Source organism: Antechinus flavipes, chromosome 2 (genome assembly GCF_016432865.1).
Source record: "Antechinus flavipes isolate AdamAnt ecotype Samford, QLD, Australia chromosome 2, AdamAnt_v2, whole genome shotgun sequence".
NCBI classification, from domain to species: Eukaryota; Metazoa; Chordata; class Mammalia; order Dasyuromorphia; family Dasyuridae; genus Antechinus; species Antechinus flavipes.
This window is the reverse complement of record NC_067399.1, coordinates 681,287,836-681,359,924: the sequence shown is the minus strand read 5'-3', so window position 1 is coordinate 681,359,924 and position 72,089 is coordinate 681,287,836.

The following is a 72,089-nucleotide window of genomic DNA, read 5'->3' as shown; positions in this document are numbered from 1 at the left end:
CTCGCAGGGTCACCAGGGAACATACTTTTAACTAAACAGGGAGAATTATGTAATGCAGTAAGAAATTTGGAACAATGACTGACTTTCCAAATGATGATGGTAAAAAATCAGGAAGGACTGAAAGGATGGGAATCCAGCTGTGCTGGAGGGCTCAACTCACACTGGAAGGGAAAGCCGACATCTCACCTGACAAGCAAGCACTCCAAGTTAAGCCTGAAGGATTACAACATTTTCCTTCCCTGTTCTGATGATTATACTATGATTACTAAAGAACAAAAGTAATGATAACAATGAAAAAGAAATGAAACCTTTATGATTTATGAAGGATTTTTTTATCTTGTTTGTGTCTGGCAGTTGGTGCTATCATTGTCCTCATTTTACATATGGGGAAACTGAGGCACAGACCAGGGATGTGACGTACCTAGAGTTGTGCCAGTACCTGTTCTAGGTAAACTGTCAGATGAGTACGTTAGAGTAACCTGTAATTAACTTGTTAGATATTACACATTAACCAAAAATCTCCAAGGCCCGTTAAGAGTCTCCACAGACAACCCAAACTCCCTGACAAGGGCTTATCCAAGCTCTGCTAGAACAGGTGAACTGAGGAAACAGGAGGATGACATCGGCAAAAATGGCTTCGCTTCTCTAGCTCAGGCTGAAGGTCAAGGAGGACCCAGGAAGGACTCTGGTAAAGGAAGGATTCCCATTTTTTATGAATGAAAATAGAGTGAAACCTTGGTCAGCCATATGCTGGCTGGAGAGGTCCCTGAGGCCTTTTGCTGCTCCCAGACTCTGTGACCATATGGCCCATGGTGTCCATATATTCCCCTTGTTCCTCCTGACATCCCCACATGTCCTTTCTGCCAAGGGCACCCAAAATAGATGCCATTTGACCTGTTTCAAGTGTATGCTGCTGGCCCAAGGGATCTACAGGGACTTGTACCTCTTGGGGAAGAGTTGGCTGGGATCCACCGAAGAAGGCAGAAGGCTTCGTTCCCTCTTCATCTTACCTTGAAAACATGAAGTCCGCTAGGGGAGAGGTGCCCGGGATGGAGGATTTGGCCCAGAAAGGACCAGGTGCTTTGATTTGATCATGATTGGATAAAGATCTGGGGCAAGGGGAAGAATGATTGAACTGAATTCCTAGGACTTTCAGCATCGCCCCCACCATAGTCTGCAGACTTCAACTAGTGGGAAACAAACAAGAGAACACAGTTCACTGGCCGCAGGTGACTCTGTTACAGGCAGGTGGCCCACCTCCAAGTCTGAAGTTGGGCTGGGCAGGGATGGTTATTGTACCTTCGTTCTCCCAGAGGACCACGACCTCAGGGAGGGGATGCCAGCACATGCAAGTGAATTGGATTTGAGTGAGGGAGGCTGTGTAAGGTCACTGGCCTCACTGTCCCCTCCAGAGCCAACTGGGTCCAGTGGCCAGATAGAGGTCAAGATGACAGGGATGGCCCTGGATGCAGAGGAAGACCTGGGCCTTTTTAAGTTACAGTCTCAGTTTGACAGAGTCCCACCCATTCACTGATTAAGGGTTGGAAGCAGTTGAGGCAAAGAATCTTCTCTTTCACCTGTAAAAATAAATCTAACTAAATAGGGGCTGGCTGTGGCTGGCTCTCTGGAGCAGCCTCCCTCACCAAGGTCTCCCTGCCGGGTGACATGGGTTGCCTACTAATCCCCTGATTCACTCAGACTCTATTGGGGAGAACACCTGCTTCAGGAGGCCCAGCTGGATTAGAGCAGAGTGGGGTAGGTGGGGGTGGAGAAGGGAAGGAGGGTCCCCACTCTTCAAAGGCAAGAGCAGAAGATTCCTCCCAGGACTTGATTTCACCCCTTCAGCTTTCCATTTCCCTCTCCCTGAGAGCGACAGCCAAATAATTATCACATAATTAGAGTTTGCAATCAATATTTTTTTTCCTTTTGAAATAAACAAGATTCTCCAGCACCTGCTTCACATGATGGAAGCACAGAGACCCAGCCCAGTTTGTGGGGGATCTGCGGGAAAACTGGAAAACTTCCTTGAAGCTCCCAGACCTGGGGAGGGATCTTCCTGAAAATGGCACTGGCAACTTAACTGGCGTGGCCACAGAAGGGCCTTAATTTGGTTAAAGTAACAGTATTTTTCAGGCTTATTTATTAAAAAAGAAAGAATTGCCATTAATAAAAGGAAAAAGGTACCTCAGAGATTCTCAGGAGGAATAGGACTGTGAATTACACAGGTGGCTCTCAAGGCTAATAAGGAGCAGCAGCTCTGTCTTTATTGCTTCTTATGAGCTGAGATGTGCGATTTTCAACAAAAGAGCCCAGATCAGTATTTTGCATTTAAGTGTTACCATCTCTGCAGTTACTACTTTGAAAAGCCACTAAGGGTTCATGGTAGCACCTCAAAGAACCAGTAGGCAATTATTAATGTGTGTGTATGTGTGTGTGTGTGTGTGTGTGTGTGAGAGAGAGAGAGACAGACAGACAGACAGAGACAGAGAGATAGCAAATAGAAAGGTTGATAGATAACTAAATAGATGAATAATAAAGTCTTTCTGCCAAGGGATCCCTTGTAGCCAAGGCCCCTGATAGAAACAGGACAATATGTTTATTATTTCTTGTATACCTCTGGAGCATCACAGCATGTGGTATCGCCCCAGCTGCTAGCATAAGCCAAACAAAGCAGGCCACTAGAATGTGAGTGGGAGAAAATGATTTTTTAAAAGCTCCTTAAATGATGCTCCTGAAGATCAGAAGTGCCAATGAGGAGAGAGAAATGGAAATAAAAAAAACACATATTCCCAGTCATTCTATCCAAGAACTCCCAAAAACTAAAACCGAAGGGAGCGACGCTGAAAAGGAAAGAAGCTGAATGTAGTTTCTTTTTTAAAGTAAGGCATTCATGGGAAGGGCACTTGCCTTTCAGAGATCTTCACCTTTCGATGGTTGATCCATCATCATGTGGTCCTGAGAAATACACTGCAAGGAAAGGTCCAACCAAATGAATATAATCAATATCAAACAGAGCTTTGCTCAGACTTGGCCCTAGTTAGATTGGAAGCTCCTTGAGGGCGGGGACTGCTCTTTGCATCTTTCTGTACCCCCAGTATTTAGCACAGTGCCTGACAAAGCCTTGTTCGGCTTGGCCATTGATGCTAGAGCTACTGCAGTCAACCTGGGAAAACTTGAGAAAGGCCTGAAATAGGGGAGATAGAATGGCAAGACTTGGCCCCTGATACATGATGCTCCCTCTCCCATGCCTTTGTCCAAGCTGTGCCTCATGCCTGATCTCAAAGTCTTGGAATCAAGGGACACCTTCCACATGAAGCTGCTCCTGACCTCCTACAACTTCCCCAATTCCCAGGCATTTATTTTGTGGATCTTTCTATGCACTCATATATCCAGATTTTTCCCTATTGATGAAAGATAAACATGAGAGCAAGACTGTTTCCTTTCTGGCTTCGTAACTCCATTAACTTGCAGTTGTGCTGACCTATTGTTATGTGCCAAGCAGGCCTGGACAGGCTACCAGCGCCACGCCAGAAACTGAATCACTTCCATTTAAATCGTCTCAGGAAGGCTCTGAAGATCCCCGGAAGGATCAGGTACCAGACACCGAGCTTCTTTCTCATAATGAACTGCCCAGCATCCCACTCTACTGCAGAGAGCACAGCTCTGTCGGGCTGACCACATTGTCAAATGTCAAATGGTCGCTTACCAAAAAGATTATTTTAGGGAGAACTCACACAGGGAAAGAGCCCACAAGGCAGTCAGAAAAAAGCGATACAAGCACACTCTCAAGGTCTCCCTTAAGAACTTCAGAATGTGACACTGGCACAGGACCACCAAGCATGAGAGGCCCTCCTCAGAGAGAGTGCTGGCTCCATGAGCGAAGCAGAATTAAATCAGCCCAGAAGAAACTCGAGATGCACCAAGTTAGAGTCCACCCCGAATGTTCACAGGGACTATTTGTGTCTGACCTGTGGCAGAGCGTTCCGAGCTTGTATTGTCTAATCAGACACATGGTAACTAGACGCTGATATAAATATGTGATTTTGGTCCTCTTCGAGAATGAAAAACAACTAACCTCGGCCAGAATCAGTGATTTCATTGATCAAGGGAACTCCCAGATGGGGAAAGTTTTCCCAAAGCAAGGAACTTCTCTTCAGCTTAAGAGTCACAGAAAGTTGCCTGGACCACTAACAGCCATTGTATGTGAGTGGGGCAACACAGAACAGGCTTACTAAATGCCTATTGGTTATTAGATGGAAGAAAAATGGGATGGAAGTCAAGCTGTGTTCCAATCCCAACTCCAGCACTCCCTGTATGAACTCCGAGAGGGTGATGAGGAAATCCCTCAGTTTTCTGTCTGTGAAATGAGCATGATAATACATCTTTTATACCCAATTTACAAGATCCTTGAGTGGCTGAATTGAGATGATATATATAAGATGCTTGGAAAACCACAGAGTGGGATACAAATGGCAATTAAGGCTGAGTATTCTAGAAGTGTGTGTGTGCATATGTGTGTGCAGTGTGTCTGTCTTTGTGTGCAGTGTGTGTATGTGTGTGTGTGCAGTGTGTCTGTCTTTGTGTGCAGTGTGTGTGTGTGTGTGTGTGCAGTGTGTCTGTCTTTATCTGTGTGCAGTGTGTCTGTCTTTATGTATATGCAGTGTGTGTATGTGTGTGTACATTATACATATGCCCAGTATTTATCTATGTGTATGGGTGTGTGTACTCTTTGTGTACTCTGTGTGTGTGTGTGTGTGAATACTATAAGAAGGGACTTCCATAGATTATACCGACACTTGCAGAATCTCTTTCCTGAGCAATTAATTGTGCGGGAGATGCTTTGTTTGCCTTGACAGTCAATGAGAATGAGAGTTACTGCTATGCTTCAGCTTGTGTTTTACACGCATTGATTCCATGAACTCCAGCTTTCATTTTCTATAAATCACAACTTATCAAGATCTTCTTTTCTTTAGGGTGGTCCCTTCCGTCACACTGTCTTCCTATTCCTGAGGACGCTTACCTGGACCTTCCTGCCCTGTTTTAGGAATCTGTTGTTGTACAAACTAAATCCCGGATCTTCAATAAAAAGGGAACTTTTTCAAGTATCAATCCCACTCCTGCCACCCTCCGAGTCAGGCTTTCCTTTCAGCCTTCTATGCTGGTGTGTGGACACCAGAAGCCCCAGTTTCTAGTCATACTCATTAGGGTCTCCTAATAACAAACGTGTCATCCATGGGATGAGTAAGGAAAATTATTTTCCAGACACTCATAGAATCCATCTGAGCTTCCAGGGAATATCTGCTAGAAAAGATAGTTTTCTTTATTATCCTCTCACTGTATGCAAATATATAAGATCTATAAATATCAGTATCATCATGACTTGAAATATTAAGAATGGGGAGTTTTACAGATTTGGTTATATAATTAGAAACAAATAGAGGTTTGCCATATTGGCCAATAAAAACTGATGATTAAGGAAATTAAATTTGCATAACAACTATTCTATATTATGAAAAACTTGGCAGCAATCGGCTAAGTCATTCGATGGGTTTGGGAGAAGAAAAAGAAGGCAATGATGCAATCAAAAGATTCTTCCCATTGGTGAAATGTGGAACTGAAGTGAATGGAGGTGATTTTCAGTCAGTCAGTCAACAGACAGTCAATAAACATTCACTAAGTTGTTTTTATGTGCCATAAGTACTGAGGAAGCAAAACAGTCCTCTTACATTATGAAAGAAAGATGAGGAAAGGCTTTGTCCATTGTGCTGAAGATATTGTTGAGAAAAGAGATTTGAATCAAGAAAACCAGTTGAGCGTCATTACAATGATCTCAGTAAAAAGTAAGCCGAAGCTGAGGTGGTGACCATGTAAGCACTTAGAGAAAGATGGACCTAGGATGTGAGAATTTCCAATTGGCAAAACATGGCAAATGACTCGTGTCTAGATCATTAGTCCCAATATGTTCTGGAGATTATCTTCCCTTTACACTGGCTAGATGTTATACATTCTTAGTTATGTGTATGGGAGCTCCTTGAAGGCAGGACCAAGTATTTGTCTTACTTTGTATCCCTGTGACTTAGCACATAGTAGGGAATCGGTAAATGCTTGATTTTATTAGTCATTTGATATCCTGCTAATCTTCAGATATCTTGAAAAGTAATATCTTAAGTCTTTTCAAGATTGTGTCCAGATGTGATTTAACTTGATTTTTCCTGTAAGCATTTACTCTAATACCATTATTCTTCCTGATTTCATTCTCTTGAATATAAATTCAACTTCTCCCTATAGTTCTTAAGATTTTAAAGAATGAGATATAAGATAAGGTATCTCTTAAGGTAAAACAGTATGACTCTAGGATTATCATTATGAAATTAATTAGTATAAACATCTTCTCTGGTTGGGTTCCATTTTCATTTCTGTTTCATCTCTATAAGACCTTGGGATGATCTGGTTTAACGGGATTTCATATCAAGATTTTCACAGGTTTTTCACACTATTTGAGACAATACTGTTCATAACTCTCCACTGCTTACTGTGAAACATTTAGAAAGAAGTTTATAGCCTAATTTCATTTTGACCTTGACTGCTCTGTTTCTGCTTGGAAAAATGAAATACTTGTTAACTGAGGTGTTTTCTGGAGTTTGGGTGCATCCTCATTGTAATGACTGCTTTATAGCAATAGGTTAAACACTTTCAGGAAGTTATGCTCATTATAATCAACATCTTTTCCTTGAACTATTTCCCATTGTCAATGTCAATAGGTTATTTAAATAGATCTGAATAGAGCTCTTGTAACTGTTCCTAGGGTTATTTATATTTCTTCTCCACTGCCCACCATCACCCACCCATCGCTTCTAGCTGGGAGGTAATTCTTACTCTTGCTCTACTTCTTCAATGGTCTGACTCCATCTTCCCTAGACAGTTCCCCTATTTGTGATGAACAGTTCGTGTGTGTGTGTGTGTGTGTGTGTGTGTGTGTGTGTGTGCAGTGTCAGTGTTCCTCAGCACCAACACCTTCTGAAAGAAGAGTACTCCTAACACGACATTTACAAGTATGAGATTTCTGAATAGTGTACAAGATCTTGCTTTTTATTTTCATTTGTTCACTAAACCAGCCCTAGTTTCTAACATATTATTCTTTGTTCTCCCTTATACTTAGCTGCATTGAAGAGGCAGAGAATGAGTGTATATATATTTTGTTTCCCCTGGCTGATTCCAGGTTGCCTCTCCAGACTAATGAGCCATTATTGCTGCTCATACACCCTGTGTTTCAACAAAAATGGACTGCTTGCTACTTCTCATTCTGTCTCCCATCTCCAGGCCTTTGCAGAGGTTTTCTCTCATGCCAGAATTGCACTTGCTTCTCATCTTTTCCTGCTAAGATCCTAAATACCTTTCAAAATTTTAAAGGACATTTCCTATGTGAAGCCTTCCCTGATTGCCTCCAACCCTGAAAAAATTATCTTGTATTTATTTTGTGTATGTTGTATTTTTCCAATATGTGTATATCTTTGTGTCTCTTAGTAACAATTATAATAAACTTTATATTATGTTTTAAGGGTTTTAACGCAAAGTGGTTTGACTTTTATCTCTATTGAATCCTCACAAAAAGTCTGTAAAGTGTTATTAAGAATCCCATATAACAGACAAGGAAACTGGGATGAAAAGAGGTTGAGTGACTTTCCAGGATCATACAAAGTACCCTGTATCTGTCACAGGATTTGAATTCAGGCCTTTTTGTCTCCTAGTGTAACTCCCTAACCATTATGACACTTTGCTATGTTCATATGCTACTTGAATGTAGTAAGCTCATTCAAAGTGAGTGATTGGCACTATTGATCAAAGAAATACAAATTAAGACAACTGTAAGGTACCACTACACACCTCAGTTTGGCTAAGAAGACAGGAAAAGATAGTGATAAATGTTGGAGGAGATGTGAGAAAATTAGGACACTAACACTTTGTTGGTGGAGTTATGACCTGATCCAACCATTCTGGAGAGCAGTTTGGAACTATATCCAAAGGGGTATCAAACTGTACAAACCCTTTGATCCAGCAGTGTCTCTACTGGGCCTATATCCTAAAGAGATCTTGAAGGAGGGAAAGTAGTCCACGTGTACAAAACTGTTTGTGGCAGCCATTTTTGGAGGGACAAGAAACTGGAAACTGAAACATCCCATCATCTGGAGAATGGCTGAAAAAGTTATGGTGTGTGAATGTTATAGAAGATTATTGTTCTGTAAGAAATGACCAGCAGGAGGATTGCAGAGAGACTTACATGAACTGATTCTAAGTGAAGTGAGCAGACCCAGGACATTATTGTACATGGCAGCAGCAAGATTATACAATGATCAGTTCTGATGAACATGGCTCTTCTCAACAATGAGATGTTTCAGGCCACTTCCAATGATCTTGTGATGGAGAGAGCCATTTGCACCCAGACAGAGCGATGTGGGCATTGAGTGTGGTTCACAACACATCATTCTCTCTCCCTCTGTTGTTGTTCGCTTGCATTTTATTTTCTTTCTCATTTTTTCCCCTGATTTCCCTTGGGCAAAGTGATAATGGTGGGAATATGTATAGAAGAACTGCACATGTTTCACATATATTGGATTACTTGCCTCCCAGGAGAAGAGTGAGAGGAAGGGAGGGAAAAATTTAGAATACAAGATTTTGTAAGGGTGAGTGCTGAAAATTATCCATGTATATATTTTGAAAATAAAAAGCTTTAACTTCAAAAAAGTTAAATAACAAAGCACAATTTAAAAAAAAAAGAATACATTTGTTATGCTGAGATACAGATACAAATAGAGACAAATTGAAGTAGAGAATTTATTGAAAGCCGATGCCTGTTGGGGAAAATGTCCAAATCAGACTGCCCTGAACAGTAGGAGGTAGGAGTTTATGAAGGCTCAAACCACTGAGGGGAGGGGATTCTATTGCATAAGGGGAATAACGGTGACCAGAAGTAGAGGGAAGTTACATTTCTTAATGTTGGTAGAGACGAAGGAATGGCATACATGACCACAAGTTTTGGCAAATGGAGGTAGACATGCTGAAATGTCAGGGTGTCCTTAAGGCTACAAGCAGACGTGGTACAAGATACCAATTACATCAGGAGACGGGTCTTCCATAACATTTTCATAATTTTGAGATATAGGGGCCCCAGCTTGCAGGCGTTACTCCTAGATTACAGGAATACAATCAGGAGAAGTTTCAAGGGGCCCCAGCAGTTTCAAGTGCTCCTTCTCCCAGAAGCATGTGGGTCACAAGATTCAGACTACTTCACATTCACAACTTAACAGATATAACATTTCTGAATAATTTTCCAGAAAAAAAAGAGAGTGAATAGTTGGTCACTGTTGCCTTTGTATCACACTGCCTAGCATAGTTGCAGATCCTGAATAGTGCTTTATAGATGCTTGCTATTTAGATGATTGTTATTGACTTGAGTTGCATGATCTTAACATGTTATTGATTTTATACTACAAGGTTTACACATAAATTGTGTGTCTATTCCGGTGGTCTTCATGTTTTATGTTTATCATAGTAGAAAGGTTGCCAAGTTCCATGATCTGGGGTCCCATGAGATGTAATAATATGTTATTTGTGGGTTAATTATGAAGAATACCACCATCTTCTTCATTTCCTTCTTCTAGAGGAACAGGGTCAGGAATCTTGTCACTGAAAACTATGACTCTCTCATTTTGATTTGGGCTGTCCATATTGATGTGATTCCATTCCTCCAACAATGTATCACCTCAATGGACTCTGAAGAAAATCCTACATTTAGAGAATCCTGAGTTAAATTAGTGTATACAAATGATGCAAATATACTGGGGTCCTCAGCATCCCTTGCATACTTCCCCAGTGTGAGAAATGGATGAGTATTTATTTATTTGGTTTCCACAGTTATGAAAATTAAATTGAAGAAATGAAACATAAATTAGAAAACTGAAACTCACAAGGACAATCAAAGGAGGAGGATATCTTCCCCCCAAAGAAAGTAAGCCTCTTGGGGGCAGGGACTGACTTTGTAATCTGGAGGGGTGACCTGAGATTTGAAAAGAATTTTGTTCTTTGCCCTTAGCTCTCTTCTGTTACTTTTCTTCTTTAATAGTGGAAGCTCCTTTGAGCAGGGGCTGGTTTTGTAATGAGGGGTGGAGATTCTTGTCATGTAACTTCTGTAACATACAGTTAATGGGGAATCAGGGAAGGGATTTGTGGAAATAAAATGCTGCCTTTGGAGTGCCAAAGGTATATCTACTAACCTAGACATCCATTCTTGAAAGAATGTAAAAGGAATCTTTCCTGCATTCATCAGTAAGTCAGTGGAGCTCTTGGTATACATCTCTTGGTTTCTTACACCCAAACACCACCATCAGTGCTTCAGAAGCAGATGAAGAAGGTCCACAAAGTGTCTAAAGACTTTGGGGCATTATGTTTCATGAGTTATCTATGATCATCAAAGAATTAACTCCCTAAATCACAACCTACAGGTGATGAGTCTCTCCATATTTTCTTAGATGCAGAATAGACCTTCTGACTTCTATTGTGTGAAAATGCTTGTTTTATTTCTTAAGTTCAGAATAAATTTTTTAAAGAGCATATTTAAAGCCTTTCTCGATTGCTGTGCACTTGGGTTCTATTGGCAAAGCCTTTAAAACAATTCCCTCCCCCATTAATTCCCTTGCATCCCAGCTACAATGATGGATACCAGATTAGGGACCTGCGTGAAGGAAAGACACATGAAATTGACAGAGGAGCCAATCCAAGTAAAAGTCATGTAAGAAAATATAATTTTCTTCCTCCCTGGCTCTAAGTTGCTTAAAAATTTATTTCTACACTTTCTGCAGAGCAGATTTTTTTTTGTATTCATAATATTAATCACCTGTTAGCTTAATATAGAAGCAATTAAGATAAAGTTGATTATCTCTGCCTCACATGCATGAGAAATATCTGGCCAAGGCCCAAATAAATGTGTGTAACTTCTCTCCATCTAATTCTCGATAAATGCGATATGAGACTTCATCCACATTAATATTGCCATTTTAATGTCCGCCAAGTAATGATGAAGAATGCAAGTACATTGTGAGAAAATTATATTAAAATAGATTTGGTTACCTTTGCCAACTGAATTACAAGTCAAAAATATTATTCTAATTTTTCATATTTAGAAACTTACTCTGAAGTTTTTCACCTAAGCAAATTTCACAAAGTTATATTAGGTAAAAGAGGGGAATCGTCAGAATGTCCCTTTGACAGCTCATGAAGAACAAATGAGTGGGGGGGCGGAGGGGAGGAGGAACCTAAAAGCAGGAGAAAGTTCTAGGAGCTGAGTAGAGACTTTGAGTAGAAAGATAGAAGATTAAGGCAAAAGAAAGAGATACAAGTCAAGATGTATCAGAAAGGCTTAATGTAAAGAGTAATAGAGTCAGAATCACGTGGGTCTGCCTAGTGCCCCAGTGCTCTCAGTGGTTGCCCAACATTGCTCCCAGCTCTCCCCCTCCCTTTTCTCCAGTTCGCTGGACAATACTTGGGTTGGAGCTCTCATAAGTTCCTCTTGTGTACACTACTACCACATCCTTCCTACCCTTCTCTGCTTCTAGTTGTCTGCTATTTTAGCCCAACCCCAACTCAGTGATCAAATAGATATCCCTAAAGAACTGGCTTTAACTCAGTCCTCACCTACTCAAGAAGTGTCCGTGCCTCCCTATTATTTATGCCATAAAATAGCCATTTCTCCATTTAACACTCTCAAGACCTTGAAGTCTAATTCTACTCTGTCTTTCTGGAATGATTTCACATCATTCCCTTTCACATGCTCTCCATTCTGCCCTGATAGGCCCACTTAGTGGTCCCCAAACATGACATTTCAATTCCTTACTCTGCAGGAGCTGTCCTCCAAAGCTGAAATGCTGCCTTAAAAACTCAGCTCAGGCATCATATCTTGCATATGGCCTTTTCTGCCATACTCCATAGTCAGGATTCTGTCCACGCTTTAAAATTACCTTTATTTTATTTTTTTATTTGCTTGTTTTGCAATTTATATTTATTAATCTGGTACATATTGTAGCTATTCCTCTGTCCTCATCCCAATCCTTCACCAAAGCAAAATATAAGTCTCTCGAGAGAACTTTCCTATTTGTAGTCCCATTGATTAGCACATTATGAGCACTTAATAAGTGACTTTTTAACTAAACCTAATTGAATTAGCAGTGAGACCATAGACATTTCTAAAACATTCTAAGTCTCATTTTTTTCACTTGTAAGGTAAGTAGGCCGATCTTTTACCTCTTCCCTATTAAATCATTTTATAGTAATGTTTTGGTTTAAAATATAATTTTGTATTACAAAATTTCACTTAAAGTTTTAATGAGACAGGCTTTCAGATATTTAAATGTCACCTGCGGCATTTTGGAAAAAAATAATATCAACTTTGACCCAAGATCAGAGGTGTGGTTTTCAATATTCTGCTTTCTATAAGGAAAACTTTTCAAAACAAAAACATTATAAAGTAAAATTTTCCAGGATAGTTTTGAAGCTGTTTAGTCCCCCTGTTATCTTATAAAGTCCATAAAAAAGCCCTTTCAGGCAAGCAGAATTATTGATAATGAAACAGTGAATTAATTGTATTGTCAACATAATTAAGATTTAATTATGATAAATAAAAGAAAGAGAGAGGAAGGAAGGAAGGAAGGAAGGAAGGAAGGAAGGAAGGAAGGAAGGAAGGAAGGAAGGAAGGAAGGAATATGAAGAGATAGATCTTTTTTTCAAAATACCCACATGATGGAAAATGGACCTGTTTTCCCATAATCCCTCCAACATATCATTTTCCTTTTTTCCTCCCTCATCCTTGTCCCTTAGATGGATGAATATGAAGTGGAATCTCAGAACTGCTTTGATTTTTGCTTCATTAATTACTAGCGATTTAGAACATTTTTTTTTCATATGGTTACAAATAGTTTGAGTTGCTTCCCTTGAGAACTGTCTCTTTATATTTTTAGTCCATTTATCAATTAAGGAATTTTTTTCTTATAAATTATAATCAATTCCTTACTTATTTTGGAAATGAGAACTTTATCAAAGAAACTTGCTATATGAATGATTCCAAATTAATTGTTTCCCCTTTAATCTTAGTTTTATTCCATTTCCTTGTGTAAAAAATTATCCAGTTTATATTCCGTGCTTTTCTCTATTCCTTGTTTGATCATGATTTTTCTTTTATTTATAAAGTAGACAGGTATTTTCCCCTATATTTTCCCAATTTGTTGGTTATGTGACATTTTATATCTAAATTTCATCCTCATTTGAAGCTCATCTTTATAAAAGGTATAAAGTATTGGTCTAAAACCAATTTTGTCCATTGTGCTGTCCAATTTTCCCTGAGGTTTTTGTCAGATAGTGTGAAATTATCTCTAAGCTGGGATCTTTGTCTTTATCAAATAGTAGTATTAAATACATTTGCTTCTTCATATTATGGAGCTATAATGTGCCCAATGATCAATGGCTTTTGTGCTTGTCCCCCATTTGAATTCCCTGCCTCCTCAGCTCTGTCTCTTAGTTTCTTTGGTTCCATACAAGACTCACCTCTAGTGCCTAGCACAGTGTTCAGCCCAGGTAAGTGCCTAACAAATGTCTGTTGATTGAAAGGATGGAATACTTCTATATACACTTCATATTGATTTGCTCTTAGATCCATGGGAGTAGATTTTTAGTTTTCCCATTCTGAGACATTACAACTCAAAGTTATGATAATGGTAATGGCAAGTCCTTGGTCATAAACATAGTGCCCACCATGGCCCTGAATTGTTGGCAAACTGTGGACTGCTTCATGGCACCATTTCCATATGGAGTAAAAAGCAGAGAATTTTGGGCTGAGGGATGTCACTGCTTTTTTCCTCATTTAGTTAATGATTTTCTGACCCTAATATAATTGCTTTCACAAATATGATCATGTAATGAGAGCATCTGCCTTATTTGCCATTTGGCTAACATATCCATTCACCAATTGTCCAAATCAAATTTTGGGAAAGAGGCCAATCACCCTCAAACAGCTGTTGTTGTCCAGTTTTATGAAATCTCCATATCAATATGCATCAAATCTACCCTCCTGATCTTTACTCTGTTTGACATCTTGTCACATCTTTCTAGGTCTCAATGTATCAAGAATAACAAATTTGAAACCAACAAGCCAAGACTATTCCTGATAGCCAACATGGGGGTGTAAAGGGCTGAAACTCTTGAGTTAATGCACTGAGGTCGGATAACCGAGCACTTAAGGCTAATTACCAATTGGACAACACTCTATAAGCATATGCTTGGAAAATGGCCCTTCTCACTATCCTGTGCTGGCTAGATAATTGGTGTATACAGAGAATTGTAGGAGGGACTAGGGGGTGGAGTAAGACTAGCCAGGGTCACTTCTGGGAGAGAAATGAAGAGGAGAGGTCGTGGAGATTCTGCATCCATCCAGTTCACTCCTATCTCTAATGACCTTGGTCAACTTTTGCTTATCCTGACTCCGCTGATTCTAAGATATCCAGGGAGCTAACGTGGTCATTACGTGGGGGCATTGGAAAGAGAGCGAGTCTAGGTTCATGTTCTGACTGTGACACTAAATAGCATCCTCACACCCACTGATCACTTTTCCCTTCTCATTGTTAGGCTTAGTAACACTGTTTTCCCTTGGTTTTCCACCTCTCTCTCCCACCATTCCTTCTCAGTCAGCCATATTGGCTCTTTATCCATATCACATCCACCAACCTAGGGTGTGTCTCCCAAAACTTTGTCTTAGCCCTCTTTTCTTCCCCAAATTATTCTCACGGTGGTTTCATTAGCCCCCATGGACATAATTTTCATTTCTATGAAATTGATTGCTTGATTCACATATCCAGCCCTAAACTCTCTGTCAAGGTCTCATATCTTCTAATGTCTATTGTACATCTCAGGGTGGACATACTGTAGACACCACAAACTTAACATGTGGCCATTATTCCTCCCACAAACTTAACATGTGGCCATTATTCCCCCCACAAACTTAACATGTGGTCATTATTCCCTTCACTCCAAAGACCTAAGGAAAAAAGCTCTTTAACTTTTTGTTAATGTTGAGGGAATCTTTACTTTCTCAGCTATCTAGTCTTCAAACCTTAATATCAACCCTTGATCCTCACTCTCACTTACTCCATTTACTCAGTTTGACACAATAAGTCTTGTCATGTCCACCTTCTCAATATCTTCTGTCTGCATTCCTTCTCCCCCTCACGCAATCACAATTCTAGTATATGAGTCTAGGTGACTCATCACCTTTCATTGAGGGTGTGATGGTCCTCCTGCCTCAATTCTCTTCCCAATCCATCTATTCTCTACTCCACTGCCACATTTTTTTTAAGTGAAGGTCTGAGTATCAACCACTGTTCATTTAACTCCCAATGTAGCCAGAATCAGATACAAACTGCTCTCTCATTCCAAGTTATTCACACTTTTCCATTCCTACCATTCCATTCTTCTTAGACTTTACTCTTTTCCATTTAATCTCTCATACAGTAAGACCTGCCTTCTTGTTCATCAATCAGGACACCCCATTGCCTGAATCCATACCTTTGTATTTGTTGTCTTTGATTGGTGGAACACCCTGCCTCCAAACCACTACTTTGTGATTTCTTTAGTTTCCTTTAAGTCTTACTTTCTGCAGAGAGCCCAGCCCAAGGCCCTGAATTTATTAATATCTTTTCATGGATGTATTGTATAAATCTTGGATATAAGCTATTTTTATTCTTTCTGTTTCTATTAAAATGGGAGTTCCTTAAAGACATTGTTTTATCCTTTGTAACACCAGTGTCTGGCACCATGACTGGCATATGGAAAGTGTTTAATAAATGTGCGGTGACTCACTTCATTTCATTGGACCTTCATTAGATATGTAACATAGGGACAATAATAACCATGATGTATTTCTCTAAATTCAAAAATTCAATTTACTTCAGGAAATATTTTAGACCTTGGAGTGAGATTGTGAAGAAAGTTCCTTAGGGTGTCATAAAGTGCTCATAAAGGGTCTCATATGTAAATATCACACTATCCAAAAATATTATTGTTGTTATTATGATTATCCCATGGACACTAATTTAAGTGAAATCTTAATCAATTATACTCTGCAAAATTATAATATTTATTGATAATAAGTTTTAGCTATATCAAGTTTTCTCCAAAAAACAAAGACTCAAAGTTTTGAAAGCTACCCAAACTGCTGTATTTTTTTAAGGTGAATTCAATCATTTTTTCTATATTTCTATATTTGTTCCACATTGAAATATCACCCATGCACAGAAGAAAATTATAGTTTCACACTGGCTTTTTATTTCTGTAAATAGAAAATATAAAAGGTAACCTGTCTTTAAAAAGAGGTATTTCTCTAATCTTCAACTAAAACGACGGGGTTCTGTGTCTGAAATATAATCACACGCTCCTTCTTCCACAAAGCCCTGAAGTGCAGTATTGAGTCACAATTAGGCTGCTTCTGTGGAAATCAGCTCTCTTGCCTTTTTGAAATAGAATTATAAAATCACGTGTGTTTGCTTCTCAGGCATGTGCAGCACTTTTGTGTCCTTAGCACCCAAGGCCAGCTTCATTTTACTTGAATTCAAGGTGTGATATTTTAATAAGATACAATCTAAAACCTAAGAATATAAGCACCTGGATCTGGGAGGAAGGGAAAGGAGAATTAGAGAATAGAAAGCTCTTCTGATTCATGAGAGAAGAGCTAATGAGGATTGTGAACTAGGGTCACTTCTTGGAAAGATACAGGGAAGTCAGGAGAAGAGAACAAGAATGTTGGTTACTCCATCAATGAGGTTGTTCAAGAGCTTCAGAGATATGATATTCTCGATATAAGACAAAATACAATCTTATCAATTTCTATTTTAACCCTGTAGTTATTTCCTGATATGACCCCATTCCCAACTCCAAAAGATTTCCCCTGTAAGTAAAAATCAAAAACATTTAAGCTAAGTCAACCAAGTCGGCAGCTCTGTTGGGGACTCTAAAACCAGTTTTTGATTGGGCTTGGGCTCCTCACTCATCATGCTTGATGATTCCATCACTCTAAGCTCTAAGCTTTGTTTTATTTCCATTCTCTTCTCTTGATTTCCCTTCATCTTTCCAAGAGGTGACACTAGTTTACATTCTTAATTGGCTCCTTTCTCATGATCCAGAGAAGTTCTCTACTTTCTAAGCCTCCCCTGCATTACCCCCAGCTCCATGCTTATTTTCCCAGGTATTAGATTGTATTCTATTAAAATATTCATTATCAACTGAAGCCCAATCATTTTTAATGAAGTTTAACAGTCTGCAAGATGGGGGGAAGGAGAACTAAATATTTTAGAAAATAAAATTCCATTCATAAAACGCCCCTTACAAATATAACTATAATTGTGTCCCTCTTTTAAGAAGTTCCTATATTGTTGATTCATTTTTACAGAAGACATGCACTGGGAATAATTGTGTTTGTCACACAGTCATTCTGCAACATACAAAAATATTCCCATTCTTTGAATTTCATTTTTAAGCAAGCTATTAAAATAGGATATAATTTACAAAAAGTTGCTGTATTCTTAAGATTTCAGGTTACTTTGTTTTACAAAAGGAAGAATGCTGGGAATTTGGAGTGATGGAACCATTGAGAGTGATCAATGAGGAGCCCAATCCCAATGAAGAGTGGCTTTAGAGTCCTGAAGTTCTGTTCTAAGCCAGGCTCTTCTTCCTCTATGCTACTCCTCTCAAGACAGAACTCGAGTATGCTACTAAAGTCAGCGGTCTGGGGGAGATCCAGACCACCCCATCTTCCTGGTTAAAAGGGCTCCTATCTTCTCAAATCAAATAGATTCAGTCCAATTCAACTCAATATACAAACATTAAACTTTATACTTGTACTAGAAACCCTGTGCTGAAAGGTTCTCTGAATGCAAAGACAAACTATTTTCTGTTTTTGAGAAATTGTCACTTCCATTTATTTCCTTCTTCATATTAAGCCTTGGATCCTTTATGCCAGAGGCTTTGGAAGACTTCATTATTGAATCTGCAAAAGGCCACATCTATAAGATCCTGTACCAATGTGGCAGCAGCCAAACCGTGGACAGGGAAATATGACTGTGAACCACTGTGAACCATTTCTCTAAATCACCTGAGAAAATATCAACACTTCCATCTTTTACAACCATCAAGTCTCTGGAGACTGAATCTTCTCGATACCAGAAGTTCTCCCTCATCCCAAACCTTATTTGCCAGTCTGTAGGACCAATGTGACCCAAGAGCAAACACATGCTCCATTATAGGATTTCTTCTAATAGTTCCACCAGCCCCACTATCTTGGGAGAAGAGTGATGAATTGACATCAAACAAAAATTTATACAAATTGAATTATTTGTGTTTCCTCACTTGTAACTCTGCAGGCCTAAGCACTGGGTGCTATTCATACCTTGAATGCTCTCCCTTCTCACCTTTGCCTCTTAAATATTCCCAGTTTCCTTCAAAACTCCATTCAAGAGTAATTTGGGAATATGATAATTAGATAATTACTAACCCAGAAATTCTACCTAATTTTCCTTGTCTGTTGGTGTCTGAGAGGGAACAATCAGACATCAGCCTCTATTATCACAGGGCCCCTTTCCTGGAATGCTCTGACTTTTCCATCCTGTATCTCATTTACTCTTATCTTTCTACCCAATGACTATGATTTGGAGTTGTTGCCTACTGAGGAAAAGACCTTACAATGCCTCTATGACTTTTCACTTCTCACACTCACATATCTAACTAATTTTCAGGAATTACAAATTCCACTTCCATATTTCCCCTCCTTTTCCCCATTCACACAGCCACAACCCAAGTTCAGGCCCTTGTCACCTCTTGTCTGGGCTATTCTGAAAGTGTTTTCACTTCACTCAGCACTCAGCTTCCAATCTCTTGTCTCTGTAACCCACCCTTCACTGAGCTGCCAAAACAAGCTTCCTAAAATACATTTACTCTCCAACTAAAATGTCTCCAAGGGCTTTCTACTAACTCTAGGATAAAATGCAAAATCCTTGCCTTGGCACCTAACCACCATCTGGTTCTCATCTACCTTTTAGGGCCATTTTTTTTCAAGACCTCTCTTTTATACAATCCATATTCCAGTCAACCAATCACCTTGTTGATCTCAACTCAATATTCTAGGCAGGGAAGGAAGGGGAAAAAAGAAGGAAGGAAGGAAGAAGGAAGGAAGGAAGGAAGGAAGGAAGGAAGGAAGGAAGGAAGGAAGGAAGGAAGGAAGGAAGGAAGGAAGGAAGGGAAAGGAAAACTCAAGAAAAGAACTGGCTTTATCAAAAATACAGCAGGTTAAGAAAGAATATGGCACTTGAATAAAAGTTCATTTTTAACCCTAAGCAAAGGTTTTGTTTCCAAGAACAACAGAAACATCTGCTGCCACTCATCTTCAAAAAGGATAAGCTTCCAATTTTCTATAAAGAAAAAGTCTAAGACCTAGTTCATTTACTTGAATTCCCAGACGGAGTTGTGATCTGAGCTACGTGTGCCCCTTCCAACAGAACAGATCTAACCCTGTCTATGCCTTGTGCTTCTGAGTTTACCAGGGTCTTTCTGTGAGAGGCAGGAGAGAGATCACAGATTAGAGAATAGAAAGTGTTGTTGAGGTCTTTAGAAAGAAGGAAGAAAGTCTGCAAACTCTTCCTGCCAAAATTCTTGGTTATGTTGTTAAATGGGTACTAAACACAATGCTACCCAGATAAAATGCCACAAGGCACAAATGAGACATGCCATGTCTCATACTTTCTCAAAGTTTCAAAAAAAAACCCTCCTCCTCTAAAACGGGAGAGAGAGGAAGGGTTAGAAAAGTGATCTGAGGGTGAGGGTATGGGGAATGGACTTGCAGCTCATCAAATGTAATTGGAGTGTTATGACAGTCCAGAAACCTGCTGGTGACTGGGAATGAGAAGGAAATCACACTGTGGCTTTTTGCACAGGGGCACCACAGGAGATGTGTTCCATGTAGATCTCAACATCCAAATTAGAGAAGGACCGAAAGAAAGAGTATCCAAAAAAACAGCAGCAAGAGTTATGAAAGGCTTGTATTCCATGCTGTAGAGGACTGAAACTCCAAAAAGGTGTGCTTGAATCAGACAACCAAGCACTTAAGGCTAATTACCTATTTGATGTGAGACAATGACTCTATTAGTATATGTTTGGATAAATGGCTCTTCTCACCTTGGTGCTTGCTGAATGTTTGGTGTTAATAATCATAGGCAAGGATTGGAGGGCAGAGAGAGAGAGGGGTGAGAAAGTCACTTGGTGGCAGGATGAGGATGAGAGAGGCTAGACTCCGGACTCCAGGATCCAGGAAAGATCTTTGGCAAGCCTCGTGGCATTTTGTCTGCCTTCTTCACTTCCCTGCCAAAAGACTAAGGACTTTAATTTACCCTGACTCTGGCTGAGCCTGAAGCCCTCCAGAAAGCTAGCCAGTACTTTACACCATATCAATGAGAAATTTAAGGACCTGTGCTTCTTCAGTTTGGAGAGAAATTAGCCTGTTCAAGGGACACGATGGCTGCCTTCGAGGATCTTAGGCTTTAGTCTGTGGAAGAGGGCATTATCTTCTTGGATCAGCAATGGAGAGCAACATAAGGAACAGTGGGTGATATTAGTGAGATGTTGATTGAAGCTGGAACTCAGGAAAATTTCCCTATCAGAGAGAGCTGTTCCACAGGTGGGATGAGCAATCTTGAGAGCTAGAGCCCCTCTCCCATCGGAGAGTTGATGATCAATTGTTGAGATCACTCTAGAAATGATCTTTCTCTGGGCATGGTTATCACAGCAGCAGAAACTTTCCCATTCTGAGCTCCTAGATTCTGTGAGCATGATGGGTGCATTCCCTGGATAACCCAACTAAATCTGGACTTCAGGCCTCCCTCTGATATTTAGTACCTGAGGGCCGATGGTCACATCTTTGCCTTTTGCTGAACATAAGGTTCCTGGATAAAATAGGAAAAGTGCCACTTGCCTTTATTTTTGTGCTTGTAAGGATAAAATTGTAATACTTATAAAATACTTCCCAAAACTTAAAGTACTATATGAGGGCTAGCTACCTTAAGGATGAGAAAACTGAGACCCTGTGAGGTTCAGGGATCCCCCCCAAAGACACACGAAAGCAGAGTTACAAAGGCAGATTCCCCACCAACTCCAGAAAAAAAAATCTCTTCTTCTGTTCCAAGCTGTCTGTGTTTTAATGAGTACTCTGGGTAGAGCTCAAAGGAACCAGAGATGGAAAAGAGGAAGGAAGAAGAGCCAGACCAAAGATTGAACCAAAGGCTAACTCAGCTTCTTCCATTCCTTTTTTGTCTTATTTTTCCTGCATTTGTGAACAAGAGCCTGAAACCAAGGTCTGGGTAATAGAAGTTCAATCAAAAAAGATGCATTGGGCAGTTAGGTGGTACAGTGGATTGAGCATCAGCCCTGAAGTCAGGAGGATCTGAGTTCAAATCTGGCCTCAGACACATAACACTTCCTTGCTGTGTGACCTTGTGAAAGTCACTTAACCACAATTGTCTCAGAATTTAAAAAAAAAAAGATGCATTAAAGAGTGAAGTCAGCGCCATAGTCAAAAAGTCCTGAGTTTGAATTGTAAGGCTGTGGAACCCTGGGCATCCTGCCCCTCAGTCTCTCATTTCTCAGTCAGTGCAAAAACTTTAACCCAGCAAGCACAGCCAGGATCCTTCAGTGCACTCATAATATGAGTGATGAAATCATAAATGACTTAAAGCTGTGCCAAGCACTTGTCTGGGCATTAGCATTGTGAAACAAAGACAAATCTGAACAGTCACTGCTTTCAAAGATTTTGCACCCCCTAAGGAGTGGAGTTCATGGGGAATGACACAGCCATATCATTTTGTGAGAGTAGGTCTCTCTACATCAGCAAACATGGCAGCCCCTCCACACCTTAGGAAAAAGATCACTTTAAGAGTTGCAACGGTAATGAGGAAACCAAATTATCACTCTTTACAGATGATATGATGAAATAGTTAGTGAATCCTAGAGAATCAACTTAAAAAAAAAAAACATTAGAAACAATTCACAACTTTACCAAAGTTGCAGGATACAGAATAAATCCACAGAAATCATCAGCATTTCTACATGTTACCAACAAAGGCCAACAGCAAGAGATACAAAGAGAAAGTCCATTTAAAATAACTGTTTTTAATTTAATTTCATTTATTTAATTAATATTAATTAATTTAATTTTAATTTAAAATAAAAAATATATTTGGGAGTCTACCTGCCAAGACAAAGTTGGGAATTGTATGCATAATTACAAAACGTTTCCATACAAATAGAGTTAGATCTAATCAATTGGAAGAATATCAATTGCTCATAGGCTGAACTAATATAATAAAAATGACAATTCTACCTAAATTAATCTACCTATTTAGTGTCATACTAAACTCCCAAGAAATTATTTTACACAACTAGAAAAATAATAACAAATTTATCTGGAAGAACAAAAGTTCAAGAATTTGAAGGGAATTAATAATAAAAAAAAAGTACAAATGAAGGTGGCCTAGATGTATCAGACCTAAAACTATGTTATAAAACAGCAGTCATCAAAACCATTTGGTACAGGCTAAGAAATAGAAGAATCAAGATTCACAGGACAAAATAGTCAATGACTATAGTAATTTGGTGTTTGATAAACCCAAAGACCCCAGCTTTGGGAGAAGAACTCACTATCTGACAAAAATTACTGGGAAAATTGGAAATTAGTATGGCAGAAACTAGGCATTGATCCACACCACAATGACTATACTAACATAAGATTGAAAGGGGTTCATGATTTAGACTTAAAGAGAAACACTATAAGCAAATTAGAAGAAGAAATAGTCTACCTCTCAGATCTGTAGAGAAGGAAGGAATTTCTAGTCAAAGGAGATAAATTTTGATTATTTTAACTTAAGTTTTATGCAAACAAAACCAATGCAGACAAAATGAAAAGGAAACATTAAAATGGGAAAAAAAGTTTACATCCAAGGATTCTGATAAAGGCCTCATTTGCAAAGTATATAGAAAATTGACTCAAATTTATAAGAATATAAGCCATTTTCCAAATGATAAATAGTGAGAGGAGAATGAACAGACAATTTTCAAACAGAGAGATTGTAAACTTATCCAACCAGTCTGGAGAGCAACATGGAACTTTGCCAAAATGCTATCAAACTGTACATACTCTTTGATCTAGCAGTGTCTATATTGGGCCTGTATCCCAAAGAGATAACAAAAAGGAAAAATGGCCCACTGTGCAAAAAATATTTGTAGCAGGCCTTTTTTGTAGTGGCAAGAAACTGGAAACTGGATGGATGCCCATCAATGGGAGAATGGCTGAATAAATTGTGGTATATGAATGTTATGGAATATAATTGTCCTGTAAGAAATGATATTTCAGAGAGGCCTGGAGAGACTTACAGGAACTGATGCTGAGTGAAATGAGAAGAAGCAGGAGATCATTGTATATAGCAACAAGATTATGTGATCATCAATTCTGACAGATGTGGCTCTTTTCAACAATGAGGTGATTCAGGTCCATTCCAAGATATTTGTGATGGAGAAAGCCATCTACACTCAGAGAGAGATTTGAGTGTTGATCACCACATAGTATTTGCACCTTTTGTTGTTGTTTGCTTGCATTTTCTTTTTTTCTCATTTTTTTTTCCTTTTTTGATCTGATTTTTCTTGTTCAGCAAGATAATTGTAGAAATATGTGTAGAAGAATTGCACACATTTAACATATATTGGATTACTTGCCATCTAGGAAAGGAGGTAGGAGGAATAAAGGGAGAAAAACATTTGGAACACAAAGTTTTGCAAAGGTGGATGTTGAAAACTATTTATGCATTTGTTTTCAAAATAAAAAAGCTTTATTTAAAAATTAATTAACTAAATCAATTTTTTAAAAAGTTGTTATGGCTGGGAAAAATTACTATAATACCACATTAATGACAGAGGCCTCCAGTCCTAGCTACAGAACCCTTAGAAAATGTTCATCCTGTCTGACCCCAAGCTGATATTTGAAGTTTATCCAGTTACATTGGTGGTTGTCCTTCCTCTACAAAGAAGACCAAAATTGTATTACTTTGTTAGACTCAGAGTTACAATGTGTTTGATTATGGCCAATCAGCCCAATTGGAACTTGGAATGCTCTGTCACAGGCACAAATCATCTACATGAACATTGGTGGTGGATTCTCTAATTGTGTGCACTCATGCTTCTTCTGCCCTAATTCAATACTGCTTGGCTCCCAGAACACAAGACTTCCTCCAGTGAGGGCATGCTATGCTGGGTAGCTCTGTACCAGTAGCTCCTGTGTCATATAATTGATTCTAAAGTTCTTAAGAGAAATCTTGAGGGTGCCCTTGTATCATTTCTTCTCACCACCATGTGAGTGCTCCCCTTACATAAATTCTCCATAAAATAGTCTCTAAGCAAGGTTTGCCACTGTGGCCAGCCCAGCAGAATTGGGCTTTCTGCAGTAGACTTGGGATGTTGGGCAGTTTAGTTGGAGAAAGGACCTCAGTGTCTGGTGTCTCATCCTGCCACGGGATCCTCAGCATATTCCCAAGACATTTCAAATGGAAGAGCTTCAGTGTCCTGCTCAGATTGCACAGGCAGACAAGGAACTCTGTAGACATTCAGTTTGGTAGAGTGTTTAACATTAGTCATGAACTACAAAGGAGTAAAGGATTTTTGTCTTAGTTCATGGAAATCCTTTGGACCTCTGCCTTGTACCCAGGGAATGCCCTTCCTGGGTCCCCAGGGTGGCCTGCTTGACTGGTACTTCCTCTTGATTTTTCTCTGAACATCTTTCAGATAAAGATATTGGATCAGCCCCCACCTTCAATCTCTTCTCTCCCTCAATTTCCCTTTGGAACCTCCCAAGCCCTGAGCTAGCTCTGACAATGCATGTGTCAACCTCATTATCAAAGTGGACATCCCTGGAAAATAGACTGCCAGGGAAAGTAAACTTATCTACAGAATTCAAAATTTCTCCTTTTGCCGTCACTGATGGTTCCACATATGAATAGTGTGACTCTGGTTAATGGAACCGCTGAGTTTTCTGGGTGTTGTTAGGTCAAGATGAACACAAGCAGCATTGATCCATATTTTCTTGCATCTCAGCTTCAGAGGATGCATTGCATGAACAATTATCTGCAAACAAACCAACAAAAGCAAGCTCCAACTCTGCCTCCACTTTAGTCTTAGCTTGTAGTCTTTTCAAGTCGAAAATTTTCTCATCAGTGTGGAGGCTGACCTCGATGTCGCGTTCATGCTCATTGAAGGAGTCTGACAATGTCTGTTCTATTACAGAAAAACTTCTAGAGAGCTTTCAAAAATGCAGGACTGCTCACCACCATACATAATGTATCCACCCTCCTCTCCTTAGCGTGCAAAATAAGCAAACAGAAGTAAATGACAATACCAGCCATAGATTATTCATGGGTATATCACAGAATGTTCCCTTAAAAAGTCCCATAACTACATTTCATGAGAATGCTGTCATTTTGGCACAAAAGTTTCTCTGGTTCTCTTCTGATGTCCAAAAGAGATTTCAAGGACAGTAATTTTACCACTATGTACCAAGTGATCATAAACTATATTAAAGAACTCAAGAGCACAAATTCTTCCTGACCTGAAAGAACAAATGTCACAAAGAGATTTACTTTATCCATTTTTTTATTGAGAAAGGGTGTCTCAGGGGATTATTGATCGATTTGGTGAAGTATTGAGACTTGATATTCTGTCCACCAGATTGAATAGTGAGAAAACCTCGATTGCTTAAATGCCAGAGATACCTATTACAACATCAGAACTGGGAGTTAGGAGTGAAGATTCCTATGGAATCTTCAACTCTTTATTTACAAATGTGGCAGCCAAAGTCAAGAGAAGGGCCAAGTGCCTTCCAATCATACTTCAACATAGAGGATAAGCTGAGGTTTGAACTCTTGGTCTTCTGAGCTTCCTGCCTTGCTCCCCTTCCATTTCATTGTAATACATGTCTTGTTTGATGCCAAAAACAAAAGAGTAAAAAATGAGATTTCAACATGGGAATTCTCCTAATTTCCTAGGTGGCCCAGAAGCAGTCATGCTCACACGGGGACACCAAAAAGGAAGGGGAACGTGTTTAACATTAGTCGTGAACTACAAAGGAGTAAAGGATTTTTGTCTTAGTTCATGGAAATCCTTTGGGCCTCTGCCTTGTGCCCAGGGAATGCCCTTCCTGGGTCCCCAGGGTGGCCTGCTTGACTGGTACTTCCTCTTGATTTTTCTCTGAACACCTTTCAGATAAAGATATTGGACCAGTCCCCACCTTCAATTCTAGATTGTCCTTTCTCATCTTCATACCAATAATATGGAAGCCTTTGAGGGATTATTAATCTGATTTGATACCTGAGGAACTCAAACCACCTTGATTCTATTTATAAGCAAAGAGCAATCCTTGGTTTGCAATAAGGAAAAAACTTTTTAATAATAAAAAGTGGAACAGCCCACCTCCAAAGGCAGCAGGCTCACTGGAAGTCTCTAAGTAATAACTGGATGACCACATGTAGGATGTATTATAGAGAGGCTCTGATAACTAGCATGGTCACTATAGGTCCTAATGGCCTACAGGGACCTTCTAGCTTTGAGATTCCAATTCGATATGTCCACTGTCATGATGGGAGAGTGCCATACCAACCACACTAAGCCTATAGATGGTTCTCCATACTTCCACATCTCAAGGCTGACCAAAGCAGGTCAGTGAGACCAAAAAGGCAGGAGAGCAGACTAAAGCAGACATCTCAGTGGCTATGGTCATAGTGAGGCAGGCAACCCTACCTTTACCCAGACAATCAATATTGAAGGGAAAATGTAGAAATAATACCCATAGAAGCCAAGTGGTAAAGTGCTTTTGTAGTCTGAAAGACAAGTTCAAATGCAGTCTCAAATATGTTACTAGTTCTAGGCTTCTAAATAAATCACTTCATCTCTATTTGACTCAGTTGCTTCATTTAAAGAATAGGGATGATCATAACACTTACTTTTCAGAATTGTTGTGAATATATAATGAGATAAAATATTTAAAGCATTTTGCAAACAGTGCTATGTAAATGATAGCTATTATTAGTATGAATTCCAACAAGACACTTCATTCAGATACACATTGAAACTGCCCTAGAGCTTACTGAATCTGGGAAGACACAGATCTAGCAGAACACTATGATGGTCGACACATTTTAGGCACTTAAGATTAATTGGTCATCTCTGCTCTCTTTTTGCTTTCTTCTGTAGACTTTTCATCTTACTCTGTCGCTTCCTTCTTTCCCCATTTTGCCAAATCTACTGAGTTATCCCTTCCCAAGCAGGGATGTCTTTGCTGACATTTCTGATAGCAACATTTCTCTTGGGGTAACCACTGTTAAGATGATGCCACTGAGGGGCAGCTAGGTGGTACAATGGATAGAGCACCAGCCCTGAAGTCAGAAGGATCTGAGTTCAAATCAGACCTCAGACACTAAACACTGCCTAGCTGTGTGACCCTAGGCAAGTCATTTAATCCCAAATTGGCTCAACAAAAGAAAAAAAAAAGGCACTTATTGTCATTTGCTCGTTTCATTCCATTTTCCTTTAAGCCAATGGCAATCGTGATTCTTCATGGATCGTGGAATGCTCCACAATCCTCAGTTCAGGAAACGGAAATTCTTCTGAGGCAGGACATTAGTCCACAAAGCTTTCTCAAGAGATGGACTGTTTATGAACTGCTTATGGGACATCATGGGAGTAAGGGAACTTCCTACAAATTCATCATTTTGGATCATATGCACAGTTTACCCATTGGTCTTATCCTATGTAATTCAAATAATTATTGAACATTTATTAAGAATCTAAAGCTACACCCAAAGAACGAACACTGGGAACCGAATGTGAACTATCTGCATTTTAGTTTTTCTTCCCGGGTTATTTATACCTTCTGAATCCAATTCTCCCTATGCACCAAGAGAACTGTTCGCTTCTGCAAACATATATTGTATCTAGGATATACTGCAACATATCCAACATATAAAGGACCGCTTACCATCTAGAGGAGGGGGTGGAGGGAGGGAGGGGGAAAAAATCGGAAAAGAAACGAGTGCAAGGAATAATGTTGTCAATATAAAGTAATCATTAAATAAAAAATAAAAATTAAAAAAAAAGAAAGTGTATGAAACTAAAAAAAAAAAAAAAAATCTAATATGTGCCAGGAACTGTGCTAAGATTGGGACCTCCAAGTCGACTATTCCCAGAAAAAAGATCACTCTTTGCTTAGTGGAGAAGGTGTTTATATAATATTCTTTTCTTGTTACATAGTCTCAGTGAACTATTTTTTATATCCAATTGATGGCAAGTGCTTAAATGAGACTGGGGCACTACTCGCTGACTCAATGAATTTCCTGGAAGAGATGATAACCAGCACTGGAAATGATATTGGTGAGAACATCGGGAATTGGGGCTCAAGGAGAGATTTAAGCCAACTTTCTTATAGAGACCTGAAAGAGAGAGGTAGCCAACCTTCTTCTAGAGACAAGAAGAAGAGATGTAGCTAAACTTCTAGACACCTGAAGGAAAGAGGCAGTCAATCTTCTTCTAGAGACCTGAAGGAGAGAGATAGTCAAACATCAAGAGATCTGAATGAGAGATGTAGCCAATCTTCTTCAAGAGACCTGAAGGAGAGAGGTAGCCAACTTTCTTCTAGAGACCAGAAGAAAGATAGTCAACCTTCTTCTAGAGACCTGAAGGAGAGATAGAGACCTAAAGGAGACAAGTAGCCAATCTTTTAGACACCTGAAGAAGAACTAGCCAATCTTTTTCTAGAGAACTGAAGAAGAGAGGTCTCAAAACTTCTTCTAGAGACATGAAGAAGAGATGTAGCTAACCATCTTCTAGAGACCGGAAGGAGAGAGATAGACAAACTTTTTCTAGAGACATGAGAGAGGGAGCCAACCTTCTAGAGACCTGAAGGAGAGAGTTAGCCTAACTTTTTCTAGAGAATTGAAGAAGAGAGGTCTCAAAACTTCTTCTAGAGACCTGAAGGAAAGAGGTAGCCAAACTTCTTCTAGAGACAAGAAGGAGAGAGGTAGCAAACCTTCTAGAGGAATGAATGAGATAGTTAGCCAACCTTCCTCTAGAGACCTTAAGGAGAGAGGTAGCCAGCCTACTCTAGAGACCTGAAGGAGAGATATAGCTAACCATCTTCTAAAGACCTGAAGAAGAGAGTTAGCCAACCTTCTTCTAGAGACCTGAAGTACAGATGGATCCAACCTTCGTGTAAAAACCTGAAGGAGAGAAGTAGTCAATCTTCTTCCAGAGCTCTGAAAGAGAGAGGTAGCCAACCTTCTAGAGACCTGAAGGAGAGAGATAGCTAACCATCTTTTAGAGACATGAATGAGAAAGGCAGCCAATCTTCTTCTAGATATTGATAGTATCATTGGAAGTGAGAGTTGGGACCCAGCTAATATCTGAAGTCCTATTTGAACTCAGGTCCTCCTGGGTCCAGAGCTGGTGCTCTATCCACTGCACCACCTAGCTGCTGCAACCTCATCTACATTTGTGATTATCTGGAGATGGTTGTGCTCTGTAGTACATGATGTCATCAGGCATATTGGTGATCTAAGATGATTTTTTTCAGTCTGGGACTCATTCCCCACATCCTTCATCTTTTGGGAGGAATTTGGTTATGAGATCTCTGGATTCCAATATTACGAGAAGAATTTTTTTTAACAGACAAACTCTGGAACAGATGTGCTTCTCAGCCTCAATTATATTCCCATCTTAAGAGTCAGGCAAAGAAGGGACATGATTCTGATATAGTGTTGGATCCCATCTTTAAAAGAAGTACAAATTTAAAGTAGCCAATTAAATGATTAACCAGATTGGAGAGTATGTCCTTCACGCAGCTGGAGAACAGTGGGGGATTTTTGCTTCTGAGCACCTGCTATTAGATGTTAGGTATATGAAAAAGCTCATCAGCTAAAGGCTGTCACTAAGCAAGTCACTTCAAACAGCTTCCTGCCTATCTGCTTAAAGAAAACCCTGCTGTAGAAGGACCATTCTGCTAAACGACCACCAAAGCCATCAAATTGTGCCTCAGAACTCACTTCTAAAACTGAGCTGTGGCTATGTGTGACCACAAAGAAGGGTCCAGGAGCACTGATGGAGCTGTCTTTTTTTTTTTACAACAGAGAAGGCCTTTGGACATCACACCTCAAATTTCCAGATGGCTTCTCTGAAATTCAGTCAGGTCAGGTCTTAAGAGTAGGTTTTTGAATTTGTTACCATTAAATTAACGTTGTCACCAGCTTCTCTTCCAGCTTGGTGCATGGTCTATAGGGGCAGCAAATCACTGATGAAATGGTGAGTCTTTTCTTAGAGCCATTGATTCAGAAATATTTCCACCTGATTTCAGAAATATAGAAGGTATGGATGATAATGAATTCTACTGAGATCACTTCTGCCAAAAGTACTAAGTACCAGAAATAGCCAGGTGTGATGGAAAGCACCATGACCCTGAGAGATATTCCCAGACTGATTTTTTACAGAACTTAATAATGTCCTGAGGCTCAGTTTCCTCATATGTAAAATAGTGATATACTTGTATTGCCTATACCATTTAGTGATGAACAAATGAGATAATGGATATTAAAGAGTTAACCTTAGAGTTACAAGATATAGATAGATGAGAGAGAGAGATTAGATTATAGATATAAATATATCGTGACCATTAGTGAGAAACAAAACCAGTTTTCAAAACCTGGAAATTCTTCCTCCAAAGGAGAACTAGATGAGCAACCAAGACATTGATAACATGGTAAACTTCCAACTTCAAACATCTATCCACATGAAATTTCAAAGACAGGAAGAATGCCAGTGGCATCTACTCCAGTTGATACTGAACAAGAGTCTGCTCTCTAACATAATAACTGGAAATTTTACATCACTTTAAGGTCTGCAAAGCACTTCATAGACATTATTTCAGCTTATCCTTACAACATCAAAGTAGATGCTATTATGTGCACTGTATGCATGAGGAAATGGAGATCGTGACATGATTTGCCCAATATAGCACATTAGTATCTGAGGTAGGATTCACACTTGAATCTTCCTGACTTCCTATCCACTGTCATCTTTGTCAAGCCTTTGTCATTATGTCACTGCTGATATGTCCAGTAAAGTGGTCTTCGGACTTTTGCTTAAAAATCTCCAGTGTGAAGGGGACCTAATTTTTTTTTTTAGAATTTCTGGCTGGGTTTCCATTTACTGGCCCTACTGACAACTTAGGTCCTAAGGAACAAGATGAATTGGAGTTAACCTGTACATAACAAGGACAGCTGAGCTTTAAATAGTGCCCTAAGGTTTACCAAGTACTTTTTATAGACTATCTCAGAGACAAAGAGACAGAAACAGTGAGAGAGAGAGAGAGAGAGAGAGAGAGAGAGAGAGAGAGAGAGAGAGAGAAAGAGAGAAAATGAGAATGAATGAACGTGTGTTTCTTAGGAAAGAAAGGATTGAGGACATGATATATATCTTTAAAAATTCAATGGATGGCCTCAGTAGAGAGAGATTATACTTGCCTTGTCTAATTTTACTATAACAAGTGAAGGGAAGGAAGAAAAAGGTAAATTTCCTCTTGACATAAGGCATGGGCTACCTTAGAGATAGGAAGCTTGAATTCACTAGAAATTACCAAACAAAGACTAAATGTTCACTTTCTGGATAAGTTGAGAGACAATGATTATTTACTTATAGATTTTGATTAGGTATAATTTGAAATAAGAAAGTTGTCTTAAATGAACAATGCAAAGAAACAGAAATAAATATAAAAACAAGATCTACTCAAGAAAATTAGAAATATCAAGGGAATGTTTTATACAAAAATAGGCATGATAAAAGACAAAAATCATAGGTACTTAACAGAAGCCAAAGAGATTAAAAAGAGGTTGTGAGAATACACAGAATAACTAGACAACCAAATTGTTAACTTCACAAATAACCATAACACTGGGGTTAGTGATCAACAGCCAGCCATCCTGTAAAGTAAGATCAAGTGGGCTCTAAAGCCCACTTTACTAACAATAAGAATAGAGGAGGTGATGGAATTCCAGCTGAGCTATTAAAAACCCTAAAAAATGATATGATAAGAGACAGAAATAGAAATCCCTTTTAAAATAATTGTAGATAATATAAAATATTGGATTTAATCAACCAAAAGAATGTCAAGTGCTCATGGGTAGGCTGAGTTAATATAATAAAAATGACAATTCCACCTAAATTAATCTCCTTATTCAGTGCTATACTAATCAATCTGCCAAGAAGTTATTTTATAGAGGTGGGAACATAATGACAAATTCATGTGGAAAAACAAAAGGTCAAGAATTTCAAGGAAATTAATGAAAAAATGCAAATGAAGGTGGCTTAGCTGTATCAGACCTTAAACTATATTATAAAGCAGAAGTCATCAAAACCATTTGGTACAGGATAAAAAGTAGAGTACTGGGTCAATGCAATAGGTTAAGTTCACAAGACACAATAGTCAATGGCTAAAGTAATCTAGTATTCAATAAAACCAAAGACTCCAGTTTCTGGGATAAGAAGTGATTATTTGGCAAAATTTGTTGGGAAAATTGGAAAATAGTATAGCAGAAACTAGGCATTGATCAACACCTAATACCCTATACCAAGATAAAGTCAAATGGCCTCATGATTTAGACATAAATGATGATACTTTAAGCAAATTAGAAGAACAAGGCATTGTTTAACTCTCAAATCTGTGAAGAGAAGAGGAATTTCTAGTCAAAGAATAATTATACAACATTATGAAAAGCAAAATGGATAATTTTGATTATGTTAAATTAAGAAATTTTATACAAACAAAACCAATGCAGCCAAAATTAAAAGATATACAGAAAGCTAGGGAAAGAAATTTTTCATCCAGTCTTTCTGATAAAGACTTTATTTCTAAAATATATAGACAATTGGCTCAAATTTATAAGACTACAAACCATTCCCCAAATGATAAATGGTTAAATGATATAAACAAATAATTTTCAGACAGGGACATTAAAGCCATTTACACATGAAAAAGGCTCTAAATCACAATTGTTTAGAGAAATACAAATTAAGACAATGCTGAGGCATTACTTCACATCTCTTAGGTTAGCTAAGATGTCAGGAAAAGGTAAAAATAAGTGTTGGAGGGGATGTGGGAAAACTGGACACTAATATATTGTTGGTGGACTTGTGAACTGATGGAACCATTCTGCAGAGAAATTTGGAACTATGCCCAAAGGACTATAAAACTATGCATATTTTTTTTTTATCTCAACTAGGTATATATCCTAAAGTGATCACAAAAAAGGGTAAAAAGACCCATATGTGCAAAAATGTTTGTAGCAACCTTTTTGTAGTGGCAAGGGACTGGAAACTGGGTGGATGCCCATCAATTGGGGAATGGCTGCATAAGTTATGGTATATGAATGTTATGGAATATTGTTGTTCTATAAAAAATTATCAGCAGGATGATTTCAGAAAGGCCTGGAGAGACTTATATGAACTGATGCTAAGTGAAATAAGCAGAACCAAGAGAATACTGTACACAGCATCAAGAAGATCATGTGATGATCAACTGTGATAGACTTGGCTCTTCTCAACAATGAGGTGATTCAAGGAAATTCCAATAAACTTGTGATGGAAAGTGTCATCCACATCCAGAAAGAGAAATATGATGACTGAATATGCATCAAAGCATAGTGTTTTCATCTTTTTAAGGTAGTGTTGTTGGTTTGCTTGTTTGTTTTTTCTTTTTCCTGTTTTTCCTCCTTTTGACCTAATTTTTCTTGTGCAACATGAATGTGGAAATATGTTTAGAAGAATTGTGGATTCCTTGCTGTCTAGGGGATAGGGTAGGGAGAAAAAGTTCGAACACACGCTTTTGCAAAGGTGAATGTTGAAAACTATCTTTACATTGAGACAAATAAAAGATCTCATACATTATGAAAAAAAGATGATACTGTTAAAATATTGCACTCAATGTGTCAGCAGATTTGGAAAAATGAATATTTCAAAATTCATTAGAACAGAAAATATCAGTTTATGTCCCAATCTTCAAAAAAGGGTAGTACCAAGGAATAATCAAATCACCAAATAATTGTGCTTATTTTACACACCAGCAAGGTTACACTTAAGATTTTGCAAGCTAGGCTTCAGCAATATGTGAAACAAGAATTAGTTAAAGAGCAGACTAATTCTTTAAAGAGGCAGATGAACTAGAGACCAAATTGCTCACAATTTATGGATTATGAAAAAAACAAAGCGAGTTTCAGAAAAAAAAATATCAACTTCAATTTCACTAACTACACTTAAGCGTTTGCCTGTGTGGATCACAACAAAATGTGGCAAGCCATCAAAGAGATGGTAAATCATCTTACCTATCTCCTGAGGAATTTGTATTTGGATCAAGAAGTAAGTTAGAACCGAACATGGAACAACTGAATGGCTTAAGATTAGAAGAGGAACCAAGGTTTCAGGTTGTTACCTAATGAATTTATATGCAAGGATATATAATGCAAAATGCCAAAGTGATCCATTAAAAGTCAGAATTATGGTTGTTTGGAGAAATAATAATAGTCTCAAATATGTAGATTATACAATTTATTGCAGAAAATAAAGAGTAATTAAGAAATCTCTTGTTAGGGTAAAAGAGAAGAGTGTAAAAGCTAGCTTGAAGCTTAGCATAAAAAAAAAACTAAGATCTTACCAATTAATAGCATCACTTCATGGCAAATAGAAAGAGAAAAATGGAAACTGTGTCAGATTTTGTATTCTTGGGTTCAAACATTACTTCAAACAGTAACCACAACTATGAAATTAAAAGATATTCTCTCAGAAGGAAAGCAAAGGCAAATCTGGAGAGCATACTAAAAAGCAGAGACGTCACCTTGCTGACAAAGGTCCATATAGTCAAAGCTCTGTTTTTCCCAGTAGCAATGAATGCCTGTGAATTGAATTTAAAAGGTAAACTGAGTATTACAGAATTGGTGATTTCAAACTGTGGTACTGGAGAAAATTTTTTTCAGAGTTTCTTGGATGTGAAGTGGTCAGATCTGTCAGTACTTAAGGAAATGAATTCAGGCTATCACTGGAAGGTCAAATCCTGAAGCTGAAGCTTAAATACTTTAACCCAATATGAGAAAAGGGGGGCTCTCTGGAAAAGATGGTGAAGCTGAGAAATACTGAAGTCCAAAGGAAAATGGGGACAGCACCAGATGAGATGGATAGATAAGAGTCTTGGAAACAATGAAAATAATTTTGGACAGATGACAACAGATACTGAAGGATAAAAGACTCTAGTGTGCTATGGTCCATTGATCATAAAGAGTTGGACATGACTGAACAATAATAACAATCCGAGTTCCTTTTTCCAACTCTGAAATTCACTGCTTTTTATTCCAGACTTATCAGCTTAGGAAACTGAGGTCATGTGCCTTACCCATATCACTTGATTAGTCAGAGTCCATAGTAGAATTGGCTTCAGAAATGAAAGGCGAACTCAGGTCTCTCCCAATCAAAGGTCCATCATTTTTCCCCTCCACCATTATGACTCCCCAAAGGCACCCACATTTGAAACTGCTCTAAAAGAATTGCAAATCTTAATTACCCAAAGGAATGGATCTCTAATGATGTTATTTCAGGCTCTGGTAGGAGGAGAAATATATTTAGGTGTAGGAGGCATATCCCTTAAAACACACCATGTGGGATGTCACCTATTCTGCCTACTAATAAGCCTAGATCTATAAGAAGGACCAACATATGGGGTACACCTGTTTAGAATCTGCTGTTTCAAAATCCTGAAACTCTCCATAGGAAAAAATATAAGCGTGTTAAATCTTTGCAACTCTTTTCTTCTCCTTCTCCTTCTCCTTCTTCCTTGGGAGGCAAGTGATCAGCATATCTGGGAATGAAATTGGATAAGATCTGCCATTTATTTCTAATTGATCAAAAGCTTTCTATTCTCTGCCTAGGGAAAGCTGCTGCTTAACATAGAACTAGGGAGTGTGTGTGTGTGTGTGTGTGTGTGTGTGTGTGTGTGTGTGTGTGTGTTTGGAGTTATATTCCTAGTTTTATCATCTTATTTTTTTTCTTTTGAAGTTCTACCCCAAATGTTTGGGACATAAAGAGACATATAAATTGAAATCATATAATTAGTGTCATCACATCAAAGTTATAGCTGGTTATTCTTCCATTACAGATGCTCTAGGATGGGAGCATTGTTCTTTCCCAAGAGAATGCTGATGGTCTCTATGTGATTCCATTCCTGTGAATAACTATCTTTCTTCCAGAGTACTTAAGGATCCACAGAAATATACTATCAAAAAAGCTCAACTTTCCCATCTCCAGGTTTTTGCCAGAGCTAGGATATCATCAATTGCTCTCTGATACAATCTCTTTGTGTACCTGGTACTTTTGAAAGTAAGACAGCAAAATGCACCATAAAATTTGCAGTCATGTATGGGGCCATCAAACCTTTGAAATCCATGCCTAATCATCTGGCAACATTCCACGAAAGGTGATTTCCCAATGGCAAAAGGGAGTGATGGCTTCCAGCCAAGCTATAGATTTATTACCAGAGATTAAGCCAAGCAATGTCAACTAAAAAGACAGAAGCTCTAATATTAGAATTGTTGATGTCCTTAATGAAATCTAAAAGGCCAACATCCCAATAGACAAATGACAGCTTCTCATCCTTTGTCATCTTCAAAAGAACAATTAGTCCAATAAGGAACTGCCTGGGGAAGGCCAAATACATCAAATACCAGAAAAGTGGCACATTGAGCATCAGAGACCAGTCAAGCTATTTCAACAAGCTTTTATTAAATATCATCTATGTGCAACATTTTGTGATGATAGCTGAGTGTACAAAGAAAAGCAAAAATAGTCTGTCTTCAAGAATCTTACAGTATAATGCAAAAACAACCTTTAAATCTCTATGCACAAAGGTGATTCACAGAAAGAAGGCATTACCATTAAGAGATCAATCATTTACAATATCTTATTAAACACCAGCTATGTGCCAATCACTAGTCTAAGGACCAGGATAGAGATAATAAAAAAGAAACACTCCTACTTAAAAAGGACTTATGTGGGGAGAATATGGAGAGTAAACTTGGACCACATGACATCGTTAGCCCATATCTACACTTAGAGAAATTAGATTTCCCTCTTCAGTTCTGTTCTTATAGATTGTTTACTCCAAATATTATTCTTTCTTGTGTATTCTCTCAATTCTGGGACCTATCACTCCTAGACTCCACTATCTAATTCTCCCCGTTTTTCAGGTATTTTTTTTTTTTTGCTCTGGGAAAAACGTCTGACCCCTAGGTACTAGTAGTGTTCTGTCTTGACTCAGATGAACATGAAAAGCTCTCTGCCAACATCCTTTACCAGCCTACATCTATTAATTTGGGCTCCATACTAGGTGTCTTCATTGTGATAAGTTGCCATGGATATGGCTGGATGTTTCGAGACCAGCAATCTGAGGATCTCTTCCAGCAGACCACCTGTACTTAGAACTTTATTTGTGGAAAGGAAGAAAGTGCATAAGATTCTTAGATTATGGTCAATAAATAATGCAAAATATGAAAATCTAATAAACTTTAGGGCAATCCCATAAATGCATCTGAAATGCTGATGTTATTCATACTCTCCTCTTCTTTGTGTAATTAGCTTCATAGATATCTATGAAATATTGTCCTCAAAGAAAGTATAAATTTCCCTCAACTAGAGGAGAAGGATAATTAGAATCCAAAAAGAAAAGTTCATTGGGGAGTATTCGGTTTCTTTTTGCTAAAAGGAGAACACGTGTGCAATAATTATGTGGCGATGGACTGACAACTGGCAGTGAGATCAAAAGAAATGTCCCAGAAGGTGGTTGGTGACATTAAACTGAAAGAGTTCTGTCAAGATGCCTTGAGATCTCTCATAGCTACCTGACTCTTCCCAGTCCAAGTCTATAAGGAGCAATGCTGAGAGATATAGGAAAACCAGTGAAATATTGGAACTTCTCTTACAATCTGCAGACAAAGATGAAATTAGATAGTTCTATTTTTAAGTTGTAAATAATTTCTCTTTTTTTGAGCTAATCAAAGTTAAGTGGCTTGACCAGGGTCACATAGATAATAAGAATCTGAGACCAGATTTGAATTCAGGTCCTCCTGTCTCCAAAGTTGATGTTCTATCCACTTTGTTACCAAGGTATCCAAGTTACTTCTAATTTCTTAAAAGCAAATTTGCAATTGATACAAAATGGTGACCAGTAATACCAGCCACATAATTTGTGTTTGTTCTTGATTACAAACCTGGAGTTTATAATGAAATGAGCTAATGAGTCTTGTGCTATTGACACAAAGGAAGAGAGATCTGCCTATATTTAGAGGGTGGGAGGCAAAATATTCTCCCCACATTCAACTTGGGGCTCAAGAAATATGATTGATATCATAGTCAAAACTCTGCTATTTAAAAATTGGCATTGGATGGTATTATGGGAAATATGCTGAATATGGACCATAAAGAACCTGGATGCATACCCTTAAAATGATGATTTGGGGCAAATTACAAATGACAGTCAGTTTAGGTTTGTCCAAAATAATAGTACTCCAAGAATAATTTAAAAAGAAGACTGGCATTTCTGGCACTCTTGATGGCTTATTAAACACTTATCATCCATTTATTGCATTTGACATGTAAAATCAGGATAGAGGAGGGGGATTAGGAGGCTAGTATTTCTGAATCCAGTATCTTAATGGATGATTTTGGATCAATGCAGAGAGAGGATGGGCCAGAGATGGGAGAGACAGGAGGCAATCATCCAGCCTTTAAAGCTCGATGAGAAATCTCAACACAGTGATGACATCTTTTTGTACTGATTTGGTTCATCAGTCATAGCCATGTCTACCTTCCTTCCTTAAATAATAGCCCCTATTGTCAATGAGGGGAAACCTGGCACTCTTCAGGCCTGGCTAAGTCAGTAGAGCCCAGAGATATTTTTCATCATGGGCTCTTTGAAATATGGATTCAGGCCAGCCTCAAGCCCTTGTTAACTTCTCTAACCTACAGCCCCTTCCACAGACGGCAGCTTTCCTGGTACACACATACGACATCTTCTAGGACCTCCTGTTTGATCTTTTTGTCAAGTATCTCCCCAGTGCAATCCATCCTCCTCGCTGCTCCTAAAATTCTTTTGCTGAAGTGTAACTCTGATCGCGGTGTTTCAACTCCTCAAACCTTTCTTTTCATGATAAAATAAATTCTTTTGTTTAGCACTCAAGGTTCTTCATTATCCTGTTGTTTTCTGCTGCTTTCCAAACATACTGTGACCAACTACATGGGCCCATTTGCTGTCTCTTGCCCAGGAAGCACCATCTCCTCTCTCCATATCTTTACATTGGCTGTTCTTGATCTCTAGAAGGGTTTTCCTTTCTTTTTAATTCCACCTTTTAGAATCCCACTTTGACTTCCTTAGGCAGTACTCAGTCACCATGTTCTTCAGGAAGTCTTTCTTGGTGCCCCCAGCTATCAGTGCCCCCTGCTCTAAGTCACTATTCATCTACTCTGATATATAAGCAATTATTTCAGGAATTGTTGCCTTTTTTCCTATTCCCAGAGTTTAGCACAGGTCTAGCATGTAGTGGGTGTTTAACAAATGTTTGTTGATTGAGTTATCCACCACAAAAATATTCCATCTCAGGAACGATAATCAAGAGTCTCTGACTCTACAATGAGGTAGGGGAGTGTCTACCACAAGCACATGAAGGTTTTCTCTCAGTAGAATGGATAGATCAGAATAATTTGTTCCAATGGCTATGAAGGCAGCTGAAGTGTTTAAAGCTTGAGTAAACATCAAAGACATCAAGATCATCTACTGCATCTTGAGCTACCCCTAGTCATCTTGATTCTATCCTGACAGGGATGACTCTAGAAAAGAGAGTAAGGCTGGTGACTTTGTGCAACTCTGACTCACTTAAATTCAATTTATGCATGAATCAAAATGCATCAAGCACACTATTTTATCATTTCTACCTATCTCAAAGTCCTGGGATGACAAGCTAGTGATGAAGTAGCAGGTGGAGATAGATAGAGAGCTGTAGTCACAACTCTGCATACAGGTGGCCCAGGTCATAGGGTCATCTTCTTATTAACAGAAGGATTCAGCAGCCCCCAGGATGTCAGAACAGCCTTTTAAGGATTGCACTGTTCAGTTCTTGGTGTGAAGAAGGGGCTAGAAAAGGTGCCTTAAAATCATTTGCTTACCCAAACCTGCTCTAATTCCCATGGCAGGCAGGGTTCCAATCCTGTGGTTAAAACACACAAAAATGTGAAAACTTCTGCAAAGTTGACACCATTTACCATTAACATATGGAATGGGTGTGCACTGATAATACAAAATCCAGTAGATCTGAAAGAACAACTTTTGTCACAAGAGAGTAGACATCACATCCAAATGGCAACTCAGAGTGAAACAAGGCTGGCTTACTGAAATGGAGCTGAATATATATTTTTCTGAAGTAATTGTAGTGAAGGGAAGTGCCATGAAGCTGATGTAGGTTTTGCAATCAAAACTAATCTAGTCAACAAGCTTGTATGCCTACCAAAGAAAAGGAAACAACCAGCCCATGGCAATGCAGTTGCACTGGCAGGAAAATGCCAGGTCACCAATCATCAGTGCCCCATCATGACAAACCCTGATGAGGTCAAAGAAAAATGTTATGAAGATGATAAGGAGACCCTTATCATCAATGTGTCAAACAAGGACAAGCTTATAATTTTGTATGACTTTAATTCTAGACTAGGCTCAGATGACCACACGTGAGTCACTGGGAGGAAGGGAGTTGGAAATAGCAACAATAAAAGTTACTTACTACTGAAGATTTGGACATCTCGTGATCTTCTCATCACCCACACTCTTACCCATATTTAATAAAGCTTTGTGGAAGAACCCTCACAACAATCAGTGACACAATAGACTATGGGATTATAAGGAGAAGAGACAGACAGGATGTGGAAGAACCCTCACAACAATCAGTGACACAATAGACTATGGGATTATAAGGAGAAGAGACAGACAGGATATGAGAATGATGAAGGCTTGTGTGGTGCAGAGTGCTGGACTGATCATAGATTTATCCTCTCCAAACTGACTATTCTCATTCAACAAAAGCAGTAGCCCCAAGTCAAAAAGGCTACCAAAAGAATTAATATAAAAAAAAAATTAAAGCAGTTCTCTGAGTATAAGCCATTTGTTGCTAACTTGGAGATGAAATTGAGCCCCCCCCCCCATAGATGGCAATAATGAGCAGAAAAAGAGTGAGAAGCTTTCAGAGATTTGGTATGCAAGACTGAATTTGCTTATCTGGGTCAGAATAGCCACAAACATCAAGGTTTATTTGACAAAAAGCATAGAGAAATTCAGAAGCAGCTAAATGAAAAATGAGAACTCCATAGGGTGTACCAACATGATAGCTCATTGATTTCTAAGAAGGTAGCATTTAAAAGTAAAGTACAAGTGAAACTTAGAGAGATGTAGGATTCTTGACTCAGTAAGAAGGCCTTTAAGACTGTCAGTCACGAGAGCTTATTCAAAATTACATCAAAATTTAGTTGCCCAGAAAAATTAGACTATATTATACATCAATTTCAGGATGGCCTGCTTGCCTAGATTCTGGGCAATGAACAATGCTCTTTGTGCTTTTCCAGTCACTAATGGAGTGATATAAGACTGTATGCTTGCTCCTGTGTTTTTAGCATGTGTTTTCAGCTATGCTGTCAAACACCTTCAGTGAGGATGATTGTGCTAATAAGGTCAGCACCCACATTTGGTGGCAAATTCTTCAAATTGAAGAGGGTACATGTCAAAACTAAAATAGAGAGAGCAATGGTGCATGATGTTTATGTTTGCAGATAACTGTACATTCAATGCAGCCTCGGAAGCTGAGATGCAACAAATATGGATCAATTCTCTTCTGCTTGTGCTAATTTTGGCCTAATAATACCAAAAAAAAAAAAAAAAACACAGGTACTCCAACAACCAACAACAATATCCATGTGTGGAACCATCAGTTATAACAAATGGAAAAGTTTTGAATGCTGTGGATAATTTCACTTATCTTGACAATATACTTTCCAAAGATGTCCCCATTAATAATGAAGTTGACACAAGCACTGCCAGAGTTAGATCAATGTTTGGGAGGCTCTGAAGGAAAATGTGGGAGAGGAGAGGTATTCGACTGACTACCAAACTGAAGGTCTATAGAGCCATTGCACTGATTTCATTGTTGTATGCTTCTGAAACCTTGACTGCATACCAGCACCATGACAGGAAACTCTATTGCCTCCATTTGAATTTCCTTAAAAAGATTCTGAAGATCATCTGGATACCAATCACTGAGGCTCTGTATTGATCTGAACTACCTATTATTCAGACTCTACTACAGAGAGCACAACTCCATTGGGCTGGCCACAGTTTTCAAATGTCAAATGTACACTTGTCAAAAAGATTATTTTATGGAGAACTCACACAGGGCAAGTGTTCACAAAGTGATTAGAAAAAGCATTCCAAGTGTCTCTAAAGAATTTTAGGACTGATTGTATGATATGGGAGACACTGGCAAAAACCAAGCAGCATGGTATGCCCTCATCAGAAAAAGTGCTGTGCTATATGAGTAAAATAGGATTGAAGGAGTCCAGAAGAAACATGAGATACAAAAAGTTAGAGAAGTCATCCCAAATGTTCACAGGGACTCTTTGTGCCCGACCTATAGCAGAACATTTAGAATTCATATTGGTCTGATCCACAATAGGACACACTGTAATTTGACTCTAAGAAAGTGATGTCATTTTGGTCCTCTTCAAGGATGAGTTCAACAACCAAATATTTTACATGGAAATGACCAGTCTCTAGACGTCCTCTCACCCCAGCTAATAAAAACACATGCAAAAGAGTCCTCTTGGCCAACTTCAAAAGGTAAATACAGATGTCCTCTACCTCCAGGGAAGACCAGAATAGCTATCCATAGGTATGATTAGAGGATAATTAATTGAGGTTCAGAAATCCAGAGATGGTAGAAAAGGGCAGAAGTTTAAAAAAAAGGGCCAGTAATGAGTATAAATGAGAGAATTCTGGACTGAGAATAAGAAAGGCTAGATTCCAAAACCTCCTCTGACACTATGTGGCTATGTAACTACAGGCCAGTCCTTAGTTTCATCATCCACAGAATTGGCGGTAATATCTTAGTGATCTATTTCTTCAGGAAGTTGGGAGGTTTAAATGCTTTTATCTGTAAGCAGATGAAACCCTTGACAAAGGTTCAAGTGTCCCACAGAAATATTAGCTATTTTTATCATTCCAAGCAAATGGGGTTTCCCCATTGAAATTGTCCTCAATAATCTAATTTTTCCATATGCTTTCCTCTCCCTCGGCTTCAGAAGCTAGCATAGCTTCTCTGGGAATTTCTATTCAGTTTCTCAAACCGTTTCTTCTTACAAACACATATATTTTATTCCAAATACACATGTCATGTTTTATAGGATGCCTACTCATTACAATTTGAGGACAAAAAGACTGTGGTAATTATGAGAGATCTTTCCCTTCACTGACAATGGCAAGAAGTAGAAACAGGTTGGCTGTGGACACTAAGCACACTGGCTCCCAACTGGGAACTGAGACATCTTCTTTAGTTGTCATTTAAACAAAGCTATAAACATCAAGTTTAAGGCAAAGAATAACAATAAGGTAGAAACCTGGGTAGCAGCAGAAAATAGCTTAATTATACACCTAGATCCTAGCCAACAGCGTAGGCCAGTAATTAGACAGATGTTTAAAAGAAGAATGACAAAGGAATGGAAAACTGTCACCAGAAAGGAGGCAGATGGGCATTTACCTGCACCAAAATTCTATTTCAATGACAAATTTTCCTTTTAAATTTATAAAATTATTTTATCCATGCTACGGCTACATACTGTTAATATACCAAAGTATGCTATCATTATATCCCATTTGGTGTTTTTTTTTTCAGCGATCTTAACAAGGAGTACAGTCATAAACACAGTTATAAAGTCTTCTTCCCACCTACTTGTACTCTTCCCTTGAGACAGGCAAACTCTACTTCTTCTTCTGCTCCCGTCCATATTCTTAAGAGCATACCACCCTTTCTTCTATCCTTTGCCTACTTTTTCACTCCCACCCACCTCAAATTTTCCAACATCCTACCAAAGCTTTCCCCATCCCTTCACTGTGCCTTTGAGGGAATTGAGGATATTAGGGCAGCAAGTAGTTAATTATGGGAATTGAGTGAACCATGTTGACTCTAACTCCGGAGCTAGCCAGTTCCCTTTCTATTCAGTTATAGTTTTACATAATTTTTCTCGTGAAAAAACTTTATTCCACTGTGGGAACTGAGAGAAAAATCAGATTATATTGTTTGAACTTTGCTCTGCATGGCTGGGAAACTGGACTCTACCCACTGTTCAAAGACCTTTAACTAAGGACCTAAGTTATGCTGCCCCAAAACTTAGATCCAAAGATTGATGCAAGTTTTCTTACAATTTTACATCTCAAGCAACCCACATACTGTATAATTTTAAAAAAAAAAACACTTTATATTGATGCCATTTTTCCATATTCCTTTGATTGTCCACAGACATTTTGGATGAATGGGGCACTTCTCCCAATTCCAGAGAAATGTACCTGTTCACTCCTGCTTTACCAATTAATAAAGTCTCTAATCTTTCCTCTAATTAAAAATCAGATTACTTAATGTTGTGCCCTCATTCTAAGGCAGTAAGAAAGGGAAATAACATTTCTCAGATTGGTGCTTTCTCGTAGAGTTTTGCGGGATAGGAAAGACACAGACAACACATGTTGAACCAATCTGTAAGGGGCTTTGTGTACTCATCTCTCATTTGGACATCAGAACACTTCTTTAAGGTATTCAGAGCAGATAAGAAAATTTTTAAGATCCATAGTTTTAGAAGAGAAAAGTGAGAGACAAAGACATCCTATGTTTTGTCCATAGTCTGTACACAGTCAGTTAATGACAAAGGCAGCATTTGAATCCAGTTATCCCTGACTTCCATTTGGCCAAAATAAAACATTTATAATCAAGTCAATAATCAAGGAGGGTCAGTAGCACACTGTATGAAAAAAAAAGTAGAAGGAGTCAGTGGAAAATATGCCAAAAGATACAAGTTCAGATTCTCTCAATTCTGGTTATGGGAAAGCCTCTTACCAGCTCCAAGTGGATTTCTTCCTCAGATTATGAGGGGGTTGACTGGGGGGTCTCTGGAGCCCTTTGCAGCCCTACATCTAAAGCCTGTGACATTAGAACATAGGGACTCAGAGTCTAGAAGGCTGGATGGAAAATTGAGCAAAAAGAGGGAGTGAGGAAGGGGCAATGGGAAAAGAATGGGATGTTGAGTCAGATCAGGCAGTGTCTAATCTTTAGACTCTCTGGGTCTTGCTCTCCTCATCTATAAAATGTGGGCATTGACCCCTAAGATCCCTCCAGGTGTTTATTCTATGACCCTATGTTGTGTCTGCTAGAAGAACATAAAGTGAAATTCATGATGATGATGATGATGATTACAATAATGATAGCAAGAATGACAAGAATAATAGATAAATATCTCCCATCCCTCAGTAATATAGGGATAAGCCTCTGCTAGACAATCTGAGGGAGAAACGATGTGCTTTTTGAGCTCTGCAGCACAAGTCCCTATCTATTCCAACTCTCGCCCATTCTAAGATAGGAGATAAGCCTGTAGACTTCCCAGATAATCCCTCCCCTTTCTAAAGAGTTTTCTTAGAGTGAAAAAACATCTCCCATTCACACTCATTATTATCCTGACAAAGACCAGGCTGCATGAGAGCAGGAAGGCTGGCTACAAAATTCAAACCCACCCCGCTTCTTGGACTAATAGAATGTTTGTGGAACTTGGTAGAGCATTATTAGGGCTACTAGTTTGCCAAGTGGGACCTTGAAGGGAACCCCTTCTTCTTAATCATCAGTTTTCTCCTTTATGATTTGAAGAAGTTGGACCAGGTGATCTCTGTTGGTCCCTCCCAGATTCGGGGATCTTCCGTTGTTTCATGTGCCCCTGTTTCTTCTCAAATATATTTTATACCCTTTGAGACCATTTTGTTTTGTTGTTTTTTTCACACACCATCAATAACAAAATCGCACATGGTGGATATTCAGAAATACCCACTGTCAGAAGCACTACTCAACAGAATTATGAGTTTAGCCAAAATGTTCTAGGGCCTCAGGGGAAAATTCTCTTCCCTCCTCCTCTCACTTTCCCCTAATGTTCTCCTGCCACTTACCAAGAAACAGAGTGTCTACATCCTATTCATGCTCATGGATGGCTGCCAATTAATCCCTGAAGAAAATTTTTTTTAACTGATGAAGACTATCAACTCATAGCTTCTAATGACTGAAGGCCCCATCCTTGTGGAGGACATATATACCTTTTAAAATGGAACTTGGGAGGACCCAGAGTCTTGTCAATCAAAAAGAATAAAAAGCTCATGATGTAAGGACAGAATTTGTTCAGCCTTGTCCAGAGAAAGATTTTTCCTGTTACATTACCTGAATGAATGAAACCTTTTCACCACAACAAACATTGGGTATCCCACTCAGAGAGTCAACACACGCACTTTAGAACGTAGAGCTTAAAGAGATCAGCAAATATCTCACTTCCTCATTGTATACAGAAGGAAATTGTGGGCTACAGAGGGAAGTCCCCAGAACCACACAGCCAAAATATGGCCGAGCAAAGACTAAATCCTTATCTCTTTGCTTCAAAACCAGATTTTATTTACTTTTGTTTTTCAGCCAGAGATCCACATAAGTCCATCTGCAAACATTTATCCAGCTCCTACCTTCCATAAACTAACTTTTTACTTTTCAGCAACAACTCTGTTGGATGTGTACTCTAGGAATATCATACCCTATCCACCTGATTATCTGAAATGTTATCACCATGCTAATGGAATATTTTGGCTACTTAATTCCTCCCCTTTCAACCTTCTCTTCCTTTTGATTGGAAGGCTAGAGGCTTCACTTCATAGGGGTCTGGAATGTGGAGTATGTAGTTAATTCTATATTTCCATCAACAGTCTACATATTTTGGACTCCATAAGCATCTTGCCCCAAGTAGGACACTCCCTGTCTACTCCTTTCTTTTGTGTGTGGTCTTTTCTCTATTAGATTATAATCTCTTTGAGACCCAAACCTAACACCATATACCAAGATGAGGTCAAAATGGGTCCACAATTTAGACATAAAGCATGATATTATAAGCAAAGAACATAGGATGGATTACCTCTCAAATCTGTGACCAAAAAAGAACTGGAACTTATTATTGAACACCAAATAGAAAATTTTGATTATATTAAACTAAAAAGTTTTATATAAACTGAACTAATGGAGACAACATTAGAAGGGAAATAATAAATTGGGGAAACATTTTTACATTTAAGGGTTCTAATAAAGGCCTCATTTCTAAAATATATAGAGAACTGACTCAAATTTATATAATTCAAGTCATTCTCCAATTGATAAATGGTCAAAGGATATGAACAGACAATTTTCAGATGAAGAAATTAAAATTAAAACCATTTCTAGTCATATTAAAAAATGCTCTAAATCACTATTGATTAGAGAAATACAAATTAAGACAACTCTGAGATAACACCACACACCTCTCAGATTGGCTAAGATGACATGAAAAGATAATGAGGAAAGTTGGAGGGTATGTGGGAAAACTGGGGCATTGCTACATTGTTGGTGGAACTGTGAACAGATCCAAACATTCTGGAGAGCAATTTGGAACTATGCTCAAAAAGTTATCAAACTGTCCATACCATTTAATCCAGTAGTGTTTGTACTGGGCTTGTATCCCAAAAAGATCATAAAGGAAGGAAAGGGACCCACATGTGCAAAAATGTTTTTGGCAGCCTTCTTTGTAGCGGCTAGAAGCTGGAAACTGAGTGGATGCCCATCAGTTAAAGAATGACTGAATAAGTTATGGTATATGAATGTCATGGAATATTATTGTTCTGTAAGAAATGGGGATGATTTCAGAAAGGACTGAAGAGACTTACATGAACTGATGCTAAGTGAAATGAGCAGAACCACGAGATCATTATACACTTCAACAGCAATACTATATGATGATCAATTCTGATTTTGTGGCTCTCTTCAACAATGAGATGATTCAGATCAGTTCCAATAACCTGTGATGAAGAGAGCCATTTGCACCCAAAGAGAGGTCTATGGGAACTGAGTGTAAACTACAACATAGCATTTTCCCTTTTTCTGTTATTGTTTGCTTGCGTTTTTGTTTTATTTTTTCCTTCTTGATCCAATTTTTCTTGTGCAGCAAGATAACGATATACATAATACAGATACATACATACTATATATATATATATATATATATATGTGATTTAACATATACTTTAACATATTTAACATGTATTGGATTACCTGCCATCTAGGGGAGGGGATGGGGAAAAGAAGAGGATAATTTGGAACAGAAGTGCTTGCAAGGGTCCATGTTGAAAAATTACCCAGGCATATGTTCTGTAAATAAAATCCTTGAATAAAAATAAATAAATAAATTCCTTGAGAGCAGTAACTATCTTTCCTTTTTTAAATTGTATCCCTAGCACTTAGTACAGTGCCTAGAACATGTAGGTGCTTAATAATATTCATTGAATTATACTGTATTTGTCAGGGGAAAAAATGGTATGAGACCAAATTCTATCCAGTTCTGACTCAGTTGACGACCCCCATTCAAGTCAATAATATAATTATCTTTTCCACAATCGGGGCATCGGGTCCCCACAATCTAGACAATCCACATATAAAATCATCCCTCCTTTTGTAGCAGAGAAGTTTAAATTGTCTCCCTTTTCTTTTATGAGACCTTTACAATAACTTATTCTAAATTTGGAGTAAGTATTTAGCATAGGCTCTGCATCACCTGTTGGCCTGTGTGCTGCTGCCGCTTCTGCAGTTTTTCTCCAAAAAAATTCCCATTTAATTTCTTATGTTGCCTCAAGATATGTGAAAACTGTCATGGGAAACATAGTGAAATAGAAGGGATAACTGCAATAATAATAATAATTTATAATAATCATAGCAGCATTTATATGTTACTTTTAGGTATATTTTATATAAATTATCTCATTTGATCCTCCCTAAAACCATGAGTGGTGGGTGTTATTATTAACCCCATATAAGCCTGCAAAAATTGATAGAGGTTAAGTACCTTATTAAGGCCTTACAGATAGTGAGTGTTTAAAGCTAATTTGAATTCATATCCTAAGCTTTTTCCCAGTGTACCACCCTCCATTATAATAACAATAATAGATCATGTGTTAGTAACCATAAGGGGGCAGAGTTCTTTAATCACTTTGATTAATCAATCAGTGAATATTTAATGGGCCCTTATTAAGTATCTAAATTTGTGTTACCTAGAAAAGAGGTGCTATTATTAGCCCTTCTGATACTTAAGGGAATTAAGGGAATTGCCTGAGATCATAGAAAAGAGATAGAGATTTAAACCTACTTTTTCTTGACTCTAATTATAGAGCTTTACTTCTGTTAAACTCACTACAATATTAAGTAAAGTGAGAATAGTACTATTTTCCTATAGAGATTAGGAAACCTTGATTTGAGCTTTTTGGAACACCTCTCTCCTGCTTCTCCCCCTCCTTCTCTGATTGGTTCTCTCCCTTCTTCTCTGGATGCTCCTCCTCTGTGCCCTTTGCAGGATTCCTATTCAGATTAGTAGGTGTCCTACAAGGGTTTATCCTGGAACCTTTTCTCTTCTTCCTCTGGACTACCTCACTTAGGGATCTCATCAGCTCCCATGAATTTAATTTCTATCTCTATGTTGATTATTCTCAAATCTACCTATTTTGCCTCAGTCTTTTGAATCTTATATTTCCAGCTGCCTTTCAGACATATTGAACTGAATATCTAGGAAACATCTCAAATTGAATACATACAAAACAGAACTCATTATCTCCCCCCCAAAAAAAACCCTTTCCTATTTGCTAATTTTCCTAATACTGTAGAGGGAACCACCATCCCACCAGTCTCTGAGATCCCAATCTAGGAGTCATCTTGGACCCTCCACTCTCCTCCCTTTATGAAAACTGCTGATTTCACCTTTGCAACATCTTTTGAATATCTCTTCTCTGATACTGCCACCATTTTGGTGAAGGCCCTTCTTACCTTCTGCTATGATTATTGAATAGCTGCTGGTGGGTCTGCTTGCCCCAAGTCTCTCCCTGTTCCACTTCATCCTCCATTCAGTCACTTATGTGATTTTCCTAAAATGAGGGTGTAATAATGTCACCTCCTATTCAATAAACTAGCAGAGCTCCCTATCACCTCCAAGCAAAGTCTTGGCTTTCACATCCTGTTATGGGACAGAACTCTGAACTTGAAACAAAGGATTCTTAAAAGGTACTAAGTCAGTGCAATTGATAGAGACAATAGTTATCTAATTTAGCATGGTTCCGTATGATTGATCTGATCCTACAAGAAGATGTTATGGGCCAGAACTTGAAACAAGGTACTAAGTGGAATTAAAGAGACAATGGTTAAATCAAGTTTAGCATTAATTTAATCCTACAACAAATAATGGTTTCCTAGTGATAGAATGATTGGTTTGTACTCAGTGTAGAGGATATAAGCTAAAAGCCTCAGCCAGGGAGATTGAGAGAGATGCAGAGACAAGCAGATAGAAGGCTGGAGGCTGAAGGCTGAAGCACAAACCTTTGGATTCGGGGAGATTCAGAAGCCAGAGAAGGCAGGCGGGAGCTCAAACTCTCGGAACAAAGGGGAGAGATAGGTCTCTAAGAAAACTAGTTCAGCCCCAAGCGAAAGAGATAAGACTTTGAAGGAGACAATAAAGGATTTGGACTTTAACCCCTGGCTACAGAACTGAAATGAAGGCCCAGAGACCTCAAGAAAATCTCAACAGAAAGCATTACATTTTAGACAGAATATTACAAATCCCTTATAACTTTGCTCCCTCCCACCTTCCAGTTCTCTTACATCTTACTCCCTACTTCACACTCTTTAATCCCGTAACAACAGCTTCCTGGTTGTTCCATTCTATGTCTCAGTTCTAGGCATTTTTTATAGCATCCTTCATTCCTGGAATGTTCTCTCTCCTCTGTTCTGATTACTGACTTCCTGGACTTCCTTAAATTTCAACTAAAATCCCACAAGAAACCCTCCCCAATTCCTCTTAATTTCAGTGCTTCCCCTTTTTGAATTATTTCCTATTTATCCTATACAAGGCTTGTTGCATATATATTTGTTTGCATGCTGTCTCCCCCATTAAATGTAAATTTAAGGAGATTAAGGATTATATATATATATATTTTTTATCCCCAGTGCTTAACATGGTGCCTTTCATACAGCAAAATCTTCAATTTTATTGAATGCATACTATTAAATTAAAATACTGGTTTGTAGATTTCATGAAGATCATTGACAAGTTGAACAATATCTATCAATCAATTTATTGAGCATGCTCTCTAGTTCAGGCACTATGTTAAGAAAAGAGGAACCAAAAAAAGAAAAAATATATATTTTCCCCAGTTACATGTAAACTAAAAAACAAACAAATAAACAAACAAAAAGAAGAGAGGAACCAAAGGAATGAAAATATCTTGAGATCTTGCCATGAGAACGAGTCAAATATATTTTAATGACATTCTCATGATATGCCAAAAATTGTGTTAAACAGTAGAGACATAAACACAAAAAACATTCTGAGGCCCAGCTTTCAGCTAGAAGATCAGGAGAGTGGAACAACAGGAAAATAGACTGATACACATGTTGGAAGAGAAACGGCAGGCTTATTTTTATGATGATTTCAGAGAAGAAAGTAGGAAGCTGAGGGCAGGACAACATGGCGTAGGATAATTTAAAAGAGAATGGTAATGGAGAAAGCTCTTTGACCTACTCATTATTTAGGATTAAATTATTTAAATTTTGAGGATTGGGAAGGATTTTAATGGCCTGTTATTTCAAACCATAAATAAATAGAATCTTTACTGTTGTTCATGCCTTGTTTTCAAAGGGACAAATGGTATCGTGGGATGATGTCTTGCATGTGAATTGATTTAAGGAGGCAGAGTGGCACAAAGTCATCAATCTTATTCTTTCTCCCTGAGTCATTTAAGTCCAGTGGCAATAAATAAATAAATAGAATCCAGGTGACTGTCAATGGCCCAGGATGCAATGAATGACCTCAGCATCTTCCATCATCTAACCAAGCTTTAAGAACTTCATAGAATCTGCTTCATCTAACTTCGTGGTTTTGCCTTGAAAAGAGTTCAACAAGCTCTGATACCAGAGGCATTAGTCTTCCCTAAACACCCATTCACTTAAATATAATATAACCTAAAAATGATCCTTAGCATCTACGCGAAGCCTTCTGTGGAAGCAAAGCTATTCACCTTTGTATTCCATTGTATTTTTAGAGAAGTAGAATTTTAAAGAAACTTCTTGACATAAGTCTCAATTAATAATTTGCCGATTGTTTCTAGTTTTGCCTTCTGGGGCCAATATAATCATGTAATCCATTCACCACAAGTGATACTCTAACATACTGAAGCCAATTATCAGGCTTACTCACTGCCTCAAAATCTGTATTTTTCAATCTAAATATCTACAAGTTCTTCAAACAACCCTCATATTACATGGATTACAATTTGTTCTCCAATAGAGTCTGAGTATTTTGTTCATATTTTCATTTTATATTATAATACCTATTATCTATGAAGCATAGGTTTGATATAATTGTCTTTTTTCTTTTATGATATTTCTATGTTCTAACAATCTTTATAAAGATTCTGATGCAATGCTGAAAAGTAGATGTAGTCTTTAATGTTCCTGTTGAGAAATTTTCAAAGGCATATATTTATTTTTTTTAATTTACTGTTCAGCTATTTAACTTATTTTGTCTTTCTGTTAAATTTATCTAATTCTAAAAGAAGTATGCTGAAATCAGCAATATTTATCAACTTAATATCTAGGCAATTTGTAGATTGAATTAGCTTTTTCTTTAGGTAGGCATATGCTCTGCTACATATTGCCAATATATTTTAGATGGATTTTTCATCATTAAATGTCCCTTTAAGCATTACATGTCTTCCTTGCTTGTCTCTCAACAATGTCTATGTCATTACTGTCAAATTTCAAAATTGCTACTGCTGGACTTTTGATGTTGTTGCTTTGGGATGTCATAAATCCCACCCCAACTCTTCATTTTAATTCTTTATATGTCCTTTATTTTCTAATTCAAAAAAAAATGTGTTAGACAACAATTTGTTTTACTTTGCTTTCTAAATCATTTACCATTCTCCTTTGTTTTATGGGCAAATTTATCCCATTCACATTAACAATTTTTCCCCTATCAAATCCTCTTAAAATGTCTTGGTTTTAACCAAAGTTTTTTTCTTGAAATGATTATTTTGCTGACTACAAATTAAATTAGACATCTTGCTTTCCCTATCTCAGTTCTGTTCTTACTTCACTATTGTTTGCATTTGGGAATATCCCCAATTCAGGGACATCAAATTGTCCATGAAAAAATCTTATAATTTGTCATATTTGTTAATGTTATCAAAGGTTGTAATGCCCCACAATCTACCTTGGAATTTAGATAGATTGATAGATACATGATATAAAGATAGAAATAAATTAAATACAGAAATATCCAGTAGCTATACTGTCCAAAATGAGAGAGAGAGACAGACAGACAAACAGACAGACAAATAGTCAGGGGAAAGCAGGAGATGGGGACACAGAGAGGACAAAGGAAATGGAGGGAGGAAGACAGGAAGAGAGAGGGGGAGGAGAGGAGGTGAAAGAGAAAATTTCCATAGTAGAATCTTGGCCAGTATAAGCTTTGATAACATTAATGAAAATAAAAGACGATTGGTCATTCCACAAATTATTCCATTGTGCAAAATGTTCTTTTTTCTGAGGTCTCCCAAAATGGAAAGTTGAGAGGGAGGAAATATTATGTTATCTATGCCCATGCCTGACTCAAGGCCAATTTAATAGCCATTTATCAAATCCACACAAAACCTCCCAGCATACATGGCCTACTTGATTTTCTATAGGTGAGAAGATGGGATTGTAAATGGAGATAGAGGGGAAAAAAAAAAAAAAGATGAGTCAGATAAAGAATGAAATTAAAAGGATGAAGAAGGGATTTCAGTCTTAGAGTCCAGCTAAAGATAAGAGGAAAAAAAATTAAAGCTTGCTCTAAGATTTCCTTCCTCGTCTTCAGTTTTTAAATTCAAAAGCCCCTATCCTCAGGCATTAGCAGAATATATGCATATTTCCAGATGGAAAATAGTTCACTAATGGCTGAGACTAAGATATTAACTCTGTGCTATGGGAATGTGGCCCAAAAAACCCTGGGCCATTGGAAGAGGCACGAAACTCACCATTACGATTTTGAAATTTTATTCTCAATTTCTAGTGAAATTATTTTCCCTAGACTCTCCCTGGTTATAACCACAAAAGATACAGCATAGTCTGCTGAGTATTAAATGGGCCCTGGCTTAAATAGGTCATACAGTAATAGTTGCAGTTGACTGGTCTCACAGCTACTTCTTTACTCCAACAGATGGCCAGCCAAAACAACTAGCTCCCATCTGAGTTTTATTTTAAAGAGGCATGTAAATAACCATCACCAAATGGTTCGGGTTCACGAAAGGGTATCTGGTATGGTGTATATATATGTATAATTCTTATAAAGCATCCAATCTATGGTCTACACCTCCTCTCTCCAGAGAAAGAAAGCATTGACTGTTGTCCAAATGAATAGTTCCTGAAGTTGTAAGGTTACTTTTAAAAGCAGGAAGTGAAGCTACAAAGGTTTCTCTCAAGCATCTTCAGTCATGGATCATTTTAAAACTCACCTCACCCAACCTCTTCATTTTATACATGAAAAAGTAAGATTAGAAGAGAGGAAGGAACTTGCTGAAAATGAGGACCAAGATTTGAATGAAGAACTCCTGCCATCACATTTCTTGCTCTCTATACAACATCATACATATACACATTCAACAGAACATTAAAAATCTTTAATTTCAACATGTCTAAAACCAAATTCAGTAACTTCCTTTTCTTGGTTATCTTCAGTTTATCCTTTGCTCTGTTTGTACATAGTTGTTTGCTTTGACATTAAACCATGAACTCCTTGAGATCAAGGACCATTTTTTTGCATTTTTCCTATCTCTATCAATTTGCACAGGGATGGGAAACATTTTTTTTCCCTGCCAGGGGCCATTTGGATATTTATAGCATCCTTTGTAAATCAGAAAAAAAATGATCAAATTATAAAACTCAAGCAGTAGGTGGTTGTTGTACCTACCTTTCAGTGCATCATTGCTTGTGGTTGCCTTAGCAAATGATTTCATGAGCCTTGTATGGCCCATGAGTCGGACATTCCCCACCCCTGACTTAATCCAATTTCTGGAACATCGTGAAACCCAAGTTTTTCCCTAGCAAAGTATCAAACAGTGTACTCAAGTATTTCTTTCTTAAGTAGATGTGTATTCCACTCCAGAATAAAGGCCTTCTCTGAAATTAGGGTGCTGTCTGGATGCTCCAAAGGAAGGCCAGTCTAACAACAGCATGTGAGAAGTGACGGTTTTACGAGATGTCATTGGATTCTGTGATCTCAAACTTGGCAGGGCCTGCTTTTCAGGAAAGGATTCCCTGTATCATTATAAAGATTTGGAAGAAGGATTGATGGAGGATGGGAGCTGCGAAGATGCTGAAAATCAAGCAAAATTTTAAACCTCCAAAAAAAGCAAAATTTCTCAGGATAAAAAGATGTGACTTAAGCAAATGTATCTGCGATCTTTTCTAAGAAAAAAAATAAAAATGTTAAAAAGAAATGAGTAAGAAAATGGAAATGCATTGGGAAAAATGTGTCACTTTTTAGGGCTTAGTTCACATCAGAGATTACTTTCCTAGGTGCTGCAAAAATTCAGACATCCCTCTGCCCAAATGATCCAGAAGATGCTAAGGATGATGACCCAGTACTGTGCCATTCATGAGTCACAGTTACCCATAGTTAAATAATCATGCCCTCTCCTGAAGCTCATACTTTGTTCATATTTTTGAAGCTCATTGTAGAATCTGAATTTTTATCCAATTAACTATAACACCAGGAACAAGGATGTGCATTATATCGGTGTTAATCATGCCCTAAGGTTTGCTGCCTTCCCTCAGCAGGTTATTTCAGAAAATGATCTACCTCTACCTGCCATGAGTCATTCAGTTTGTTCTGAAACATTTTCAGGGCTTCCAACTGGATTAGCAGGCTCCTGGTCTCTGGATGAGCTTTGAGAGCAAGGAGCTGGGATGGGGAAAAGGGAGGCAAGGAATAAGCTTTATTCTTCTCACTTAGAGGACAGAGGAAAGGGAAATTGCATAAAAATAGTTCCACTAAGACCTGTGAGAAAATGGACCCAGGCAGGAAGAGAATGACTCTGCCAGGCCATATACACTGCCCACATGAAGCCCTCCTACTCTTTTATCCAATCATTGCTGGCTAGCATCCCAAAGTAGTTGGCATAGAGGGAGAATGCAGCCCTTCTTGTTTTTCTCTCCCCTTCTATGAAAGGAGACACTCTATATTTCCCCTTAACAACCAAAGAAGGCACTGTTACTTGCATACAGCACTCAGCACAATGTTTGCCACATTGTAGGTGCTTAATAAATGCTTACTGGCTGACTGACTGACTGACTGATTGACTGACTGAATGAATGACTAACAAGTCTTCCACTAAGGGCAATCAATATCCCAGAAACATCTCATTCCATAATAGAGAACTCTAATAGTTATCATTATGTCTAGACAAAATAGGCTTCTCTGAAAAGTCTCTCCTTTGTTTTTAATACTGTCCTCTAAGGTTAAGCAGAAAAGAACTGATTTTTTTTTTTACAAGACAATATTTCGAGTACATGAAAGAAGCAATCACACTCCTCTGCCAACACACATATATAGTTACCTAATCTTCTCTTCTCCAGCAACAATATAACCAGTTCCTTTAACTCATTCCCATTTAGGTCTATTTTCCCAACTCCCATTCCCATTGGTGGGCTAGATTCACAAAGGGTGACTGCTTCTTACTACTTTCAGGTTTATAAGAAATTACCCTAACAGACTAGGTTTCTAATTCTGTCATTTACCATTAACAATCAGCCAGTAGCCTCAATTAACTTTTAGCAAAAGCGTTTATTAAATGAAATAGTAAAAATCTTTGCTACAAACTTTTCTTTTCTCAAAATCTAGAACACATTCCTTATTTTATTACAAGGTCAAGAGAAGGATGAGCAGTAGCTTAGAATACTGTGGTAGAGAAACCCAAGTGTATGGAACACATACGGCAAAAACATCACTCATGGCTCCTGACATTTCATGTCCTAAAATTTCTTTCTGGAATGAATTATTATCATTCTTTTCTGCTACAATGGTTCATTTTGTCAAAGTTGTTTTTTACTTCACTGGTTTGGCTCTCTATATTCCATGTTACTTTTGTAGATATTTTATCTCCTATAGTCCAATTATTTTGTTTTTTTTACCACAACTGATGATAATGTCTTCTACTATCCAATGACATGGTTTCAATAGAGGTGGGAGGGGGGACAGTTAAAGAGAGAAAGAGAGCCCTGAATCATTGCTCCCCATCTTCTCCAGGCTCCAAGAGTGATTGCCTTGGAGGGATTTGGTTCCAATTCTGGAACTGAAATCTTTGGCTCATGGACTTAGAACCCTCCTGTGCTAGACTGGCTTACCCCTTGATTGGGATACTTTGAAATTCTTTCACTTTTTCTCAGCCCCCACAAAGGTAGGGATGGCTTGTTTGGTTAGTCAATCAACTTTCCTTCTTGATCCAAACAAAGAAATTCTCACCTAATAAGGAGACAACAGTGTAACCATCTTGTTTTCATACTTAGAACTTCATGCCCTTATACAGATTACATCATTTGGATAAGAGAAAGGAGATGTGGATCCTTTCCCTTATATTCCTGTTACTGAATGATGTAACAGAAATGGCCCTTCACCATTCTGGTTACTATCCTCTGGATGTTCTCCAACTTTTCCCATTATATGTTGCCCTACATGTAATCAAGAACAGATTGTGAGACTGCATACATTTTTCGACATTGTTATTGTAGATAACCCAATTGGGTTTTAGTGTCCTTCATCAATAAAACAAGATTTGACGAGATAACATTAGAGGTCTCATATCTCTAAATCAATAAATCTATCATAGAAATTACTCAATTCCACATGGAAAGTTAGCTTTTGAAGAAAATCCCTCCATATATATTGATATTGCAATAGAAATAAGAATCAAAATATATCCAAAAATTAAATAAACTAGATACAAACTATCACAAAGGAATTTGGAAATTCTATTCCTTCCCAGATGGCTTCAGCTTTTGAGTAACTGCTAGAAAATCCTACCTTGGTCACAGCTTTCTTAATAAAGATGTGATTGTAAGCTACTTGTATTGCACCAACTCCCCTCCCACCCCCCATTACTCCTCTTTGAAATAATCTTGCATGATGTCTGAATTCGCATGCTGGAGGATCTTCCAGCCCTATTCCAATGTGCCAGCATGGCATCTTCTCTTAAGAAAGCACTCCGTATTGCTGATCTGTGTTGTGCGGGGCTTTAACACATTTCCTCCTCTTATTGTTTTCTACTATCTGGGCTACACATTAGGGCATCCCTGGCAGGAGGCAGCCGGATGCACTACAAAATGAAAAAGAAAATGATTTCGTGGCACCGTGGAATTGCTCTCATAAACAAATTGTGATGATTTAATCTGTTTATTGAAAGCTCCATGGTCTGCTTTTTCACGGGCTCCTTCATCCCTTGGGATCTGTTGTGTAGCTGAAACCACCAATGAGCCATCGCCTCCAGAAGCCAAACAGAAGTAGACTGAAGCCACTGGCAGGCAAGGCTTTGTGAAAGATGCTTTTCATTTGCTAGGATGCCATCCGTAACACCTACAAGGGGCTGCCTAGTACCAGAGGGGGGGTCCTTCATTCCTCGACACAAATCTGAGGCCACCCCAAGTGAATGCTTTAAGGAGGCTTGTTCCGTACCAGCAGATCTCCCCATGGAGATCTACTGGCCCTGGGAGACAGCTAGTCATTAAAAAGGGGCCGTTCTCTTTTCCATTCCACTGCATTAATGAAACCATAATCCAAGAAGTTATTTCCTAATTGAGTTGTCAGAAAATGCATTTCTCCTACTCTTGCTTTGGGCCCCTAATTAATTCTATGATATAACCACACATTTTGAAATGTGCCGAGTTGCAGCAGATTTAGGATTCGTCAGCTGGATGCATTGAAGATCAGTAAGCAAAAAGGGAGTCCTCCTGATGTCCTCCTTGGAATGCAGGTGTTAATTTCTATCTCTCAAGATCATGCAAAATAGAAATTCTTTGTGTTTGAATCAAGAGATCAGATAATCATTCGCATTTCAAGAAGTCATCCCTAGAAGATCTTCTTCACAATAATCCTGATGGACCATTAGCTGATCCATCTAGGAGCTGACTGGATGACTGCTGGTACTACCTTTCTGACTCTAGAAAGTGCCCTTAACCAAGGAAAATCTCCACCTTACAGATCTTGGAAATTGTTGGTGTTGACTGGCAATGAGAACAAACCAGTTAGTGGTAATTATCCATTTTGTCAGGGCATTTTCAAGCTTAGTAAGGCAATGTTTATTGATTTATACCAGTAGCTAGCAGACGATGTTACTGCTAAATTGAGAGAGAAAGTTGTGTTCCACATCAAGTGTAGGGAAGAGTTTAAGAGTAAAATCTAAAGATTTCTAGTTCCTAGTTTCACTTAAAGGTAAAAGGATCATAGAACTGAAGAAAGGATCATAGACTTAAACCTTAGAGGTCATCAAGTCCAGCCCTCTCTTTTTTATAAATGAGGGACCTAAGACCCAAAGAAATGAAGTGGCCCAAATCACATCAGTATCAAAGGCAAGGATCAAATTCAGGTATTCTTGACTTCAAGTCCATCTTTTTATCCCTAACTCATGCTGCTTCTCTCCAGACCACACTTTCCATCCTCAGGATTTGCACTTGAAAGGAGCTTCATCCATCACTGCTTTGATCCATGTTGGAAAAAAACAATCCTAAAAGTAATGTAGCTGACAAGGGTTGTCCAGTCTTTCCAATGTGGGAGACATCCTCCACAATTTGAGACAGCCCTCACAATTTGGCTGCGCAACCAGATGTTGCTGCCTTTTATTTCAAATGACTTCCCTTTGAGAAGGTGTGTCCCATATTCTCTCACCAGTCAGTCAATGTAAATAGCATGTATTTGTAATGAGAACCTTTAGGCTCAATCTTGCAGCCTATAGACACACACACACACACACACACACACACACACACACATACAAATAAGCTTCTTATCCCTGAGCCTGCAAGGAGTTTCAGGTATATTTGGTATATACACACAAATAAGTGTCTCAGAATTTGCCTTTTCATCTTCATATGATCTTGAACATACTTTTTATCTGGGCCTTCACAGATCGCTACTTATCTCTGACTACCCTTAGTAGTTCCAAGGTTGAATATAGTGTTTAGAGGTAATTATCTAAGTCATGGCTCAAATTCCCAGCAACACACTCTTTATATATTTAACAGGAATAGCAAGTTCTACATAATAGACCTGTAGCTTCATGCACAATCATTTAAAAAAATATATATTCTACTATGTTATGGAAATACTTCTTTATTTTTTAAGATTTTTTTTTTTGCTGAAACAATTAGGATTAAGTAACTTTCCCAGTATCACACAGCTAAGAAGTATTAAGTGTCTGAGGCCAGATGTGTACTCAGGTCCTCTTGATTTCTGGGCTGATACTCTATCCACTACACTAACTAGTAAATATTTTTAAATAGAGAGAAAATATATAAACTTATTTGAGAATGTGTTTGAGATGAAGAGTTGATGGAACATCAAGATGAAAATGTCCAACAGACAGTAATATACAATCAAATTTCAGGAAAGAAATGAGACCACAATAAGTGAGTTTAGATATAAACAGTCTAAAAAATTAGCCTTGAAAATTAGTGACATGATCAAGAGACAGAGAGTTAATACTGAATCAAATAAGTTTCTTTTAGTAATTCCATTAATCAGTGAAATTGAACTTTTTTTTCTTTTTTCCTAATGTATTATGTATTAATTAACATTCATTTTTAAAATTTTGATTTTCAAATTCTCTTTGCTTTTTTTCTCCCTCCTACCCACTAAGAAAGCAAGCAATATAATAATTACACAAATGAAATCATGAAAAGCATATTTCCATATTAGCCATAATATTAAAAAAGCAAGAAAAATAAAGTGAGAAAATTATACTTCAATTTGCACTCAAAGTTCATCAGTTCTCTCTGTAGGTGGATAGAATTTTTTTTTAATTGAAAATCTTATGTCTTGGATAATTATATTAATCAAAGAAGCTAAGTCTTTTATAATCATCACAACAATGTTGCTATTACTGTGTACAATGATTTTATGGTTCTATTTACTTCATTTTGGATCAGTTCATATAGGTCTTCCTATATTTTTCAGAAACCATGCCTTGACCTACTCATGAGCAATTGAAAATTTTCCAAATGTTTAGATCTGATGTGTGTGATGACTGTTTTGTAATTGTGTTAATATAATTCCTGAGCTAGTTTTTGTCAGATAGACTTCCAAGTATTTTATATTGGTTATACTTACTTAAATAGAATTTTTCCTTCTCTTGCTGCTGGGCTTTGTTGGTAATATGAAAAAAAAATGCTGATTATATATGTGTATTTATCCTATATCCTGCAACTTTTCTAAGTTGTTAATTATTTCAAGTAATTATTTTTAGTTGATGTTTTGTAGTTCTATAAGGATATCAACATCTCATCTAGAAATTCTGATAATTTTGTTTTCTCTATTCTGATTTGTTACTTATTCTAATTATTTCAATTTCTTTTCTCCTCATCACTAAAGCTAACATTTCTAGACCCATAACTGAATACTAGTGGTAATAATGTACATCCTTGCTTCATTTCTGATTTTATTGGGAAGGCTTCTAGTTTGTTCCCATTGCATATAATGCTTACTGATGATTTTAGATAAACATTGCTTATCATTTTAAGAAACACTGCCTTTATTCTTATGCTCTCTAGTGTTTTAATAGGAATAAGTGGTGTATTTTGTCAAAAACTTTTCCAGCATCTATTGAGATAATTATATAATTTGTTTTATTTTCTTATTAATATGGTCAATTATATTGATGTTTTTCCTAATATTGAAGCAACCCTGTATTACTGGTATAAAACCTATCTAGTTGTAATATATAATCTTTATTATACATAATTGTAATCATCTTGCTGGAATTTTGTCCAAAATTTATGCATGAATATTGATTAGAAAAATTGGTCTATAAATTTATTTCTCTGTTTTAGCTCTTCCTGATTTGGGTAGAAGTCCAATATTTATGTCATAATAGGAATTTTGTAGGGCTTATTCTTTGCCTATTTTCCCAAATAGTTTATATAGCATTGGAATTAATTATTCTTTAAATGTTTGCTAGAATTCACTTGTGAATCCATCTAGGCCTGGGGATTTTTTTCAGAAGTTTCTTAGTAACGTGTTCAATTCCTTTTTCAAAGATGGAGTTATTTAGGTATCCTATTTCCTAATCTGTTCATTTAGGTGATTTATATTTTCATAAATTTTCATCATTTTCACTCAGGCTATCAGAATTGTTCACATTTAATTGGGCAAAATATTTTCTAATGATTGCTTAAATTTCTTTTTTGTTGATGTTATTTTGCTATTTCATTTTCGATACTGATAATTGTTCTTCGTTCTTTATTCTAACCAAATTAACCATTGGCTTATCTATCTTATTGATTTTTTTTTTCATAAAACCAGCTACTAGACTTATTTATTACCTCAATGGCTGTTTTTTTTCTTTCAATCTCATCTTTGATTTTCAATATTTCTAATTTTGTGTTCAATTGTGGATTTTTAATTTGTTCTTTTTCAAGTATTTTTAGTTGCAAGACTAATTCACAAATCTGTTCTTTTCCCACTTTGTTGATGTAAGAATTTAAAAAAAATAAAATTTCCCCTAAATATTGTTTTTGTTATTTCCTATCTATGTATTTTCATCCTATCATTCATCTTTTTTGTCTTCTTTCTCCTTTCACTCTTTCCCTCTTTGTGTCTACCACCTCCCCTGTGTTTTGCTTCTGTCTACCATCTTCCCTGATCTACCCTTCCTTCTAGTAGTCCCCATGTTTCATTTATTTACTTTCCACACCATTTACTTCCCTATTGGGGAAGGTAGATTTCTATATTCAACTGATTGTGCATATTATTCCCTTGTTGTGCCAACACAGATGAAAATAAAGTGCAAGTGATGCCCATTGCCCACCTGTCCATCCTCCTCTCCAGTATAATGTGTCTTTTTTTATTTTGGGGATCTCTTTCCTGAATGGATGGTTAATTCTTTCAAGGCCTATTTTGCCTTCTGGTTACAGAAATTAGGACAGTTTTCCTACATAATACTTTAGAAGATGTTGTACAGGTCCTCCTTTTATTATCTCTTTCAACTAATCCAATGATTTTGATATTGTCTCTCCTGGAACTATGTTCCAGATCAATTTTTTTTCCCATGAGATATTTTAATTTTCCTTAACTATTTTTAGATTTGTTTGATTCATCCTTGATGTCTCAAAGTCATAATCTTGCACATTTGCCCAATTTAAATTTTAAAGTATTTTTCCCTCAATTAGGTTACCTTTTTTCTTTTCCATTTGACCAATCATTCTTTAATATATACTAAGTTTTGTACCTTTTTTTCCATTTGGCCAATTATACTATTTACACATCTTTCTAAGCTATTGACATTTTTCATAATTCTCTTACATCATTCTCATTTCTTTCCCCAATCTTTCTTCTCTCTCTCTTATATGATTTTTAAGCTTTTTTTTTGTTTGTTTGTTTACTTCTTCCATGAGTTCTTTATGGGCTTGAGATAGATTCCTGTTTTTCATTGGAGTTTTGCCCATAGATGTTTTGACATTGTTGACCTCTTCTGAATTTGTTCTAAGTTTTCCCTGTCCCCACAATAGTTCTCATGATCAGTTTCTTTTTCATGTTTTTTTTTTCCTTATAACTCTGTGTGTGTGTGTATCTCTCTCTGTGTGTCTCTCTCTATCTCTCCATATTTCCCTCTCTCTGTCTCTCTATCCCTCCCTCTCTCTGTCCCTGATTCTCTCCCTCCCTCTCCCTCTCCTTCCTTCTTCCTCTCTCTCTCTCTCTCTCTCTCTCTCTCTCTCTCTCTCTCTCTCTCTCTTCCTTTTCCTTTCTTTTGAATTTGAGCTCCGCATGGAAGGAGTATGTCTTAGGCTTTTGTGACAGTGGCTATAAGCCTAGTGTTTTACCTAGTGCTGTAATGATTTTGCCTCGGGGCTTATGAGGAACCCCAATGTCTGGTGTTGGAAGGGGGCAGGGGTGAGGGTTGGTAGGCATTGCTGTAGGCTGTGAAAATCCAACAGTTTACAATTTGCTGAATTTGTACCCTAGTAGTAGTGTCTAGCATATGCTAGGCGAGGTAGGTGTTTCTGTGTTTCCCCAGGGCTAAGTGAGGTGTAGGTCTGGCTGCTGGAGGATACTCAGTTGTCTGGAAATATGCCAGAGCACATAGTGACTTGCCAGAGTTAGAGATTGCAAGCTTTGCCAAGACATATGGGGGTGTTGGCATTTACTTGCTCCACCACCTGGGAGTCAACATCTCCTGATAATTTGCTGATGTAGGGCTTGTTACTGGATCATGGGGGAGCTTCCTTTCTTGGATTTCAGCTTGCATCCCATTACTCAAATAAATGGGACCCCCTCTGTAGATCTTCAAGTTTGTTGGGGTAAAAGATTATTTCATTCTGAATCCTTGCTGATTCCACCACTCCATAATCTATCTTGGGACACTATTTTATGGTTATCAGGAAGTGAACATGGAAGGGTTACAGTGATTCACTGCTTACTCCATCATCTTAGAAGTCTTTTATGTATTTTATTGTTTCTTAATGCTTCATAAAGTTATAGTTTTCACTTGCCCAATTCTAATTTTTAAGAAATTCTTTTTCTCAATGAGCTTTTGAACCTCTTTTTCCTTTTGGCCAATTAGGCTTTTTTGGGAGCTTTTTTTTTCAATATTTTTGTCCCTATCTTATCAAGTTATTCATTTACTTTTCATAATTGTCTTGATTCATTCTCATTTCTTTTCCTAGATTTTTTTCTTCTATAACTCTTTGCTCTTTAAGTTTTCCAAAAAATTTTATAGAGCTTAGTTCTAATGACCATTTTTTTCTCTGAAGATTTGGTTATAGTTTTCATATTAATGTTTTCTTCTGATTTTGTGTCCTGGTCTGCTCTGCCAACATAGTAGCTTTTTATGGTTAACTTCTTTTTGTTGTTGTCATTTGCTTATTTTCCCGGTCTATTTATTGTCTTAACCTTTACGTAAACATTGGGCTCTGCTCACATATGGATTGGAAGACACCCATTCCAAGTTTCAAGATATTCCCACTGCTGTTTTCAGAGCTTATTCTGGGAGTCTGCAAGTTTTTGGTGTTTTTAAGGTGGTATGATCTGGGGATAGATGTAGATACAGCTCTTATGTCTATGCTCTGGTTTTTATCCAGAAATTGTCTCATCTTTTCTTTGAAGCCATACTTGTTCAGTATTCAATTTATTCTATCTATTTGTGTTATTATCCCATTGTGTGATGTTAAAGGAAGCCGGAACAAACTAAGAGGCAGATAGAGATCATTCTACAAATGGAAGATGGCCAATGTAAAAAGCACAGAAAACAGAGAAGTACACTGAAAAAATTGCACACAAAAAATTGTGCAAAGAACAACAAGGCCAATGTAGCTGGGTCATATTAAGGAATTACTATTAATCTGGTTTTTCATGTTACTTCCCTATACATCAGATTTATTAGTCCTTTTGCAGAAACAAATGATGAATTTTTCCCCAATCATAGGTTTCTTTCTTATTCCAGCGGATTAGATGTTACTGATTGCTTTTCAATTGCATGTAATCAAAATTATCATTTTCCTGTTTTCCTATCCTCCCTAATCCTTTTTTAGTTAACAATTGTTCCCAGGCTGATAGACAGGTAGGTAGGAGAGAGAGAGAGAGAGAGACAGAGACAGAGAAAGAGAGAGAGAGAGAGAGAAATAGAGAGAGAGAGAGACAGAGACAGACAGAGACAGAGACAAAGAGAGACGGAGAGAGACAGAGAGATGCATACATACAGGTATACATGGATTTTTATTATATAATATTTAATATTCATTTTTAAAGTATTATGGCATGTAAAATATTGGTATAAATCCCAATTTCTTCCAAACTGCTTTCATGTTATCCTAACAAATCTTGCCAAACAGGGAATTTTTTTTAAGTAATATGTATACCATAATTCATTAAATACTAGATTATTTGATTCCCTTATTCCTGACTCAATTGAGTTAGTCTGTTGCAGTGATCTACTTTTCAATTTTTTTACAAGTACAAAATAGTTTTTATGATTACTGCTTTATTGTATAACCTGGAGTCTGGAAATGTTGTTCTCCATTAATTTTTTTCATTGTTTCCCTTTATTCTAAAACTTTTATTACTCCAAATGAATATTGTTATTTTTGGCCTAATTTTATAAAGAATACCCTTGGGTCTCTTACTAGTATGACAACAAATCTTTAAATTAATGTAGCTATCATAGTTTTATTCTACTGACATAATACTACCAAAAGTAATGAATATCCCTCAATTATTTAATCCATTCTTTATTTTTTAAAAGAGCATTTTATACATGTTTCATTTATTCTGAATGTGTCTTGACAGATTTTCAGTTACTTTCTAATTATTTCAAATGGTACTTTCCCTCTCTTGTTTCTTTCTGAATTTTGTTATTGAGCTATAGAAATGCTTTTAAATTTGTATTTCTTTTCCATCATCTATAAGTTTATTTTCCCTTCTATTACTTTTTGTTCTTTCATGAAGCAATACTGTTCATAATCTTCTGTCATCCTCCTCTGTAATATTGTGAAAATGAATTTATCCTCCAAACAGATGTTGTTCTTGGTTTCTGTCTCTCCCCTAGGCTCAGAAATCAAGCACATGTTGTCCAAGGCAATTTCTGGCTTCGTTTGGCCTCCATGTTGTGGCAGCTTATTTAAATTAGTTTCATTTTTCTTAGAAATGTTTAATGGTATCTTTGATTATCTATATGAAGATCAGCAAAAAACAATACAGTGACATTTGGTTGTCAATCTCATTTATCATTGTCATGGGAAGTGGCTACATTGAATGCAAAGAGATTTCTAAGTTATAGGGAGATTCTCCAAATGTTTCTACTAACAGAAATCATTATACTGATTGTATCATGCCTTGGAATTGCAAAAGTAAGAATCACTCCATCTGGTACTGGCTAAGAAATAGACTAGTTGATCAGTGGAATAGGTTAGGTTCACAGGACAAAATAGTCAATAACTATAGCAATCTAGTGTTTGACAAAACCCAAGATCCCAACTTTTGGGATAAGAATTCACTATTTGACAAAAACTGCTGGGAAAACTGGAAATTAATGTGGCAGAAACTAAACATGGACCCACACTTAACCCTGTACACCAAGATAAGAGCAAAATGGGTCCATGATTTAGGCATAAAGAATGAGATTATAAATAAATTGGAGGAACATAAGATAATTTACCTCTCAGACTTGTGGAGGAGGAAGGAATTTGTGACCAAAGAAGAACTAAAGATCATTATTGATCACAAAATAAAACATTTTGATTTTATCAAATTCAAAAGCCTTTGTACAAACAAAACTAATGCAAACAAAATCAGAAGGGAAGCAACAAACTGGGAAAACATTTTTACAGTTAAAGGTTCTGATAAAGGCCTCATTTCCAAAATATATGGAGAATTGACTCTAATTTATAAGAAATTAAGCCATTCTCCAATTGATAAATGGTCAAAAAATATGAACGGACAATTTTCAGATAATGAAATTGAAACTATTTCCACTCATATGAAAGAGTGTTCCAAATCATTATTAATCAGAGAAATGCAAATTAAGACAACTCTGAGATACCACTACACACATGTCACATTGGCTAAGATGACAGGAAAAAAATAATGATGAGTGTTGGAAGGGATGCGGGAAAACTGAGACACTGATGCATTGTTGGTGGAACTGTGAACGAATCCAACCATTCTGGAGAGCAATCTGGAATTGTGCCCAAAAAGTTATCAAAATGTGCATACCCTTTGATCCAGCAGCTACTACTGGGCTTATACCCCAAAGAGATACTAAAGAAGGGAAAGGGACCTGCATGTTCCAAAATATTTGTGGCAGTCCTGTTTGTAGTGGCCAGAAACTGGATGGCTGCTCATCAATTGGAGAATGGCTGGGTAAATTGTGGTATATGAATGTTATGGAATATTATTGTTCTATAAGAAATGACTAGCAGAATGAATACAGAGAGGACTGGCGAGACTTACATGAACTGATGCTAAGTGAAATGAGCAGGACCAGGAGATCATTATACACTTCAACAATGATACTGTATGAATATGTATTCTGACAGAAGTGGATTTCTTTGACAAAGAGAAGATCAAATTCAGTTCCAATTGATCAGTGATGGACAGAAGCAGCTACACCCAGAGAAGGAACACTGGGAAATGAATATAAACTGTTTGCTTTTTTGTTTTTCTTCTCAGGTTATTTTTACCTTCTGAATCTAATTCTCCCTGTGCAATAAGAGAACTGTTCGGTTCTGCACAGAATATTTTGTATTGTATTTATTGTACACACATATTGTATTTAGAATATATTATAACATATTTAACATGTATAAAACTGCTTGCTATCTAGGGGAGGGAGTGGAGGGAAGGAAGGGAAAAGTCGGAACAGAAATGAGTGCAAGGGATAATGTTGTAAAAAAATTATCCAGGCATATGTTCTGTCAATAAAAAGTTATAAAAAAAAAAAGAAAATATTTTTGGATGCACACTCTCTCTCTCTCTCTCTCTCTCTCTCTCTCTCTCTCTCTCTCTCTCTCTCTCTCTCTTTCTCTCAATGGAGTGTTGCTGTAGTGGTGGTGGTCATCATCATCTTTCTAAGCTGTTGATTTCATTAGTGCAGGGAATGTCCAATTTGCAACCTTCAATTAACAAGGGTACCAGCACTTTATCCAAAACTGCTGGTCCCACAGAGTTGACTAGCACTCTGAAAGTTTCCAAGTCTTGCCCTTGGTTACACAGAAGATGTCAGAGATAGTCATTGTTCAGTCGTGTAGTCATGTCCAACTCATCATAATCCCAGAGTTTACAGTGTTCTAGGCCCTTATGTCCTCCACTCTCTCCCCAAGTCTGTCCAAGCTTATTTTCCATGGAGTTTTCTTCATAAAGATACTAAAATTATTTACCATTTTCTTCTCCAAAGGCTTACATTTTGTCAGAATTCTTCCCCAAGATCTGTTCATCTTGGTAACCCCACATAGAACAGCTCATATTTTTTTAATTGAACTACACAAGCCCCTCCATCTTGATAAGGCAGTGATCCAAAGGGAAAGTCAGAGATGATATTTAATCCAAATCTTCCTGATTCAAAGACTGGCTGGTCATCTACTATACCAGCATAAAGTCAGTCATTCTACCAATAACATTAAGTCTCTACAATATGTCAAACATTTTAAGTACAAAAACAAGAGATAGCCCCAACTCTCAAAGATGTCTATAATGACTGATTCAACTAAGTCATTCATAGAATCATGAAAAGTTAGAATCCAGAACTAAAATCTTATCAAAATCTTTTCTTTCAAAGTTGAAGACCCTGAGAATGAGAGAACAAAAGTTGTCTTGTCCAAGTCAGTGGCTGAGCAGAATGAAAGTATTGAACCCCTTGTATTTCAATTCTGTCTCATTTCTTTTAATCAAACAAATGTTTCACAGTTCTTCCAAATGGGTTATTTAGAGAATAAATAAAATAAGTATTGTCAATTTTTAAAATTGCACTGTCAATAGTGGGAGAGAATGACCCATCTGAACTTGCTTTAAATTGAAAGCTCAAGAAAAGTGTTTTCAAGTGGGCTGGGGGGAAAAAAAGCACACACAAATACGATGCTTAGGATGTTTTTTAACTTGAAGAAATAATTGTTTGGAAACAAAGTGATGTGTTGTGAAAAACCAGCCCCCTGCTGACTTGAGTACATAAACATCAGCAAGCATGGAGGGGACCCTCAGGAGCATCTCAGCAGGAGAGTCCAGACAGAGATGCAGTCTGAGTCTGCTCTGACAAGGGAGAATGTGTGTGTGTGTGTGTGTGTGTGTGTGTGTGTGTGTGTGTGTGGTATTGTCATTTATAACACACTTGGCAGGCACCGGGACCACCAAGGCATTGGGCACTAGGTCTGATCGGCATGAGATTGATGAAAGGGATGACAAAAAAAAGCCTTCTGTTATCTGTCTTCTATGTTACTGAGAAGCATAATGAGTTTGGATAACTATTGGTTTTTATCTTTTTTTAAATGACTTCAAATTGGAAATTCATGGAGTTTTCAAATTGAAAGAGACTTTAGTTCATCAACTGTAGAGAAACAGAAAATCTGAGAAAAGTCACCAAATAGATAATTATGGTATCACATGCTTCTACCATTGAAAGGTATCTCAGATAGTCCAACCCACATCAGAAAAAAAGCATCTGACAACAATGATCTGCCTAGGATGATCATCCAGCTTTGGCTTAGTTTTTCAATGAGAATGAACAAGCAAGACATTGAAGGAAGTCCAGTCCAGTAGAAGGTGTGATTTTAGAGGCTGCTGCTGTAGTCTGTTGCTGTTAGTGGAGGTAACCAACATGGTAATAGATTGGTGGTTATTTGGGGTTCTTACTTCCCTGATAGCTGAATTTTCTTTTTGCAACTTCAGTTCTTGGTCCTAGTTCTACCCTCTAGTTAAACCATTTCTAAACCTTCTCCTACATCATAGGTCCTCAGATAATTAAAGGTAACACCAGAAACTTCATGATAATTTTTTCTCTAGGATAAACACGACCATTTTTAAAGGAATCCTCAAATAATATATATTCAAGGTCCTATACTAACCCTATTACTCTCCTCTGAATATTTATGAATGTACTCCATAAACTGTGACATCTTGAATTGAATACTGTATTAGTAAACTGTATACAAATTGGCCAAGGCAGAGTATAGTGGAATAAACAGTATTTTTAACCCCAGAAGCTATTCCTCTATTAATGTAACTCAAGATTACATGAGATTTGTGGTCTATAGTTTTACTGTGTGTATTCACATTAAGTTTGAAGTCTACTGAAATCCTCAGAGCTTTTATAGACAAAATGCTATTGAACCAACGTGCCTCCATCTTGTATTTAAGTTGATTTCTTGAACCTAAGTTTGACATTTGTTTACATTTGTGCCCGTTAACTTTTCTATTAGTAAATTTAATTGAAGGTCTACCTTCTCAAGAACTTTTAGGAACCTGAATTCCATCTAGTGTTTCTAGCTAATACTCCCAGGTTTTGCCATCAAATAATTATAATGATAACAAGAACAATATTTATATATCACTTTAAGGTTTCTATGAAATTACTTTTGAAGTCATGTTTCCATTCTCTATGTTGATCACCTCTAGGTGGTCTCAATATGCCATTCTACAGACTCACATATTGCTATATTTAGCTACAGCACTGCTACTAAACTCAAGCATTATCTGCCAACTACAATCTATTTCTAACTGAATATACTATT